The sequence below is a fragment of the Macaca nemestrina genome, chromosome 11 (assembly GCF_043159975.1).
Source record: "Macaca nemestrina isolate mMacNem1 chromosome 11, mMacNem.hap1, whole genome shotgun sequence".
In the NCBI taxonomy this organism is placed as follows: Eukaryota; Metazoa; Chordata; class Mammalia; order Primates; family Cercopithecidae; genus Macaca; species Macaca nemestrina.
The window spans coordinates 101,818,351-101,885,148 of record NC_092135.1 but is presented as its reverse complement, the minus strand read 5'-3'; the positions used below and the strand labels follow the sequence as shown (position 1 = coordinate 101,885,148).

General features: G+C 41.9%; 1 non-coding gene and 2 pseudogenes across 1 annotated transcript; 2 read left to right on the top strand and 1 right to left on the bottom strand.

The window, feature by feature from the left end:
- Positions 1 to 45,529: 45,529 nt before the first annotated feature.
- LOC112424359 (U6 spliceosomal RNA) lies at positions 45,530 to 45,636 on the bottom strand. The gene has a single exon (XR_003015106.1). It is a non-coding gene; the product is annotated as a U6 spliceosomal RNA (small nuclear RNA).
- A 7,929-nt stretch (positions 45,637 to 53,565) lies between these two features.
- On the top strand, positions 53,566 to 54,402 carry LOC105468055 (nucleophosmin-like; annotated as a pseudogene).
- Positions 54,403 to 57,472: 3,070 nt separating this feature from the next.
- Positions 57,473 to 66,556, top strand: LOC105468056 (keratin, type I cytoskeletal 18 pseudogene; annotated as a pseudogene).
- Positions 66,557 to 66,798: the final 242 nt, after the last annotated feature.

Sequence of the window (66,798 nt, the reverse complement as noted above, 5' to 3'; positions counted from 1 at the left end):
CCTTCAAAGATATTCATGCTCTAATCCCTGCAACTTCTGAATATGTTACATTTCACAGCAAAGGGACTTTGCAGATGTAATTAAGGTACAGACTTTTTTTTTTTTTTTTTTTTTTTTTGAGACTGAGTCTTGCTCTGTCGTCCAGGCTGGAGTGCAGTAGTGCCATCTTGGCTCACTGCAACATCCACCGCCTGAGTTCAAGCAATTCTGCCTCAACCTCCTGAGTAGCTGGGATTATAGGCACGCACCACCATGCCCTGCTAATTTTTGTATTTTTAGTAGAGATGAGGTTTCACCATGTTGGCCAGGCTGTTCGCAAACTCCTGACTTCAAGTGATCCGCCCGCCTCAGCCTCCCAAAGTGCTTGCAGGCGTGAGCCACCTCGCCAGACCAGTATGACTTTAAATCAGGAGATAAGCCTGGATTATCCAGGTGGGCCCAATCTAATCACATGAGCTGTTAAAAGCAGAGAACACTCTTCAACTGGAAACAGAAGAGAAATGAGGCAGAAGGGAAAGTCAGAGAGATTCAAAGTATGAGATCCATTGCTGCTGGCTTTGAAAATGGAGAAAGGGGGATCCAAGGCAGACAGCCAGCAAGGACATGGGAACTTTATTTCTCCAACTGCATGGAGCTGAATTCTGCCAACAACTGGAATGATCTTCAAAGCAGATTCATCCCCTCAAGAAAGGAACACAGCCCCGCCCACACCTAGATTTTGCCTTATGAAACCTGGGGCAGAGAACCAGCTGAGTCATGTGTGCCTGGACTTGCAACCTACAAGACTGTGAGATAATAAAATGGATGGCCAGCCTGGGCAACATGGCAAGACTCTGTCTCTACAAAAAAATAAAAAATAAAAATAAAAATAATTTAATTAGCTGGGCATGGTGGCAAGCATCTATAGTCCTAGTTACTTAGGAGACTGAAGCAGGAGGATCACTTGAGCCCAGTAGGTTGACGCTGCAGTGAGCTGAGATTGCACCACTGCACTCCAGCCTGGGTGACAGAACAAGACCCAGTCTCGAAAAATAATAATAAAATAAAAAATAAAATGGATGGGAGCAAAGAAACAGCCAAGCCATGTGTGTCCAGACTTCTGACCTACATGACTGTGAGAAAATAAAATAGATTGTTTTAGTGCAATTTCATGCTGCTAATAAAGACATACCTGAGACTGGACAATTTACAAAAGAAAGCAGTTGAATGGACTCACAGCTCCACATGGCAGGGGAGGCCTCACAATCATGGTGGAAGGTGAAAGGCACGTCTCACATGGTGGCAGACAAGAGAAAAGAACTTGTGCAGGGAAACTGTCCTTTATAAAACCATCAGATCTCGTGAGACTTATTCACTATCACAAGAATAGCACGGGAAAGACCTGCCCCCATGATTCAATTACCTCCCACCGGGTCCCTCCCACAACATGTGGGAATTGTGGGAGCTACAATTCAAGATGAGATTTGAGTAGGGACACAGCCAAACCATACCATGGATGTTGTTTTAAGCTGCTAACTGTGTGGTAATTTGTTATGGCAGCAATAGAACACTAAGAGTCTACCGTGACCTTAGGGCTTGAGCCACATGAGCAAGCCCATGCATGGGCTCTAACCTGACTATTCTGCCCTCAGTGCCACCTCTGGTTACAACACTCAGGGAGGCAGGAATGAAAGCAGGTACCCAACCTTGTCGAACCCCTCTGCCATTGTAGTGCCCCTCCCACCAACAGGCTCTTCCAAATGATGTTCTCGCTTGCTTTCAATTGATGTGGTGATGATACTCTCCAGGGACAGTGTTAAGTTGTACCTGGCATGGGCCACACTTTCCTTATGTGAATGAGACCTCTCTTTTATTCTGCCCATTGACCCTCACCTCTCCTTGCGACTCATGGCTATGTATGGAAGGCAGGCACACAATCATTATTGAAGGAGGTCACATTCTGGGAATACAGTAATTACTACCTAAAAAGTTCAAAAGGAATGTGGAAGATGAGTTATTACACATTATGCTATAAAATTCTGAACATGACCAGAAAACAGATTATCATTCACACATTTCTACATATTAAGTAAGATTTGCATTTGTGGTCATCCTCAGTGAAGCACAATAACAATTTTGGAGATGGTCCAATACTCACAGGCAGCCTGATGGATGATGCTGTATCAAGAAGAATGCTGCGGCCGGGCGCAGTGGCTCACGCCTGTAATCCCAGCACTTTGGGAGGCCGAGGCGGGCGGATCACAAGGTCAGGAGATCGAGACCACGGTGAAACCCCGTCTCTACTAAAAATACAAAAAATTAGCCGGGTGCGGTTGTGGGTGCCTGTAGTCCCAGCTACTAGGGAGGCTGAGGCAGGAGAATGGCGTGAACCCGGGAGGCGGAGCTTGCAGTGAGCCGAGATCGCGCCACTGCACTCCAGCCTGGGCGACAGAGCAAGACTCCGTCTCAAAAAAAAAAAAAAAAAAAAAAAAAAAAAAAAAAAAAAAAAAAAAAAAAAAAAAGAATGCTGCACCAGCATTAAATAAATAAAATCAGGGAACCACAGAGGCTGGAAGATCTATATTGCTTCAATACAAACAGGTTCTGAAGAGCTTTAGGGTTGTGAGTAAGAACAGCATTGCTACCTTTTCCTCATGGTGGTAGATGCTAACTTAGCCAGGAACAGCATATTTGATGATAAAGATTACAAAGAAATGGTTCCCAGACCCAAACAGAAATCTTCATGTGCACTGATTAGACAAAAAGTAAATTCAAAAGTACCATTTTTCTACACATTGTTCTAAACTTTCATTGACACATCATATGGGCCTTACATGGGTCAATAAATTTTTGTGATACAATTTGTGATAATTTTTAATCAAATTATTTATAGAGAGAGAGGGCCCACAAAATAATCTTGCCCAGGACCCTGCATACCCAGAAGCAGCCTTTGTTAAACCCTTCAACAGCGGTGGTGGTGGCCAACTGAAGTTCATTGATTCTCCTCAATAAACTTACTTGGCCAACCTTCAACCAGAACCCTCCTCACATCCTAGCCAATGAGCAGAAGCCATACAGGAGGCAGAAGTAGGGGCTTCTCCCAAGTCCACCTCCACCTTACCTAGGTGGGGGTAGTTGGAGATACAGATGTGGAACTCAAGCTTCCCAGTGTCCCTTCGTACATCCTCAGGGATTCCATTCTCAGCCAACTGCTGGCTGGGGTCCCCCAAGTTCCCTGCCTGCATAAATCAAGAGTGGCAAATTCAGGTTGACTTTTCTGTATGAATTAGCGCCACATCACATAAACGGAGTGTAACTGAGTCCAGACCATCAGATCATAGAATGGTAGAGCCAGAAAGCACCTGAGAAACTCATCTACTCCAAATACCACATTTTGCAAGTTGGTATACTGAGGCCCAGAACCTCAAGTCAGTTCCCCAGAAGTCTCACATGGCAGATCCAGGTATCTGCACCTGGATAGGGATAAAGGGGGTACAGAAGCTATACAGCATTTCACTTAGGAGACTGAGTTTTGGAGTCAGATTGTCTATATTTGAACCTCTATCTCAGTTTTTCCATAAGAAAAAACAGCATAACAATAATAGTACCTAATTCATAATGAAAATTACATGATAAGATATATGTAAAGAGTTTAGCCCAATGCTGGGCACTTAAAATGCACTAAATGAAAGTTGTTCATATCACTACATAAGGCTAATTCACTAGTCAAGTAATGTTGATCTAACTCTACACCTAAGCCTGTACTTAGCAGAGCGAGGCCATCCTGCAGGCATTACTGAGAACCTGCTATATGCCGGTTCTGGACCCTGGGGGAGTCGGCACAAAGGGGTTTACTGGGACGACAGACATAGATGTAGGAGATGCCGAAATCCAACCTAGAGGCCATGTTTGCATGTGAAACCTGCAATCCCTCCTACTCATCCAACCCTGAAACTCACTGAAGTTTGGCTTCTAGCCTTCACACTTCCTTGCTCTTGCTAGGGTTACAAGATTGTCAAATTCAGAGGACAAATGCCTACTCGTTTTTGTTGACTATTTGCCTTTGTTTAAACAGTCCTTGAAACCCTCTCATCTTGGTGTATTTGTCTGCTCAGCCTGCCATAACAAGACATCACAGACTAGGTGGCTTAAAAACAGACATTTATTTTCTCACAGATCTGGAGGCTGGAAGTTCAAGATCAAGATGTTGGCAACGATGATATCTGGTGAGGCCTCTATTCCTGGCTTGCAGATGGTGCCTCTTTGCTATGTCCTTACTTGGCTTGGCCTTTTCTCTCAGAGAGAGAAAGAGAGAGATCTGGTATCTCTTCCTTTTCTTATAAGGACACCAGTCCTATCAGATTAGGACCTACCCTTATAACTTCATTTAACCTTAATTACCTTCTTAAAGTTCCTTAACTCCATATACAGTCAGATTGGAAATAAAGGCTTCAACACATGAATTTGGGGCGTGGGGGAGGCAGGCCATAACACTTCGCTTTCATGACATGGCTCTCTCATGGTTCTCCCTTAGCCCTGTAACCACTCCTTCACAGTTTCTCTGCCTCTAAAGGCTGGAGTTCCCCAGTTCCATTGTCTTCATTCACCCTGCTACACATTTCCTGAGCGATCACGCCCCACACCCACATGCACGGTTTTTACTTCCGCATCCATGTGGATGGCACCTGAATCTATATCACCGACTTAGATTTCTCTCCTAGCTCCACATCTGTATATCCCATTACCTGTTGGCCATCTTGTGTGATGTCCCACAGAAATGCCTGAGCCTCTTCCCACATCAACCTAGTGCTTTTCTAACTTTTTGTCTCTATCATCTAAACTAGAAATCTGGAGTTATCTTTGATTCTTTCCTCTTTGCACACTGTACAGCCCATGAGCAAGGATGCCAGCTCTTTTCTCCCCTTTATTTCCAGCCCTTACTATAGTGCCTGGTTTAAAGTAGGCATTCATTAACTATCATGAATAAAATAAAGAATAAATGCATCCCTCATTCCCTACATCTAATCACCAAGTTATGGCGAATCTACTCCCCAAGTAGCTCTCAAATCTGCACCGTTTTCTTCATCCACTGTGCCCCTGGGTATCTTTCCAGGCTTGTTTTAGTCTCCCTGCCCCCCTCACTCTCTCTCCTCTACACACACTCATCCTACACACCAGCCATGCCACCATATTCTCACACCTCCACAACTGTACACATGCTCTTCCTGTGGAAACATCTTGGTCACTCTCTTCACTTAACTCAAGTTCTCCCTCCTACGAGAAGCTTCCTGAACCACCCTCTCATCCAGACCTCAGGCCAGACTCCTGCATATACTACTACTATAGGATGGATCACACTATATGCTAACATCTCTCTTCTTCTCTGATGTCCAGCCATCACTGAGGTTAGAAACTGTCCACCAGCCACCTCAATAGACAAGGCACTAAAAATCACAAGAAACAGTGACCAGAATCACAGACTTTGCAGTCAAAGCGATGTGGATTCAGTCCTAATTCCTCCTCTTAAGCTCTCTGAGCTTTCATCTTTTTCTCTCTCAAACGTTGGGGGCAGGAGGGAATTAGATCTGCTTCACAGGATAAGATTGTTAGAGGGATTATTAAATGCGGTAACACATGCAAAGCACTTAGTGCATGGCTTAGTAAATAATAGGATCTTGGTAAATGGTTACCAAATGAACTAATTCATTAATGCTGTGAGTTAAGTATATAAGATGAGTAATTTTTTTCTATCTCACATATCTACTCCCTACGCTCCCTTGACCAAGATGAGCTATTGTCAATGGGAAGGTGTGAATCTTATTAGAATGATCCCCAATTTATTTGGTGCAACAATGTTGGACTATGTTAAACTACCACCTGGAATAACTGGACCCACATCACCAGGTAAACCCTGGCTGAGGGATGCTCTCTGGAGGGTAAAATGGCTTGTACAATACCATTTGGGAAGCTTCATTCCCTGGCTTCTCACTCTCCCTGCTACATCCTCTTTCTTTCTCACCAATATGCCACATGCCCTGTACTCTGGGACTGCACCTCTACATAAGAGTGAATTGGAAACCTTGGGTGACAAAGTGACACAGTACAAATCTAGTGAAAGATGACACCTTTTTCATCTAAGCAGAAGTGGCTCATTTGGCTCTACTTCAGGTTTTTAAATAAAATCCAAGGAGACGTTGGCTAAATTGGGTTGAGGAAAGCCTAATTATCTCCACAGAAGTTTTAAGAACTAAAGCTCTCCAGTTTGGATGTTTCCAGACACATAGTCGCTAGAGTATTCGATTGGAATGGGTTATTTTCCATGAATATTTTCCATTTTCCATTGTTTCTCATGGAAAATAATATTTTATTTAATAAATTTAATAAATTAATGAGAAGCAATGGAAAATATTCATGGAAAGTAATCCATTCCAATCCAGTACCATAGCATACCAGTAACATAGGCTTGGGGTGGGGACAGCAAGGGTGAGTGCAGAGCTAATATCCCTTAGAGGGATTTGGATGAAGCTGAAACTCCTAGTCTAGCAAAACTTGAACAATTACATATGCAGCAATTCTCACAGTATTGAGGATTTTCAAAAATAGGCAATAAAGGAATAAAGTGTTTCTTTGCTATCATGGTTACCATTGTCAGTTTTTCTTTTGGTTTGGCTGGGATTTTAATGATCTGTGTACAGCGAGGCTTTTGTCCTCTTTCTGGTAGCAGGGGAGTTGCTATAGTTTAGTCCACATCATGGACAGTTGCCCTTCCTTTCAGCTGCCTACCATTTGAGTCTCCTGCCTCTATTTGGAGCTCTGCCTTTCTTATGAGTCTTCATGGGAGGCACAGCCCCCTTTCCAGTATAAAAACTGAGATGTGGTACTACCTTTCTCAGCATCCTTTGCAGGTGGTTATGGGCACAGGATCCAGGATCCACCAATCAGAAGCACCCACTCTGGAGTCTGAATCAGATGCTAGTGACACAAAGAAACAGCGATTCAGACCCTTTCTAGAGGTGGTGGCAGTGGCAGCAAGATTGGGTTTCCAAGGCAGCAGTGGCTGCAGTGCTGTCCCCAGCCTCCACCTGGAGCAGACATTCTACTGTGACAGCAGCAGAATACGGCATCTGGACAGGCTAGTGAGAATGACACCTTCACCAGAACACCCTGTGGCATGATTTGGGGTAGGCTGTCCTGCTACTGTAGCTCCAAGCCTGGTTTTCCAACTCTCCTAGAACCCAGTAAATGAGTTTAAATCAGTTGGAGTCTGTGTTGCCTACAACTAAAAATTCTGACAACACCTATAATCCCAGCACTCTGGGAGGCCAAGGTCGGAGAATTGCTTGAGGCCAGGAGTTCAAGACCGGCCTAGGCAATACAGTGAGATCCAGTCTCCACAAAAAATTTAAAAGTTAGCTGGTCATGGTGGTGTATGCCTATAGTCCCAGCTGCTCAGGAGGCTGAGGCAGGAGGATTGCTTGAACCTAGGAGTTTGAGGCTGCAGTGAGCTATGATTGCGCCACTACACTTCAGACTAATGACAGAGCAAGACCCTGTCTCAAAAAAAAAAAAAAGAAAAAAAGAGAATTCTGACAGATTCCGAGAGCCTAAGGGTGTGGTTGGGGGTGGAGTACATTCATGAAGCTGCAGCTGGGAGTTTCCATCTCTGGGAAGTATAGTGTTAGTGGTGATACATTCTTCTGATCAGACCCACCACCGGAGAGATGGCCACATATGAGGGGCTTTTAACATCCCAGTCCCTAGACAAGCCAGCTGGAGCACAGTGGGCAATTAGCCAATGCCAATGGGTGCACACAGCTACATGCTGAGTGTAGCATAAAAGAAAAGAGATCAGGCTGGGCGCGGTGGCTCACGCTTGTAATCTCAGCACTTTGGGAGGCCAAGGCGGGTGGATCACAAAATCAGGAGATCGAGACCATCCTGGCTAATACGGTGAAACCCCACCTCTACTAAAAATACAAAAAATTAGCCGGGTGAGGTGGCGGGCACCTGTAGGCCTAGCTACTCGGGAGGCTGAGGCAGGAGAATGGTGTGAACCTGGGAGGCGGAGGTTCCAGTGAGCCAAGATCGCGCCACTGCACTCCAGCCTGGGCGACAGAGCAAGACTCCGTCTCAACAAAAAAAAAAAAAAAAAGAAAGAAAGAAAAGAGATTGAAACAACTAACTGCACTATACTGAACATGGAAGTGTCGGGAGAGCAGGCAACAGGTGCCCATGAACGGTGAATATCTCAAACCACAAATTTAAAATCTGTAATCCCTTGGGTCTGTTTCTCAGTCTGTTTTGAATACAGTTCTTATTTCTGCTAGCACAACTCTAGAGGTATTCAAATAAGTGGCTCCGACTATTTACTTTTGAGAAATTAATTCAACAGAATTTTAGCAAGAATGTATCACCTATAGAGTAGCAAGCGGGATTTCTTTTAAGGATTCAGATATGAATTAGATGCAGGCCTCAATATCTATACATTTACAAAAATGTCCTATTACATGCTCAAACAGTACTTCAAATAATTCCAAGTGTTACATTCTTTTGATACTTCTCACAATAAATATTTTTATTAGCAAGGTAATTTTGTTCTTAAAAAAAAAATGCTTCCAAGGTATATGAAAAGGGTTTATTTTCTTTTTTGAATTTTTTTTTTTTTTTTTGAGACAGAGTCTCACTCTGTCACCCAGACTGGAGTGCAGTAGCGCCATCTTGGCTCTCTGAAACCTCCATCTCCCAGGTTCAAGCGATTCTCCTGCCTCAGCCTCTCGAGTAGCTGGGATTACAGGTGTGCATCATCATGCCCGGCCAATTTTTGTATTTTAGTGGAGACAGGGTTTCATTGTGTTGGCCAGGCAGGTCTTGAACTCCTAACCTAGGGTGATCCGCACCCCTCTGCCTCTTAAAATGCTGAGATTACAGGTGTGAGCCATTGTGCCCAGCCTAGGGTTTATTTACATAGATAAAATATATCCATGCATTCTTGTAAATTCCCAATCTAAAACAATCAAGTATTCTAGATACAGAAAATCTGTATCTGGCCCATAGATTACAAACTTTCAAAAACAGAAGATAAGATGTGCCTATTCTTTAAAAATCTGTTTCTTGGAAAATTCAGAAAAACTCTGCACCTTCAAGATTTCTCAGCAAGTGCCTTTGGAGTGACATTATGAACTCTGATGTAGATGTCCCAGTGCCAGGTAAAAGAGAAGAAAATCCTTCGTGCCGATTTGCTTAACACACACCTTTGAGGGGACAATAGAAGTCAGAGTTCAATGTGGTCTCTTTCCAAATTAGACATATTTGTAATGATGAGAATGAGAATAAATTCGATTTCACCACAGACCCTGGGAGTGTGGATGGCGGGGCCTGGAGCCAGCCTGGCACACACACGTGACCCTCTCAGCAGGGCCAGGCAGTGTGTTTGCAGGCACTGACAGCTGTCTTTGACCCCACCTTCTCCACCCCATTGTGTAATGTTAATATCTTGTTCCACCAAGAAATCCTGGACAAGCTCTGCTGTGGCCTCACAGGAAGTTCAGAGTCCAGTTCAAGTCCTTTGATCCTCATGTTTGCTGTTACTCTGGGCCTGCAGGTCCCTCAGACTCCCCCCAGGAACCCCCTATGTTTGGTGTCCAGCTCTTCTGCAGCTTGCTTGCTCCTCCTTCACGGGTCCTTGAACCAGTTATTAGCATGAGACCACTTCCTGTCCAAGCACTGCCAAGTCCCAGACAGGCAACTCTCAAGGAAGAGACACAGAAGCTCAACGCTCTACTAAGTCCTGTGATCTGGGACTTTAGGGTGACAATGTAGACCTTCCCTTCTGGAAAGCAGTGGCCGCCATCTACTTGCGCCACAGCTGCCCACGTCTACACAGGGCTCCGCAACCAAGATATTCTGGCAGAAGTCTCTGAAAACTTCTTTAGTCAATACCGATGTATTTTTAAGGTTTCCAAGCCCAGTTTTTGCTCAGAAAGTAACCCCACAGGCTCCTCCACACTGGTGCAAGAGGACCACCTCAAAATTGGGCATCATCCGGAGAAGGGGTGGTGGGACTAGGGATTGGGTTATAGAAACTATTGAACCACAAGGTTTGGAGAGCTTTCTGGGTGGGTGAACATATCAAGGTGCTGTGAGAATGGAGCACCATGGGAGGGCATGGACGCTCCACTCCACACATACCCTACCCCTTGCCCTATGCATCTCTTCCATTTGGCTGTTCCCGAATTGTATCTTTTATAACAATCAACTAAACACAAATAAAATGTTTTCCTGAGTCCTGTAAGCCATTCCAGCAAATCACCAAACTTGAGGAGGAAGTCAAGGGAACCTCCAGTTTATAGCCAGTCAGTCAGAAGTATGCGTGAGCTGGGATTTGCAACTGGTATCTGAGATGGGGGCAGTCTTGTGGGACCAAGCCCTTTAACTTTGGGAGCTGATAGTAACATCATGTAGACAGGCTCAGAATTGAATTGAACTGTTGGACACCAAACTCATGTTAGAAAATTGGTTAGAGTTAGACAAAACACCTCAGAAACACCCATGACTCCACTCCATAAATTCCAAAGCAGTAGAGTGCCTGTTTTTCCAGGAGCTAATTTACTTTGCCATTCCTTTGCCAATGGAAAAAGTTAAATGCAAACACCCCCAAAGGCCACAGACCAATAAGTCATAGTCCAGTGCTTGAGGGATGAGGAGGTATATTAGTTTCCTCAAGCTGCCTAACAGAATGTCACCAGCTGACTGGCTTAAACAACAGAAATGTATCTTCTCACAGTTATGGAGACTAGAAATCCAAGGTCAATTTGCCACTGGGTTGCTGTCTGGTGAGGGGTTTCTCCTTGGGTTGCAGATGGCCACCTCCTCACTGTGTCTTCCCATATCCTTTCCTCTTCTTTTTTTTTTTTTTTTTTTTTGAGACGAAGTTTCACTCTTACCACCCAGGCTGGAGTGCAGTGGCATGATCTTAGCTCACAGCAATTTCCTCCTCCCTGGTTCAAGCAATTCTCTTGCCTTAGCCTCCCAAGTAGCTGGGATTACAGTCATCTGCCACCATGCCCGGCTAATTTTTGTATTTTTAGTAGAGACGGGGTTTCACCGTGTTGAAGACTGGTCTCCAACTCCTGACCTCAGGTGATCCGCCCATCTCAGCCTTCCAAAGTCTTTCTCTTCTTACAAGGACAGCAGTCCTACTGGATTAGGGTTCCACATTTAGAACCTCGTTTAACCTTAATTACTTCTCTGAAGGCCCTGTCTCCAAATAGAGACACGCTGGGGCTTAGGGTTTCAATATACGGATTTGAGGGATGGGGAGGACACAACTCACTTCATAACAGGAGGAATGCCTCTATTTGTTCTCCAGCACCAAGCTGCGCCACTGCTTCCAGTTACTGAATCAGAGAATTATAGAACATTAGAGGTGGGAGGAACGTTAGCTGCTTCATCTAATAGTGAGGAACTTGGGTTCCAGATGGGTGAAGTGGCTTGCTCATGGATATAGCTACTGAGTGGTAAGTTTGAGAATGGAACCCAGACTCCCTCCTGCCGGGTCAGCACTACTCTCCACTGACTTGCACAGGCTCCCAAAGGGGGCTCCTAAGAGAAGACATCAAGGGTTCAAATCTTGAGTTACTAGTAAGGGAGGGCTTTAGAATATTACCTGCTACCTTATCATGAAAGGTTTTCCTCAAGGGAGTCATGAAATATATGATCAGTAAAAACTCAATATGTACTCCTAAATACAAACGCTTGGGATTTTCTCCCATTAAACTGATGATCACGGTGTTAGCCAAACTGGATTCAAAGATTTTAGCCAACTCTGTATGTATAGCATGAGCAACTCCCCCTGAGCCTATGAGGGTTTTCTCAAACTTACAGGTGTCAGCGACCCCTCTTACTCCTTGACCTCATTCCCCAGGAAACCTGCTATTACCATGTTACAGCCAGAAAGACCTAGTGTCCTCCCCTCCCCTGGGTCATTCTCAAATCTCTTTGGTGAATCAGGAGTCAAATGACCAGGCTTGCCTATACGCCAGTTCCTATTTTTGTCCCAGCTTTGCAATACCAGGTGCTTCTTGCTGGCAATCAAAAAGCAATTCTCTCGTGAACTTCAAATCGTGTTGACAAGACACTCACATGGCCCAGGCCTATGTGAGGCAACAGATCTCTGCAAAACTCTTGAGTGGTTTTCCAGGACCATCTTGACACCAATAGCTGAGCCAGGTGTCCCCTAATAGCTGTGCTACCCCACCTTATCACACCGCAGACGCTGAAACCCAGGACTCCTTCCAAACTCCGCTTTGTGCATTCTGTATCAGCCCTGACCCTTACCCATCTCTCCAGGACTCATCTTCTCTAATTCTCCCCAAATACTGCAGCCCAGTTAGCCTCTTGGATTACGTTTTATATTTCTCATCTTCAAAATTAAAAAAAAAAAAAGAAGTTCAAGGGTTGTACTGTGGCCATAATTAATCTTTCCAATTCGTACTGGCACTCTGGGAAATAGCTTATCTCAAGTAATGGAAGGAGAAAATTCTCCTTCTCTTTTTCCTGAGTTTAATGGTCTTGTCATGCTCCAGCCAGAGGCCTCTCTGCACAATCACCATCCTACTCCACCCTTAGGGGTAGGAGGAAAGACAGAGCTTGCATCCCAGAGTGCTGCCCCTCCTGTCCCCACAGGACCAGGGAGGAATCAGAAAACAGGGGCTGACTCCATTACTGTACTGGGAAAATGACACCCACAGTATTCTCTCCCTCAACTCTGCCATGAGTTGGTGAGTTGGCACATTTGGTCACCTTTAGCCTAGCTTCTAAAATAAACCTCCAAAGAAAACTTAATAATGGAATAGGTGCAGTTTTGTTACTGTTTTCCCCTCTTGACTCCTCCATGTGCCTTTTCCTGGATAAGGAGGATGCAGGCACAGCGCCATACTTGCAATAGAAAGAAGGTTGATGTTGGACACAGAATCTGAGCTTCTGAAAAGTATGAATATGATGCATGGCACGTAGAGCCAATCCGAGGGATTGGGCAAGGCATCCTTGAGGAAGTGAGTTTTAAGCTGAGATGTAAGGAATGGAGAGGAGTTCCCAGGGCACAGGGAGTTTCTAGCAGAGCAGGCAATAGATGCAAATGCCCCTAGTAATGGAGACCATAGTGCTTTCCAGAAACTGAAAAAGACTCATGTGGTTGAACCAGAGAAAAGGAGAGGGAGCTCAGCATGGCAACAGGCAGGTGAAATAGACATGGAGATCCAAAGAAAAGAAGCTAGATATGAGGCAGCCATGTGGGAAACTTGTGTCCTCTTTCTGCATGAAGCTCTCTTGAACTGCAGACACAGAACATAAGGTGCAGGTGGTCCTTTCCACCAGCCTATCCCCTCTTCCTGCGATTTTCATTTCTTTTCAAACCCAGAGCCCACCTCATCCCCTCTAAAAAGTCCTCCCTGATTTCACATGTCTACTGCTCACCTACCTGTCCTGACCTTCATGGCACTGCCCCGTTTCCTTTGTCACAATCAGTGGCTTTCCCTACCCCAGTTGATGCTAAAAATAAAGCAGTAGAACAATAGAAAGCAGAAATCGCTCCAACTCCTGGTCCCCTTTTCCTGTAACCTGCGGGAAAATGCAAGCCTCACAGGATTTTTCAAAATGATGGCTTTTAATGCAGAGGGAAGAATTTCCTGGCTATTAAAAACACATTAACAAATGGTATCCAAGCATCCAGGTCCTTCCTCATGCATGTCTCAATACAAATTTCCTCCCTTGTTCCAAAGAAATAATTATTTATCATCACAAAAAAATGTTTTATCTACCAAAAACTAAAGCAAACATACTGAAAAAATGAAAAATGGCTTTTGTGTACAAAAAGGAGGTGTGACTAGTTTAACAAAAACATCAGCTTTGTGTCTGATGGTATCACAGCCTACTCCCCTGTAACTGCAATGAAACATATGAACCCATAGATGGCAGAAGGTGACTGCTAAATAAATATCTAGTTCCAGACCTCTCAGAATCAGTCAGGTCTAAACAGCTCTAGGCGAGAGCTTCGGGTCCGTCCATCTTTGCAACAACCACTGTACTGGTAGTGCAGCTTCCACTTCCCTGTTACAGTTGGATAATGAATCATAGAGGAGGACTCAGATTTCGCCATTTTCAAAAACACTTTCTGGCATTTTAAATTCCATGCTATATGAAAATTAGCCCAATTCTTCAAATCCTGATGCAATCATCCCAGCCCCATCTTCAGTGAGTAACATCTGGTACACATGCACTACATTAGAATCCCAACTGGCAAGGCACCGTGGCTCATACCTGTCATCCCAGTACTTTGGGAGTCCAAGGCAAGAGATTCACTTGAGAGCAGGAGTTCTAGTCCAGCCTGGTCAACGTAGCAAGACCCCATCTCTACAAAAAAATAAAAACAAATAAAAATTAAAAAATTAGCCGGGCATGGTGGCACACACCTGTGGTCCCAGCTACTCGGGAGGCTAAGGCAGGAGGCTTGTTTGAGCCCAAGAGGTCGAAGCTGCAGTGAGCTATGATCACACTATTGCACTCCAGTGTGGGCCACAGAGCGAGACCCTATCTCTAAATAAATAAATAAAAATTCCAACTCTTCCTCATGTCTGCCCTTGGCCTCTGAACTCCCTCCATGTTTTCCACAATCTTCCTCAGTTTTAGTGCCAAGACCTGGCCACAAACACCAAATCAGTCTGGGGCAGTGACTCTCAGAGCTTCAGGGCTTCCTTCAGATTATAACTCAAAGTCTTGATATATTTGTTTAGTGATAAGAGTTTATCAAGCCTGATCTTTGTTTTAATAAATCCTCACAATGGTGCCATGCACTCAATTCAGAAGGGACAAACAAATTTAGATACCAAGTGGCTAGCATTTTCTAGCCTCTGACATTGGGCCAAAATGGTCCAGTGAATTTTCAACCCATTCAGCTGTGCTTCTCCTGTATTCATGTGTGTCCTCCTAAACTGGTTCTTTTTTTTTTTTTTTTTGGTAATTTCCAAAGTTTCAGTGGTGATCCATGGTCAGTTTGCTATTAACTATTATTGTTAAGATAATTTTAGTCAGGTATGGTGGCACGTGCCTGTAGTCCCAGCTACTGGGGAGGCTGAGGCAGGAGAATCGATTGAACCCAAGAGGCAGAGGTTGCAGTGAGGTGAGATTGTGCCACTGCACTCCAGTCTGGGTGACAAAGCGAGACTCTGTCTCAAAGAAAAAAAGAGAAAGAGAGAGAGAAAAAGAGAGAATTTCCATTTCTTAGGTATAAGCATAATGTCAACACCACTACCTTGACCTCCCATTACAGAGCACTTCCAGGGTGCAGGTACCTTCCTAAAGTACTTGCTTCTACACATTAATTCAGGTGAACCTCACAACAACCATATGAAGCAAGCAAAAGCATTGTTATTAAGCTTCAATTTACAGATGAGGAAGCTGAGCACAGAGAAGTTTAATAATTTCAATGAAGGTCACACAGAAGTTGGAATTTGAGCTCAAGCCACCTGGCTCTGTCTGCCATGTTCTTCACCACTATGATAAGGCTCACTTTGAACTATCACAGGGCACAAAATGAACACAGTTCATCTTCTCTCTCCCTATTGAATTTGTGACAGATTGGTTTGAGGGTGAGCAAGGGAGTGGAAATAGCTCCTGCCTGGAACCTTATGGTGTGGTCTTTACGAGTCCAGACTGATCAAAGAAATCCACTATAGACCCAATAAGGCTGCCCACAAGCACTCGGTGAGGCTTCCTAAGGGCAGAGTCAGAAGTTTGATTAGAGGAGTTCTGGTTATCAGCGGAAGAGTGGGTTATATCGCTGGCTTAGCCTCCTATTTTTGTTTCTCATTTCTAAAATGGGGATAAATCCATCTAGCTCACTTCAGCATACATTGAACAGAAATCCCCGAATAGATACAGTGGGCAGCAGCAACCAGCTGGAGAGTCACCTGGATCCAGAGGAGGCAGCACCTCTAGATCAGGTCCAACGTTGGTTTCAACAACCATAAGTCTGTAAAAACAACATAAAATACAAAATGTGAAGGGCATCTGGCAGCCCCTCAAAAGGTTAAACACAGAATTACCACATGATCTAGTAATTCCACTTCTAGGTATATACACAAAACATTTGAAAGCATGGACTCAAACAGATACTGGTACACCAGCGTTCCTGGCAGCGTATCCACAAGAGCCAAAAGCTGGAAATAACCCAAATGTCTACCGACAGGTGAATAGGTAGATAAAATGTGATATATCTATAAAATAGAATGTAATTCACCCATTAAAAGCAATGAAGTTCTGATACATGCTTCAACCTGGATGAACCTTGGAAATACTATGCTAAGCAAGATAAGCCAGATGCAAAAGGACACATACTGTATGATTTCATGTACATAAGGTACTAACTTCACAGAGACAGAAAGTAAAGGAGAAATTCCCAGTGTCTGAGAGCCAGGGCGGTGGGGAAGGAATTACTGTTTACCAGGTACAGTGTTACTGTTTGAGATTGAGTGATGAAGCCAGCTGGACTTCTGGGTCATGTGGGGACTTGGAGAACTTTTCTGTCTTACAAGAGGATTTGGTAAAATGCACCAATCAGCACTCTGTAGTTAGGACTGTAAAACGCACCAGTCAGCACTCTGTGGTTAGCTAGAGGTTTGTAAAATGTGCCAATCAGTGCTCTGTAAAAATCCACCAATCAGCGCTCTGTGGCTAGCTAGAGGTTTGTAAAATGGACCAATTAGCACACTCTAAAATGGGCCAATCAGTGTTCTGTATAATGGACCAATCAGCACTCTGTAAAGTTGACCAATCAGCAGAACAGGGGTGGGGACAAATAAGGGAATAAAAGCAGGCCACCCAAGCCAGCAGGGGCAACCCACTTGGGTCGCCTTGAAATGTGTAGAAGGTTTGTTCTTTTGCTTTTAACAATAAATCTTGCTGCTGCTCACTGTTTGAGTCCCTGCCGCTTGAATGGCGTGAACCCAGGAGGCGGAGCTTGCAGTGAGCTGAGATCCGGCCACTGCACTCCAGCCTGGGCAACACAGCGAGACTCCGTCTCAAAAAAAAAAAAAAAAAGAGTTAAACACTCACTGCGAAGGTCTGCAGCTTCATTCTTGAAGTCAGCAAGACCAAGAACCCACTGCAAGGAATTAACTCCAGACAGAAAATGAGGGAAATGTTCTGGAAATGGATAATGGTGATGGTTGCACGACCTTGTGAATATATGTAATGCCAATGAACTACACACTTTAAAATGGTTACAATGGTTTTATGTTACGTATGTTTTACCGCAGTAAAAAATAAAATACAACTTTTAAAAAATGTGAAGCGCCTGGGACATCTGGGAGACACTGCCAGTTACCTAGCCAATATCCGTTCTCCTGTATTATTTTATTAACAGAACCCGGATTTGGTGGCGACAGCAATGAGCACAGCTAAAAATCTGTTTCCCAGGCTCCCTGCAGATAGGGGTGGCCACATGACTATAAGCTGTCCAGTGAGATGTCAGCTTCCAGTGTTTGAGTGGGGCTTCTGGGACAGTTCATTAAAAGGTAGGAGCGGGAGATGTCAATTCATCTGTCATGCTCCCTTTCATCTTTGACCCCTACATCGTTCTTCCAGCATGAAACAGGCGCAATGGCTAGGGCTCCAGCCACCATCTGGGAGGATGGAAGTCAACAGTGGAGAGGCAGAGCAGAAACAGAGGCTCTTGACCCAAAAGGCAGTGCGGAGCTGCTATACCTTTACATGGGATGCTTATCCCTGAACTTCATGGTACCTGAGGGAAATGAGAACTCATGTCTGGTTTAAACCAGTGTTTTTCAGGTCTCTGCTACCTGTGGCTGAACACAACCCCTAACTGATTCAGCATGTTAACCGCTACTGTTGTCATTGTTGCTATTGGTTTTATTATCAAGAAAGAGGTGCCCCGGGCCAGGGGTGTTTTGACAATGTCAGAAACACTTAGAGGACCCGAGATGTGAAATGAGTTGTCCATAAGCATAATTCATTTGAAGCTGGAGGATCTGCAGAAACAGCCATGCCTGTCCCGGTCCACAGATGCCATCATAGAAAATGGAGACATCATGGCGGGTCCCCTGAGGCAGTCATTTTGATTGATGCGCCTTTCTCCTCAGAGAGTGCAAGTGTGAAGTGTTTTTTCTCTGCTCCTCAGGGTAGACAATGGACTGGGAGGCATCTGGCGCTTCCCTGCTAGATTTAAAGGGAAGCTGAAGGTTTCTCTAACAGCATTTCTCCAGTTCTGATGAAGAGCTCATCAGCATAGACTGGCTGACATCACCGGTGTGAGTCATCCACCACTTCCTAGCTCTTTAACTTCCTCTGCTTCACTGACCTTTGCCTGCACTGTGCCCCATGCCACCCACTTCCTGGTGCGGGCACACCCTGGACCTTGTCCTCAGCAGGAACTGTGCCACCAGAATCTTGATGTCTGATATTCCGGGCCTCACTGCCCCACACTCCTCTTCTACTCCCTACCCCTCCACTTCCGTTCTTTGGCCTCCTAATGGTCAGTCCCATGGGAGTGTACGTTGGGTCCAGGAAATTCTGCACTATCTATCAATATTTTAGATGCATGTGTCGTTCGACCCAGGAATTCTATTCCCACACACTTACCCTACAGATTCCTGGAATGTTCTCAGTAACACATGTACAAAAATACTTAGTTCAGAAGAAAACAATTTTTAAACAACTTAAAAGACGTGTTAAATAAATTGTGGGGCATCCATAAAATTGAGTGCTATGCAGCCATTTTAAAAACTGAGGCAAAGCTACATGCAGTAATATGAAAAGTTCCCCAAGATATATTTGTAAAAGGTGCACAATATATTATATGCTACTGCTTGTGTAGGGCAATTTATGTAAAAACATAAATAACATACATGTGTACACACATATATACACATATATATTAACTGTACCTGTAATATGCATACATATATAATTACCTACCTGTATAATATGTACACACACATGCACACACAACACTGTTGTACTATCTCTGAAAGGATATATGAGAAAGTGCAGCAGAAGACAGAGGTGGGTAGTGAGAAAAGGAGACTTACACTTGTCACTGTGTACTTTTATACTTGAATTTTATACAATGTGGAGTATAATCTATTCAAAATAATTTTCAAAAGGATGTTCATCAAGTAATTTTCCTTGGCCGGGTGCGGTAGCTCATGCGTGTAATCCCAGCACTTTGGGAGGCCGAGGCGGGAAGATCACTAGGTCAGGAGTTCCAGACCAGCCTGACCAATACGGTGAAATCCCATCTCTACTAAAAACACACACAAAAAATTAGCCCGGCATGGTGGTACATCCCTGTAATCCCAGCTACCCAGGAGACTGAGGCAGGAGAATTGCTTGAATCCAGAAGGCGGAGGTTGCCATGAGCTGATATTGCGCCATTGCACTCCAGCCTGAGCAACAGTTGGAGACTCTGTCTCACAAAAAAAAAAAAAAAAAAAAAAAAAAAAAAAAAAAAAAAGAACTTTTCCTCTACTTCCTAGGAGAGAAAGTAGGGAAAAATTTTCCTCATAGCTTCACTGCCTCTCTGCCCTAGCCACACACCCATGATCAATCAGGAGCAGACACGGTCGCTTCCCTGTCTTTACTCCTTCAGGCCTTATCTTTCAGTGGACACTGGTGGACGGATTTCCAGCAGCCACCAACTCTTAGTCTGTGGTCTTTCTCTGGCCACCAGAGTCATGAGCAGCTCTCCACCCATGAGCACCCCGGAGCAGACCAACCATGGCTGATGGGAATTGGGTACACTGGTGAACACGGGTGCCTGTCGGGGGAGATGACTCGGGTGTATTCCACACTGGCTCCCAGAGGGCATCAGCAGGATTAAGCTCCAGTTGTCCACAGTGCACATGCTTTGTTGGCTTCTTTCCCTCCTCTGCCTCACCCCTCCCCTCCTCTACCAGGATCACCTCCCAGTAAACTTATTTGGACCCAGACACACTCATAAAGAAAAGACGGTGTAACAAGCTATAGGGAGAGACGCTGGGACAGAGTCTCCCTCACAGCCATAGGAAGGAACCAAACCTGCTGACACCTTGATCTCAGACTTCCAGCCTCCAGAACTGTGAAACAATCAATTTCTGTTGTTTAAGTCACTCAGTCTGTGGTACTTTGTTAGGCAACCCTAGCAAACTAATACAGATTAGGTGTCCTGTATCCAAAATGCCTGAGACCAGAATTACTTCAGAATTCAATAATTTTTCAGATATGGGGATATTTGCATTATACTTACCCATGCAGAGCATCCCTAATCCAAAAATCAAACATCCAGAATGTTCCAGTGAGCATTTCCTTTGAGCATCATATCAGCACTCAAAAAGTTCCAGATTTTGGAACTTTTTGGATTTGAGGCTTTCAAATTATGGATGTGTAAGCTATATAGTGGGTATCTGCTAGTTAGATGGAAGGTCAGGGAAGGCCTCTCTGAGGAGGTAGTATGTAAGCTGAGGCCTGACTAAAGGAAAGAGCCAGCCATGCATAAGTCTAGGGCAGACCATTTTAAACAGAAGGCACAGCAAAGGCAAAGGCCCTAAGCTGGGAATGGACTTGGAAAGTTCAGAGAACAGAAGGAAGGCCAGTGTGGCTAGATTTCGTGAGTAAAGGGGAGAACAGTACAGGAGGAGGTTGGAGAGCTCAGCTAATGATTCAACCATCCTTCTGCCTTGTTTTCACCTCCTTATTCTCACCTCCTCCTGCTTCCACTCTGCATTTTTCTCCAAGTCCCACAATCATTAGATATAGTTATGACAACTGTCACTGTGGAGAATAAAAAAAGGAGAGCACTAGGAATTAGGATTTTAAGTGGCATTAATGATGTAGTTAAACTAGAAGACACTACTCTTATGTTATGCGAAATACTTGGTGGATGGCATATTTGCTTGATGAAACACTAATTTCCTAGTGGAGAACAGACCAAAAATCCCTGGGCCAGAAATCAAACACTTGTTTGCCATTCATTCTTGGATAATAAGTCATTTACTATCTCTGTGTTTCAGTTTTCTAATCTATCAAATGATTATGAAATTAACACTGTCCCTACCCAACTCGCTACATACAAAAGAAGACTATCCTCAAAAGTATCAGAAGGGAAAAAAATGAAATCAAATAGAATACTGAAAGAATACCCTATCATGATCAAATAGTACTGATCCCAGAAGTAAAAAGATATCTGAACATTTAGGTATCTATTAACATTCACTATATTAACAGATCAAAGGAAAGAAGTCAAACAATAATCAAGAAAGATGCCCAAAAGTCATTTGAAAAAATTCAACATTATTTATGATTTAAAAAAAACTGTTATCAAGTTAAAGAATTTTTCTTTTAATTTCCGGCTTGCTCAGTTAGTAACATATCCTATGTGTTTCTTATAAGCATAGTTGTAGGGTGAAGCATTTCAAAAGCCCTTGCTTTTAATGCTTTGTAATTTTTGTAAAAGCTACAAAAAATGGTTTTCAGTGATAACAAGCATGAAGGAATAAAATTTCATTATTTAATATTATTTTAAAGGCTTATACTTATGTCGCTATTTTTGTGCATGTCATGGCCTTAATTTACTAATGCACAGTCTTAAGTCAGAAATGCCATCTCCAATAACTGTGTGAAAGAGCACCTGCTCTGGAAGTAGGAATGAGGTTAGCAATAGACAGCCAGGGGCACAAAATGAATTTGGATATATCTTTTTTTTTTTTTTTAAGGAATTGGCTGCAGACATTCCTATCTCTTTCTAACAACTCAAGCTGACTGTATCTAATTGGAACACAAAGGCCAGTCATTCAGCGCTCCCACCCCTGGCTTTTCCCGCTGCTTGCACACCATGGAATGAATGCTGGCAGCCCTGAATCATTTCCAAGTCACTGGGAATGCACTGAGGTCAGCAGAGCTTGTATTTATGTCAACTTTCTTCAGTGCAAAAGTGATTTGCCTGTGCTTCAAGCTATAGAATCACAGCGCATTCTTATTGAAAGGGGTCTGAGCAACTCAGTCTAGAACAGTGGTTTTCAACCCTAGCAGCATATTAGAATAACTAGGGGCCTTTTAAAAAACTTAGTGATGCCCAGACTTCCCCCTCAAAGTGTCTGATTTAGTTGGTCTGGTAAGAGACCCTTTCTTTTGTATTTTTGAAAACCTCCCCCGGGTGATTCTAACATATAATCACAATTTAAAACCACTAGTCTAGTTTTGTCTTTTCATTAAATGAGCAAATGTAGACCCAGGGTGGCCAACTATATAATGGCAGATAACATCTACTTACAGGTTATTCTTGTGATTATATATATTTAAAAAAAAAAAATGTGTCCAAAACCTTTTTTCCCAAAACTTGGAAATAAGGCAAAAAGACGACTTGTGTCCATTCAATCCCTTATTAAAACATTGCTTTTAGCCCATCCAAGGATCATCTGACCCTCTAGTGGAAAGTAACTTTTACCATTACTACTATTAAAGATCTAGACATTTTTAAGTCTGTAAAGGATTTGATGTTAATTTGTGGAAAACAAATATGATGCAAATGAGTTTTTTATCATAGAGATAAAAATTATTTCTGTTCAGCTGAGATGATAACTCCAAAGGTTATGATTTTATTGCCCTGTGGGACATTAACCAGTTTTGTATGTAATTTAGCAATTTTATTCCAGCATATTTTTCCATTCTCTCTTTCCCCATCTCTCTCCCTTTCTCTCTCTCTCTGCCTCCCCCCCTCCCTCTAATATGTCATTCGCCTGTCCCTCCCTGCCTTTTTTTTTGAAACAGAGTCTTGCTTTGTCACCCAGGCTGGAGTGCAATGGTGCCATCTCGGCTCACTGCAACCTCCGCTTCCCAGATTCAAGCGATTCTCATGCCTCAGCCTCCCAAGTAGCTGAGATTACAGGTGTGTGCCACCACGCCTGACTAATTTTTGTATTTGTAGTAGAGATGGGGTTTCACCATGTTGCCCAGGGTGGTCTCAAACTCCTGGTCTCAAGTGATCCACACGCTTCGGCCTCCCAAAGTGATGGGATTACAGGCATGAGCCACTGCGCCTGGCCATTTGCCTTCTCTTTGTGTCACTTTCCTAACTGGCTTTATCATTCTTCTGGTTACCTCATTAATGAGAAATGAAACTTTGACACTTACCCACTAAGGGGTAATATGAAAACTATGAGTATAAATTTATAATTGTTTTGACACTTACAGTTGATGTAAATTTTAGTAAACCATCTTAAACCATTCAGAAAGCTTTAATTGATCATTCAAGGTATACTTTATTTTGTCTGTAAAAATATTACTTATCAACCACATTCAGAAGCCATAATGTTCAAGACTTCCACTTCAGGCAAAGTGAAGTACAAAAGACCTAGTTCATCCTGTCTTGAAAAATGCTAAAAAGTAAATGGGCAAAATATCAGAAAGTATAGTTTTTAGACACTGAACATCAGACAAGACAGGACAGTGATCCCTAAGAGTAGGAAAGCAAATAAGGTGAGCTCTATGATTGTTCCAGCTCACAGCCTCAAAAATTTCCAAGACAGTGCAGAGAGGAGGTCTCAGTTGAGAAGATGGAGCTGGGAGTCTGGAATCAGTAGTGAGAAAAATCAGCCTTAGACCAAAGGCAGCTCTCATCCCACCTCACGAAGCTTAAAAGCAAACTTCAAATTGTTTTCAAGTAATTTACATGTATCTCAGAACAAACATTAAAAATATTTATGAGAATATAAAAAAAAACAATACCCAACAAGGTAAAATTTACAATATCTGGCATCCAATCCAAATTACTGGGTATGCAAAGAAGCAGGAAAATATAACTCATAATTAAAAGAAAAATTGTTCAGTAGAAACAGACCCAGAAATGATAAAGATGTTAGAATTAGTAGAGAAAGACATTAAGATATGTAGTTATGGTTAGGCTCAGTGGCTCACACCTATAATCCTAACACTTTGGGAGACCAAGGTGGGAAGATCACTTAAGCTCAGGCATTCCATACCAGCCTGGGCAACATGATGAAACCCCAGCTCTACAAGAAATGCAAAAATTAGCTAGGTATGGTGGCACGTTCCTGTAGTCCCAGCTACTCAGGATGCTGAGGTGGGAGGATCTCTTGAGCCCAGGAGGTCCAGGCTGCAGTGAGCTGAGATCATGTCATTGTAGTTATTGTAATTATATTCCATATGTTCAAGAAGGTGGAAGAAAGATTAAGCACATTAAAAAGAGGCATGAGATCTATTAAAATGACCCAAATAGAACTTCTAGAAATGAAAACTACAACACCTGAAATTAAAAATACATTGGGTAGGATAAACAGTGGATTCAACACTAAATAAAATGGTATTAGTGAACTTGAAGGCATAGCCATAGGAACCATGCATAATAAAACTCCTGGAGAAAAAACACTGAGAAATGAAGAGAACGTCAGACACCTTCAAGCAGTCCAATACACATATAATTGGAGTACCGCAGTCCAATTAGATATTATTTTCCTGTTGGAAGACAGATGTGAAGACAGAAAAAATTTTTAAATACATTTTTTTAGATGTCAATTTGTCTAAAGCTATAAACTCACAGATTTGAAGCTCAACCAACACCAAGCTTAGGAAACAAGAAGAAAATTTCATGAAGGCATAATGTTATCAAATTGCTTAAAATAGAGAGAAAATCTTCAAAGCAATCAGAGGAAAAAACCATGAAGTTGTGTTGCCTCCCCCAGATTGTGAAATGTTCAATTCCACACACCCTGGCCTTGGGAAACCACAGGAGGTAGAGCTCGGGACTTGTGGACCTACAGAACATGGCTTTGCTTCCCAAGTAGAGTTCAGAATGCAAACAATATCTAATATGAACTATAAATATTTTTTCTCATTTATTAACATTTCCCCTTAGCAGGGCAGGAGCTAAGATGAGTTGACATGTCAGGTACAAATTTTAAGGAGCACTAAAAAAAAAAAAATTAAGTAACATTTTCATGTAATATTTTAAAGAATAAAAATGAATGTGGCTGGGCACGGTGGTTCACACCTGTAATCCCAGCACTTTGGGAGGCCGAGGTGGGCGGATCACAAGGTCAGGAGATCAAGACCATTCTGGCTAACACAGTGAAACCCCGTCTCTACTAAAAATGCAAAAAAATTAGCCAGGCATGGTGGCGGGCACCTGTAATCCCAGCTACTCAGGAGGCTAAGACAGGAGAATGGCGTGAACCCGGGAGTTGGAGCTTGCAGTGAGCCGAGATTGTGCCACTGCACTCCAGCCTGGGCAAAAGAGCAAGACTCCGTCAAAAAATAAATAAATAAAATAAAATGAATGCAAGAAAAATAAATTATTATCAAAATATCACATTTTTAATGAAGACAGGATCTGACCCTGTGCTTGCATGACTCACTTCCTTCTCCTTGGTCCCAGCCCTACTCTTTAGAAAGAGACCTGACATATCTTTAGGGCAATTCCTTCATATCTCCCCCACGCACTGCCCATAGTAACTCCAGCCCTCCACCCACTCTTCACTGATTTCATTTTGGTGCCAAGACAAGAAACCTTAAGGCCATCTCCTTTCTTTCTTTCTTTCTTTCTTTTTTTCTTTTTTGAGATGGGGTATCACTATGTTGCCCAGTCTAGTTTCAAACTCCTGGGTTCAAGTGATCCTCCTGCCTCAGCTTCCCAATGTGCTAAGATTACGGGGATGAGTTGCCACACCTGGTCTTTCTTATTAGTTCATGTTTTCTTCATGTTTCTCCCCTCTAGAGTCACAAGAGAATTATCTTCTTCAAGTACAAATTATATTCCTAAAATGTTTGTCTCTGTACTAGAAAGGGTTATCAAGGAATTGAAATCTTTTCACAGGGGGTTTCTAAGCAAATGGATAAAGGGCAAACAAAAATAAATGCCAAACTTTACTTACTAGCAAAAAGTGGAGTTTTTTAGTTCATTGACACAGATTTTGTGTGTGTGTTTTAACAGGGCTATTGTGTTGCTATGGTTGCAAGTTTGCATTGGTATTTTCACTAGGAGACAGTGTGGTCTGAACATTCCTCCCACTTTTCACATCTGCCCACGTGTTCCACACAGGGATTTGGTAACCTGGCTTCTAGCCCTAGCCTCCTCTGCCATCCCAGGGAGTGTGCATTTTTCAGCCCTTTCTCAGAAAATCTGAATTCCTCTGAGATGTGGTGAAGTTAAGTCCTGAATCCTGCTCAGAGTGCAGATTGTCAAACCACAGAATGTTGATCAGCTTCCTGTGTGAGGCTCGATGAATTTTTACCTTTTTGGCATGATATTTATACATGAGATCGCTATGAGATAATTAATTTAATAATGACCTCTTCAAAATAAATTTAGAAATTAATTTTATCACTAGAGAAGATATCGAGCTTAAAAATTCTGGGTGTTTTTCTTAAAGCAATCATTATGAAATATTTTGCAAACTAAGAATGACCTCTTAATGATTCTTCTAAGTTTTAGATATTCATATATCTTTTTTGTTTCCTCTCTTCCTCTCCCTGCTCCTTTTCCTCATCTTTTCTTCTCGTTTCCTTACCAGTTTTTCTTATAACACTTATACCCATCGTCCAAGCTTGCCTCTCTGAAATTTGATTCTCAAATCTGATCACAGATGTCTCCTAAGAAGTAAAGAGGCAGTGGGGACAATGGTCCCAAGTATTGTGTCTTCTGAAGACCTGCCCAGTGGCAGCAACTGAAACTGGTCATCCTCAAGCTTGGGAAGAACTTCTAGCGAAGACCTTGGTTCGGGCCCTTATCATTTTTTAGTGGCCTCTATTCCTGCATCCCTTTTCCAGCTTTTCTCCATACTCCAACCTGAGTGATCCTTCTAAACTGCAATTCCTCCTGCATGGCTTGAAATCCTCTAGTAGTTCCCCAGTGTCAACTAGATGAGGTCCAAGCTCCATAAAATGGCATTTGAGGCCTTTAGTGATCTGGATCTTCCTCCCACACTGACCTTGTCTCTCAGCTTCATGCTCCTCCCTATCCCTAATCTTCCCTTCCCCTGCCTCCCATACACACACACACAGACACACAGACACACACACACAGCCATACCAAACACACTCCTTACCCAGCCACACCAAACTCCATATCTCCCAGTCCCTGTAATGCACTATGTTTTCTTATGCCACCATATAAAGCTTTCTCAGCCTAGACTCCCCATACTATAAAATTATGATATAGTTTCAAGACTAATCTTTTATCCTTGAAGAGTGTACATAGCACTCTTCCTTTCATTGTCTCATTACTTTCATTGTCTCTGTTTTTTGTAGCCAAATATATTTATAACTGTTCTGACTATAAATTAGAATTCTCTGCAATGTAATTTCGTGATATTACGTGCCAGCAGGAAACTGAACACTTAAGTCAGTGATCCACATGTCTGACAATATTTGAATGCTTAACACTGTGTAGCTCTGGTCTAAAAAGAAATGAGTCATTGTGGGTCCTTGGGTTGCTGTTCTCTGAAATCTCCAAGTACTTTCAAGAACATGCACATTCTCACATTCACTGGCCTTCCTCGGCTCCCACATGGCATCATTCACATTCTGATGTTCTGCAAACGATGCTTTTTATATGCAAAAGCAGCAGAAATTCGGGTTGCCTGAGCCATTGGCGAGTGCATAGTGGTTTGAACGCTCCCTGACACAAGTCAACCACTCTCCCGAGCACTCCTGAGCAGTGACCACAGGGCCGTTCTAACCCAACTACCTGGGAAGGGCTGTGATGTAATGGACAGAGTATGAGCGTGCAGGTGACGAGACCTAAATGCAAATGCCCACTCTATACCTCTGCTTCTATCATGTGGCCTCAAGCAAGTCATTTCCCCTCTGTGTGTCTCAATTATCTCATCCAAGACCAGTGAGTTGGGCAGTATCAGTATTTTTCAACTAGAACCACAGACTGCCTGCATTGGAACCACCAGGGCTGCTTTTTGGCGGTGTAGACACGTCGGCCCCTCTCCTGACATACTGAATCACATTCTTTAGCTGAGGAATGAGAAGGGAGTTTAGAGAATAGGAGAGATCCAGAGTCAACATTTCTAATAGCTTCTAAAGTAACTCTTGTGCTTACCAAAATCTGGGAGCCACTGAAATAGATGATCTCTTAAGCCGGGCTGTCTACCAGGCTCTTGCCATACAGTGCTAACTTTCTATCTGTTGTAAGATGTATTACAAACAAAAAAAAATGAATGATTTTTCTAAAGTATTATAATTTAGAATTGCATTTAGAATATAAAATTGAGAATTGCATTTAAATTTAATTACAGGTGATTCAATGTAATCACTATAAATTGCACCACTTCTATTCATTTTCCTTTTCATTTGCTTTAGCAGGAAAGCAAGGCACAAATTTACCCCTAAAACTCCAGAAATAGTACATAACCTGCAACTTATTTTACCTATTCACAGGCTATTGGAGCAGATCTCTTTGGTGCCAGACATCACCTGCCCTGAATTCACCTCTGATTTCAGCCATGGCAGTGGTGGGGCAGTTCATGAGAGCTCAAATTTATCTTCAGCTGGCAGTGTCCCACCTCCAGCACTCACCAAATAGTTTGTTTGATTTTTTTAAATAACAGCCTATCAAGATAAAATTCACAGTCCATAAAGTTCACTCGTAAAGTGTTCAATTCAGTGGTTTTAGTATATTCTCAATATTGTGCATTAATCAGTGCTATCTAATACCAGAGCATTTTCATCATCCCAGAAAAAACCCATTAATGGTCAATTTCCATTTCTTTCTCCTCCACCCCTGGCAACCACTAATCTACTTTCTGTCTCTATGGATTTGTCTTTTCTGGATATTTCATGTGACTGGAACCATACAGTACATGGTGTTTTGTGATTGAATTCTTTCACTTAGCATAGTTTCCAAGGTTCATCCATGTTGTAACATGTATCAGAACTTCATTCCTTTTTGTGACCAAATAATATTATCTTATATGAATGTACCACATTTTGTTTATCCATTCATCCCCTAATGGACATTTGTTACCACTTTTTGACCATTATGAATGACTTCGTTATGAGCATCCATTGTATGTGATGAGTTTTTTCTTGCTTTTTTCAGTACTCTCTTTGTCTTTCAAAAGTTTGACTATAATGTATGTACCTAAGTGTCAATCTTTTTGAGTTCTCCTGCTTGGAGTTTGTCGACCATTTTGGATGTGCAGATTAATGTTTTTCATCAAAGATTGGAAGCTTTTAAGCCATGACTTCTTCAAATATTTTATCCCCTTCTACCCCTTTCTCTTCCTCCTCTCCTTGGACCCTGATTATTTGTATGTGGTATGCTTGATGGTGTCACACAGGTCTTTGAGGTTCCATTCATTTTTCTTTATTCTTTTTCATTCTGTTCCACAAGCTAGGCACTCTCAGTTGACCTGCTTTCAAGTTCACAGATTCTTTCTTCTTCTAGTACAAAGCTGCTGTTGATACCCTCCAGTTAATTTTTAATTTTGGCTATTGTACCTTTTACTTATTCTCTTTGGATTGCTGTAACAAAATATTATAAACTGTGTGGCTTATAAAGAACAGAAATGTATTTCTCACAGTTCTGGAAGCTGGAAGTCCAAGATGAGATTGCTAGCATGGTCAAGTTCTGGTATGGCTCTGCCCTCATGACCTAATCACCTTCCCAAGGCCCCACCTCCAAATACCTTATCACTGGAGATTCAGTTTCAACATATGAATTTGGGGGACATAAACATTCAGGCTATAGCAACATTCCAAGCCCTGAACTTCTATTTAGTTCTCTTTTTTCTTGTAATTTATAACTCTTTGTTGATATTCTGTATTTAATGGACCAACATTCTTATACTTTCTTTTAATTCTTTAGACATGGTTTCTTTGAGATCCTTAAACATACTTCTGATGACTAATTTGGAGACTTTGTATAGTAAGTATAACGTCTGGGTTTCCTCAGGGGCAGTTTCTATTGACTGCTTTTTTCCCCCACTGTGTGGGCCATACTTATGTGAGGCCTTGGAAATAAACAGCCTTGAAACCGAGAATTGTGAAAACGCAGCTGAAAATAGCAGCTACTGCAGGGTGCAGAACAGGCTCGGAGTTCCCCAAAAGCCCATCTCTAGAGAGTTGTCACTATTTGACCTGTCAGCTTATCGGTTTTTTTCTTGAAAACTAGATATTTTAAATGATGTCACCTCTGGAAATCAGATTCCCCTCCCTTTCCAGGGTTTGCTGTTGTTGCTCTTTGTTGTTTTTTTTCATTGTTGTTGTTTATTTAGTGACTTTCTTTGACTAATTCTATTTAGTCCATATTCTTTGTCCTCTGCAGCCACTGGAGTCTCGGCTTGGTTAGCTTAGCGGTCAGCTAATAATTGGACAGAGATTTCTTTAAATTCTTTGAACCAGTGATTCTCCCAGCCTTTGCCTACAGTATCTGTGTGTATTTTGGGGCACTCCTTCAACATTTTATTTATTTTTTTTATTTTTTATTTTTGAGATAGAGTTTTGCTCTTGTTACCCAGGCTGGAGTACAGTGCCATGATCTTGGCCCACCACAACCTCCGCCTCCCAGGTTCAAGTGATTCTCCTGCCTCAGCCTCCTGAGTAGCTGGGATTACAGGCACCCGCCACCACGCCAAGCTAATTTTGTATTTTTAGTAGAGACGGGGGTTTCTCCATGTTGGTCAGGCTGGTCTCGAACTCCCAGCCTCAGGTGATCCTCCCGCCTTGGTCTCTCAAAGTGCTGGGACTACAGGCGTGAACCACTGCGCCTTAGCCAACATTTTAGCAGCCATTTCCAATTCTGCCTTTACCTTCACTTCCTGCATGTGCAGAGCTTTAAAGTCAGCCACAGGTGAGAGCCTAGGGTCTTCTAGGCCTTTCCCGAGCATGTACACAGCCCTATGCATGCATGTGGCCTTCTAGATTTGTAGAAACACAGCAGAACTTTTCAAAATCTCCTACAGATATCTAATTCACCAGTGTTCCTCTTACATTTTGTGCTTAGCCTTCTGTTAGCCTGAATTTGTAATGGTACCTCAGGTAATGCAATGTTAAACAACTGCCTTTTGTTTATTGTTGATAAATGCCCTATGGGTGGGGCTGGTTGCATGGAGCAACCTCTGAGTCAAATGAAACAAAGACAAGCCCTGAGCTGTCAGGTCAAAAAGTGACAGCTTCTCTAGGGATGGGCTTTTGGGGAACTCCGAGCCTGTTCTGCACCCTGCAGTAGCTGCTAGGCTGTGTTTTCACAACTGCTGGTTTTAAGGTTGTTGATTTCCACGGCCTGACCGAGCTGTGAGAGTGGGATGGAATTAGGGCAACTTGGAATGCCACAGGTCTTGCTTTTCTTACTGAGATTCAGCTGTTTTTCATGAGTAAGCACCCAGATTGCTGTAAGCCTTTAAGTAATTTCCAGAGTTCTGAAAAAGTTGATTTTGACAGTTCTCACTGCTTGTATGAAAGAGCAGATTTTTGAAGGTCTTTATTCCACCTTTCTAGAAGATCCCTCCACCCTGATTTGTTTTGTTTTTGTTTTAACTCATGGCTCTCTCTCTGGATTCCACCTCACCATGTGCAAGCATAAACCCAGAATTTCAGAGCAGTAAAGCTCAGGGCAAACAGCATATGACTGGAGAACCCTTCAGGTGGATGCTTCTGAGACGCATTCGGCATGCTTCTCCACGGTCCAGGGAGAATCAAGGCCCCTTTGCTTAATGTGACAGACTCCATCATGTGCTCTTATCTTAGCTTTTCCTCCTTTTCCACCTTATCTCATCATTCCTTACTCCTGCTTCATAGAATCACCTCTCAAATAAACTGCCTGGGCCGGGAACAGTGGTTCACTCCTGTAATCCCAGCACTTTGGAGGTTGAGGCGGGTAGATCATTTGAGGTCAGGAGTTCAAGACTAGCCTCAAAAATAATAATAAAATAATAATGATAATAATAATAAACTGCCTGCATCCAAGTCCTTGTTTCAGACTCTGCTTCAGAGAAGCCCCAAACTGAGACAGCTACCAGCTCTGGTGAACTGCACATAGTTCTGTCACTCATGAATAAGTGTGGTGCTTTGCTTTACCACAATTTGCTGTTTTTGATCAAATCTGGATACATTCAGTGGAAGTATGTAGCATTCATGTGTATCCCCACAAAAAAGGGGGGAATGGGCATTAAGAAGAGGTATTCTAAAACACTATGATTTCTAGGACAGAAAAAGAACAGCCCACACATCAAGTTAGGAGGAAAAAACAGGGTATCTCCATATGCCACAACTCCTGTGTTCCCTGAACCTGATTTTATAACCAGAAAAGCAGTTTCCCTTGCACTAAGTTCATCCTGCAACCAGCTAGAATGAGGCAAGCTCCTTCTTGGTTGAGCCGTCAGATAATTACCACAGAGCCATGAGAATGGTGATTTGGATGCTGACAACAGAAATAATCGTCACTATTACTGACTGCTGACTATGCTAGGCACTGTGCATGCATTTTCTCACAGAGCCCTCATCATAACCGCTGAAAGCTTAGACTACTCCAGCTAATGAGTTACCACCTGATGGGAACATGCATCTGGATTACTTTGCCTTATCGGGTGCCAGAAGGCCATGGTGTTAGTCTAAATTGAATTTGGATTTACATAAAGTGCATGTGTATCCCCAGACTTCCAAATGTTCTTTTAACTATATAAAGTCTCACTGGCAGCTTCCTTCCATCTGGAGATTCTTGTTGCTATTCCAAGTGGCTACAAGATGCATTAGCCACTGAGACACATGGTTACTGTTACCAGGTACTCACAGAAAAACTTGCACCTAGCAGTTTCCACCAAGAAGCCTAGCAACGGACTCTGGAAAGATTTAAAGGGTCCATGTCATCACCTCACATACAGGTAAGGGGTGACTTACCTACCAGCAAGCAGCTTTTAAGCTACCACTAGGCAAGGGGTATGGCCTGTCTCAGTGGCACAGCTAGTGAACATATAGGTCAGGCCACCCTGATTCAGGGACCAAAAGACATCTTTCAACTAAGGATTTAGCACAGACAATAAAAATTAGTTTAAAAATTGTAGAGACATAAGAGACACACTGAATCTTCTTTTAGGGATAAAACACACACTGTTTTCTATGCTGTTAATTGTAAGCAGCATCTAACATACTGTGGCACCAGTTCCTCCTCACCAGAATTATTGTGAAACCATTCCCCAACAGTGGTTAGTACTAAACTGGGCACCTAATAGGAAGAATAAGAACAACGACAATGTTCTAATTTTTTTTTAGTATCTGTTAGGTGCCAGGAACTTCACATTCATTATCCCTTACTTTCAGAAGTACCCTGTAAGCAAATTAAGTAGTACCCCTGGATTGTCCCCATTTAACCTGCGAGAAAATTGCCAATCAGAGAGGTTAATTTGCCTTAGTATATGATATTTAAATGAATATTTTTATGAGCAAATAAGTGAGGATGAATGAATGAAATTAAGTAATTAAGTGAAAGGGGAAGCTGGGCTGTTCTAGACCTGGTCTAGTAATGCTTCTGCTTTTGTCATATTAGTAATGAAATGGTCTAGCTTTTTTTTTCCACCCTGTCTTCAATATTTCATGTCAGACTGGCATTTCCTGATAGTGGATCCAAAATACTAATTTCAGAGCATATTCGTATTTTCCTGTCTGCAATGCCTTATAGTTCTGTTTTTTGAATACAGAGATTTTTTGACCCAAATAAAGATATTTTATTTCTGCCCTTAATAGTCCATATATGGATGAAATGCCATAAATAGTGAAAAAACTCTAAAATACCTTGACAACATGCTTATAAATGTTTTTTGTCAAAGGAAAGTTTTGCACTTAAATTTTTTAAGTTTCTCGGGTTTTTTTAGGTTTATTGGTTTCTCTTTTATTATAAAATATTATAAACTCATTACAGAAAGGTTGACAGCACAGAAAATAATAGAAAGAACTATTTATAAATACACATAATATCACTTTTGAAAAACAACCAGTGTTAGTATTCTGGTGCACTCTATTTCCTTTTGGTCTTCTTTCTATGCATAAGATTTTTTTTTCTGCAAGGGCAGGAGATATTTTTATACCTATCATTCCTTGTTTCTCTTAACCTTTAGTCTTGAAAAGGGGTTTATCATCCTATAGTCTTTTTAAACATCATTTCTAATGACAGTCAAGAAAGATACGTATTGCATTATTATCTGGGTGACAATATCTATGTCCAACAATTGCAGAATAGTTAAGTCTATCTACCTGAATGCATCTAGTACGAAGTATTTTCTAAATTTACATTTATTTCCTTAGAAGTTGGAGATACATATAATTCTTCACCCCAAAATTTATGAGCTCTGCCCCATCTTGCTTTGTGGTGTCTCTGACTATTAAATATTAACTTTACCAGGTTTGGTAAAAGCCATCCCTTAGTTTCCTCGCTAATAGTTTGCTATTTATCTATTTGATGTCCACAGTTGCTTAAATGTGCTGCCTTGAATATGCGAGAAAAGATGGTAGATATTCCTAAAGGCTCTTCCAAGTCTCAGGCCTGCCAAAGGACCAAATTGCCAGTTTGTCCCTGCTTATTGCAGCAAGTGAAACAATACAGTTCAAAAACATAGACAGGCAAGGCTAATTATACCCCTCCTACCCCCACTTCACTTCCACCCTCGGAGGAGACCCATACTACCAATCCAGTGGACATGCTTCCTCCTTTTTCCTTCTTCCTGGTTCATAACACCACTGCAAGCATGCATAAAGATACATGTTAGAGGTTCTTACTAAGATAGTTCCAGATGAAACTACACAGTATTTGCGATTTGCTTAAAATTGTTTATTTGCTTAATTTGCTTGAAAATTTATTAATATGTAAATATACACACACATACATTCCTTTTACATAAATAGGATTATATTTTACATGGTGGGCCCTTTTAAAACAGCCTCTGTTTTTCTAACATGTTTCGATCTCTTACATCCATGTCCTTCCAGTCATCCTGCCCTACTCTCCACCCTCATACCTCATGTTAACAACCAGTGTGTGCCCTTCTGTACTTTTATATACACATAGCCACATATAAGCAATTTACCCATATACATATACACATATATATTCATAAATCATCAGATATATGGCAGGATTTTGACACCGGTTATTTTATAAGCATGGGGTCCTAGTATGCTTATCTCTTTCTGTATCTGATTTTTCTTCTTCAACAATACTTTGTGGCAATCACTGTAAGTCAATTGTTTTCATTCTTTTTAATGATTTCGTGTTATTCCATGATGTAAATGTACTCTTATTTATCTATTTCCTTATCTTTAGGCATTTACACTATTTCCAGTCTTTTATCACTAGAGCAATGCCAAATAAACATCTCATATTAGTGTTCTTACCTACTGCTGCTTATATTTCTTTCTTTCTTTTTTTTTTTTTTTTTTTGAGATGGAGTCTCATTGTGTTGCCCAGGCTGGAGTGCAGTGGCATGATCTTTGCTCACTGCAACCTCTGCCTCCTGAGTTCAAACGATTCTCCTGCCGCAGCCTCCCAAGTAGCTGGAACTACAGGTGCGTGCCACCACGCCCAGCTAATTTTTTTTATTTTTAGTAGAGATGGAGTTTCACCATGTTAACCAGGATGGTCTCAATCTCCTCACCTCGTGATCCGCCAGCCTCAGCTTCCAAAAGTGCTGGGATTACGGGTGTGAGCCACCACACCCAGCCTGCTGCTTATATTTCTATGACATAGGTTCTCCACAATTGGGATTGCTGCATTAAAGGATATATGAATTTTTAGTTTTAAAAGATGTAACCAAATTGCTTTCTTCACAGTCTATAAGAACTTAACAACATAAATATATAAGAATTTGCATTTCCCTATCTCCATCAAGAGTGGGTGTCTCGTACCCCTCCCAAGTAGCTGGGATTACAGGGATTACAGGCGTGCAAAACCACTGTCCGCTAATTTCTGTATTTTTAGTAGAGATTTCACCACGTTGATCAGGTTGGTCTCGAACTCCTGACCTCAGGTGACCCATCCCCCTTAGCCTCCCAAAGTGCTGGAATTACAGGTGTGAGTCACAGTGCCCAGCCAATTTTAGCTACTTTCTACATTAGTTTTCTCTTAGGTTATACACACTCAAATAGTATAGTGCATTATCCACTTTGATTTAACTATACATAGTTAAATGGATATAGTTATCCATTTCCGTTTAACTATACATATTGGAAGATTCATTTCATACCACTAATTTCTCCCCAAAGTATCTTCTTCTATCTTGAGGTCTTTGGATTTATTTGTTGTTTGCTTGAAATCTTTCTGCAAGTAAATTACTCCGATTTTGTTAAGGTCCTCTTTGATTATTTTATTTACTCTTTTTCTCTGTATGGCTGCTGGCCCCAGTGGTGACGTGTTATTTTCTTTGGTCTGTTCTTGAAGATACTTTAGCAGTAGCAGTCTTGAGAGCAGTAGAAGTGCAGCAAGCTCTGATCCTCTGACCCATTGCATCAGTGAAAAGGTTTCTAAGCCTCTGCTGAGGAATTGGGAGGATGTTTCTCTTCTCCATGGGCCTCTCATTCTCACTCAACCTCAGAAGTGGAGAGAACCCAGCCTTCCCCCTCAGCCTCCTGGGGACCAAAAAGACAGGCACACTCATGCTAACCAATGTCAACCTTCTCCCTGAGTGCTCAGGGATGTCCATGGTCCAAGCCTTCCCCAGGAACTGCTGCTTTCAAATCTTCTCCAAGGCTTTGCCTGGATTTTATTTGGCTTTAGGGTAGTAGCAGGGTTGGAAGTTCAGCTACAGGGCTCATGCCCTCCAGGTTGCACCTACCTCCCAGTCCCAACTCCTAGTTAGCTGGGAAGAGGTTGGAGGTTGGAGTCTTCAGTAATTAAAGAGAAGGGAAGGTGAGACTTGCTGAGCCATCATCTTTCCAGCATGCCCTCTTCCATGTTTAATATATACCTTGGTTATGTAAATATCCACAACGATTTAGTGTTGTCCTTCACTGATGTAAGATGTACTCCTCCTTCAAGCAGCCCCCTCGCCTTACCCAACACCACCTGACCCAACTCCATCTCCTTGAAGAGCTTCCTGCTTACTTGATGCACCAGTAAATCCAACTCTAAGGGACCTGGTTCAGAAAGCACTGGGGGCATTTATCTTCTTTTATTTGAACACCTTTTCTCTAGGGGTTAATTCCCCACTGTCTGTATCTTGAAGTAGAAGCCAGAAAGACCCAATAATTTGCCTCGTCCTTAACACATAAAGGAGATTGGTTTCGCCAATCAGATGCTTTCATCAGACACTTTGACTCTTGTGGTGGTGACACAAAGATCGAGGGATGGCTGAGAAACTGTATGTGTCTCCAGATGATCTGGAGAGTCTTCTACTTGATTAGGTTCATTTGAATTTAATCAATGAAGTCATCATCAGCAGATCAGTTAGCACAAAGTTGGTTTATTTGTTAGGATTTGGTTTAGCAAATAGTCCCAAAATAATAGTGACTGTAAAAAACAGCTCTTTATTTCTTACTCATATGAATAAAGTCCGGAGGTAAGAGGTTGTAGGCAGGTATGAGTCCCTCTATGGAGTCAGAAACCCAGATGCTTCTATCTTTGCTCTGCAGCACTGCAGTTCTGTCCTTGTCTGTATTTTCCAAGGTGACTTGCCATTCCATCCACACTCCAGACCCCAGGAAAGAGGACCCCAGTGGGGCACTCTTTTCCCTTTGAGAACATTTTCACAAAGTTACAAATTAACCTATGCTCACATACGATTGGCCATTATTTAGTCACATGGCCATAGCTCACTGCTTATATCCTAGGTATCTTTGTACACAGCTACAAATCTTGTCGCTATGGAAGGAGTGAATAAATACTGGTACAACGGAAGGCTCTTCACAGTTGATGAATAAAATTAGCTTTCTATGGAAAACAATTTTCTACTTTAACAGCTTTCCTCATTGATCATTCTACAAATGTAATCTTTTGTAACAAACATTCAAAGTCCCAAGATTATCAGTCAGCGGATTTTGAAACTATTAAAATTCCATTATTTCAGAAAAAAATCTTTGCTCTTTTTATCAAAGAGCAGTAGACAGAAACTCAATATAATAATAAGAAAGGGAATAGAAACTAAATTAACCCAAATCGGTATGGTCCCTGGTAGGCAAACATTTTCTAACTTGCTTTCTTATCTCTCACAACAAGATGTCAAGAAGCCAGCTCAGAGTTTTGTATTCCCAAAGTACATGTATCAACAGCTTTTTATTATCTCAAGATTCCTATTACTAAAGATTTTAATTTATGACTTCAGCTCAATTTTAATCATGGCTGAATTAATGAATTTGGGGCTTATTTTTTTTAGGTCTACAGTCATCCATTCTTCTGTGCCAGGGTCAACTCCAGTTGTTTTATAAGAACATCTAGAAGTGCTGTCTGCTTACTGGGATTCTCCCACAGCACATGATTAGAGAAGGGGGGGTGACTGTATTTAGATGTAAATTTTCAGTGGATTTCTCAGGTTCCTCACAGCCTTAAAGGCTTGTCCAGGAGTATAACCTGGAGCTCACTAGAAGTAACAGTTGTAAAGGACATCTTGATTGCATTGGGCACACTAAAAGTTTATCCTCAAACCAAACCATCAGAAATTTGCACACTTGTATTGTGTGCCTTGTAGAGTTAATTTCACGGATGTGAGTTTTGACATTGCGTCATAGATATTAAAGTGTATTGTAAAGAATGGCCCTTTGAAACTTGTTATTGTACCTGCAGTAAAGATGATGTCAAGGACATTATTCACTGACTTGCCCTGTGATTCATAAAAAAAAATTACTATTGTCTCATCATAAAGAGTAGTAGGTGGAATCCAGGGTGGGTTGGCTTCTGCTGCCCTGGCACATAGGCCAAAGGGCAATTGTCAGGATAATGAATTTTAACACTGCCTAGAGAACAGATGTTTGGAAATCACAGCCTTTGCTTGTAAGATAAAACCCAGAACACAACTGCTAAACTTTGAATTTACCTCTGTGGAAGGATCTCCAAGTGTGTTTACCTGAAATAAACACAGACACACACAGACACACACACATACACACACACACATACACACACACCAGTGAAAGAGGAGAAACAGGAAAGCAGATCAGCCCAGGAGAAAAATACATCAATGAAGTCCATTTCCACCAGAAGCCCTCCCTCCTTGCTTTGGCAATCATGGGAGACCCAGCCTGCCTTCCTGCTACTGCCAGACAGCCTATAGGAAACAATAATTGTCACCCTGGAAAAGTTTTCCCCAACACTTGTTGTTGGCAGCTTGGGGCAGAAATAGGAGCTGGATTGATTTTTGCTTTTTAGCAACTGCTAAACCTGCAGTCTGAAGGTCAATGAATGAAAAGAGGAGAATCTGCATTCAGACTGACATATAAAAGGAGAAAGGGGATAACAATAATAAATAATAACAGAACCTACTTCCTAGAGTTGTGAGGGCTAAATGAGGTAATACAAGCAAAGCCTCTGCCTAGCACATGGTAAACACTGTGTAAGTAATTATTATTATCAATTACAAAGTTCAAGTCTACCTTTAGTATCAGTCAAAATAAATTGGCCTTAATATATTATGTAAATAGTCAAGTCCTCCAGCCAGCCACGGGAAGGGAAAATGAGGAAGGAGACAAGGAAATAGTCTAGACCCTAAATTTAAGATTAAAAAATTATCTTTTAAGGTCTGGCATTCTGTCTTGTTACAAGTTAGTCTAAAATTGTACTACATTAAGTCCACTAAGTTCATTTAAAAAAAAATGATATTTTAAATAAATACTTCCTAATCAGAGGGTAGAAAACTCCTAAAGAGTTTAGAGGATTATGTCAAGGAGTGAACAAATCCATAGATACAGATATATTTGTATGTCAGGATCAACAAAAAACAAATTTGTAAAAATTAACCAAATTCTTAGAGGCTTCTTATCATTATCTCCCCAAGCAAAACACTATTTTGTGGAAAAGTGATAAGGAAATTAGGGCACATGGTGTTCTTATTCTTTTATTTTTATTTTTCCCAACCCTTTGGTCAATGTACAACACGATGTTCTTCAAAGAGATTAACGCTTTTCTATTTCCAATAATGGCAGGCCAGTTTTTCAGACCAATCCTTTCCCTGAAAATAAATGAAGGTATGTATCTATCATTTTATGGACTTTCTTCCTGGGCTATTCTTGGCACAAGGCACACAAGCATTAATAAATTGTGATCCCCACGTTCAAGGAGTTCATAGGAACTCTTCAAAGTAGGAGTTTTCATACATAATTTCAGAGGTGACACAGAAAAATCAAAGTGGGGTGAGTGAAAGAAGTAAATTTTTTATTTTTTATTTTTTGGATTTTTTTGGTTTGTTTTTTTTTGAGACGGAGTCTTGCTCTGTCACCCAGGCTGGAGTGCAGTGGCACGATCTCGGCTCACTGTAACCTCTGCCTCCCGGCTTCATGCCATTCTCTTGCCTCAGCCTCCCAAGTAGCTGGGACTACAGACGCCTGCCACCACGCCTGGCTAATTTTTTTGTGTTTTTAGTAGAGACGGGGTTTCACTGTGTTAGCCAGGATGGTCTCGATCTCCTGACCTCGTGATCTCCTGACCTCGTGATCCGCCTGCCTCAGCCTCCCAAAGTGTTGGGATTACAGGCGTGAGCCACCGCGTCCGGCTGAAAGAAGTTAATTTTGAGCTATACTTGAAGGCTAGGAACTCCCGGAGTGGTGTGGGGAAGGTATTCCAGGTAGAAAGCGTAAGCAGTTTCCAGAGGGAGGGATTTAAGTCCTGGGCATGCACAGCAAGTGAACTGGCTGGGCTAAAGCAAAAGGAGCCTATTAAGGAATATAAAAATCCAGGTACTTCCATATGACCCCTACAGTACCTAGCACAGGAATTCGAGGAGTAGGTCATAAATATATTCTGGTTCATTACTTAAGTCCACCTGACTCCAAGTTTCGTGTATACTATAGTAGGCAATGAAGCTAAAGAGACATGAAGGGGTAGAGAGGTGAATCATCATGTGGAGGGAATATTATTGGCCTTCAATTCTGAAAAACTGGGGAACTGAAACTAAACTAAAAAATCTGAACAAACTCTTCTGGTATCTTAGTTTATTTTGGTCTGTCAAGTAAAGGACAAGAGATGTGCAGAGAAATTCCTCCAAGATTCTGAGTTAGAAAGGTACTAGTGACTTCTGTTGAGACAACCTTCTCCTTTTCCACTTTTTCAATTCCTTGGCCTGCTTAAACAATTTCTGTGGCTCTCCTTTCCATAAGCAACCTTGCTATCTGACAGAGGTGGGTTATGGGGCCTATCCATGATTTTAACTGGCTCATGAAGAACTTCTTTTCTTTTATTAAATCTGAAGGTTATTTCTTGAGCAATTAATTCATGGTGATAAAATATCCAGCAATATGTTTACCACCAATCTTTAGAATAAACATGAAAATATTTAGATTTTGTCATCTGCTTTTGTTGCTCTGAATGAAATAGAATTTTCAAAGGAAGCGTCATCCTGGTAGTCATAAGTAAATGACTAAATTAGCTTTGATTTTTAGAAGCCTATATTGATGCTTGCTTTTCTGAAAAATTCACAAATTCTAAAAATACGCAACTTAAACACTTGAATTATAGTGGTCAATATGGATTTACAATCACAAAGCTTAACTAGTTTCATGGCCTACAGAAAGCCTTTTTCTAGTTCTTCCCTTTGGACATAAAGGCAGAACCTCTGTGTTGTAATATTAAATGGAAACATCCCAGAAAAATAATCCTCCAAGTTTGTCCAAATTGCTGGTTTGGCTTTAAGATCCAACAATTTTCTTTCAGATGTACCCCAGGGCACAATGAATTGTCATCGGGTTTTCCATACGGAGAAAAGTTTCAAAGTTGCAGATTGAAAACGTCCATTGAAACAAATGCATTATGTCACTTGAAATAAGGGCATCTGTACATATTTCACAAAATAATTTTCTTTGTTCAGCAGAGGAAGGCCAGATGATGCAATATCTAGCTTCCAGCTGTGCCTTCCTCACTGGCAATTCAGCCTCTTTTAGTGCTATTTGAAAGACTCCTGACCACTTACTGTGCAATTTTGATGTGCTTACACTCAATTCTTCATCTCATCACTGACAAGGAAGAGGGAACAGAAATTGTATGAGAATGCATGTGTCCACAAAGCAACAGAATGATGGTTATCTTTCCCTTAGGCATTACTTTTTAAACACAAACAGCACCAAAGGAAGAGGGAAATCATTCAGAGGCCTTGGGGATTCAAACGAAGGAAATCCTCCCACAGGATGAAGCTACACATCCTATAGAAAGTACACAAACAGCATTATAAGCTGGCCGTTGTTATGACTTCTCTGAAGTTTTACCTTTTCCAAACTCTTTAAACCATGAATTGTTTTATTCCGCCAAAATAGATGAGCTAATAATTTGGTTTCCTGCTACTAAAGGAGGTTAAAAGACAAGCAGAGAAAAGTCCCATAAATAAAACATAACCAAAATATTTCAGTAGATTTAAATATAGTCTTGGGCACTTTAGAATCGATAATATTATCAGGGCCAAATGTTGAATAACAAATAATCAAAATAAGAGTGTTGAGCTGAAATAGCTGTCAAATCGGCCATTTAATGAAGGAGAAAAAAATGTTCCAGTTGTTTCATGATGTGAAGACATCTGAGCATCTGATAACATTTTTAACTTTTCAAATTGGTATGGACGGGAGCATTATTATTGATTGCCATTGTCTAGCCTTTGATTGTTCTGAATCTAGAAAACTGGACTTTTACTTATTTTCTGAAACTTTGCCCCAAGATAGATTTCTATGCTCCAGTTTAACAAAAAAAATTTTTTAATAAACAAACAAGATTCATGGCTTCGAAATGTCTTACGTGGACCTTCAAAGGCTTCATGGTACACCACCATTGGTGGGATGTGTCCTTGGTTTAGACTCTTAGAAGCAATCATGGGTTTTTCCCTCTTACCCCTGCCCTCTGACCTGCATCCTATCATGACTAGAGATGTGCACCAACACCAAACCCAAAAAGCTAACCGTTTTTTTGGTTTGTTTTTTGTTTTTGTTTTTTTAGACGGAGTCTCGCTCTGTCACCCAGGCCGGAGTGCAAAGGTGCTATCTCAGCTCACTGCAAGCTCCGCCTCCCGGGTTCACACCACTCTCCTGCCTCAGGCCTCCCGAATAACTGGGACTACAGGCGCCCACCACCACGCCCAGCTAATTTTTTGTATTTTTAGTAGAGACGGGATTTCACCATTCGCAGGATGGTCTCGATCTCCTGACCTCATGATCCGCCCGCCTCGGCCTCCCAAAGTGCTGGGATTACAGGCGTGAGCCACCGCGCCCGGCCCCAAAGTTAACCATTCTTTAACCCAAAAAGCTAGGTGGGTTTTTGCTTGTTTGTTTTGTTTCTGTTTTCAAATCAGGCATGACCTGTGGCAACCAGCAATGAGAAAAATGGAAGGAGCTCTCTAATCTTGTCCGCAGCTTCCCTGCCCATCACTCATGCACACCCACATCCCCCTCAGGCCCACAGGGTTACTTTGTGATGACCACTGGCATGTTTAGATTTCTCAGATGTAGGAAGAACTTCAAAGCACAAATTCCTTTCATGGGGACACAAGTTTTAAACTATGTTTCATAACTGTGAGCAATAGAAAAAATGCGACCATCTAGGGATACACTTAACATTCCTGGGACTCTGGACATACCAAAATGCTCACATAATTCTGTAACTGGAATGTTATCGTAAGCTTTTTGCTCTAAGCAATTCATGGCAGATAATTTAAATAGGCATTGAATCGAATGTGTTGTGAAGAGAAATGCTGCCTGTGGCTCCCTGGTTCTTTAAATGAGTCAGTATATGCAAGCATCTAGTGTAGTTCCTGGCTCACATTAGACCTTGAGTCCTTCTTCCAAATGAGGCTCAGCTCCACAGAGGCTGTGAAATGCCTCCAGCTAGTTTCCCACCCATTGCAAACAGATCTTGGCCTAACACCTGCTCAAAGTCCACTTATGTCATCCCATCTGTATTTCTAACTCAGATCTACAGACCACCTCCATCTCAAACACTTGGTGGGATGAGAGTTAAAAATGCAGATTTCTGGGCCCTTCTCCAGGCATACAGAATCCAAAGCTCTGGGAAAGGGGCCTAAGCTTTGATGCACCTTTTTATCAAGCTCCCAAAGTCATTCACTAAAGCTTGAGAATCCCTGATGTAGAGCTTCACAGTTCTATCCCTCTATTAACTTAAACCTTGGAAAAAGAATTTCTGCACAATGTCAACAGAGCCTGTTACAAAAATAACTTCATTGTTACTTAAAGTTATGCTCTCTCTGTCTTTATGGATGTCTGATTCAAGAGCCATCTGAGGGCTCATTTCAGTATCTTTTATACTGAAGTTAAGATTCTGTTCACTCCATAAATCTCTGAATTTTATACAAGAACCCACACCATTCATTGGTGATTTCATTTATTTGCAGGGAGAAAAAAAATCTATCTGCTGATGGATTTATTTGGTTCCTGTTGTCAGAAAATGAAAAATATATAACTGTGTTTCTCTTACAGCTTTGTCTACTGGAAATCTTGTAGCAATTTTCTTGCCCAAATTGGCAATCTGTTCAATTCTGTGCTCCAAATATATTTACTCTTTCTTCGCCTTTGGGGTGAACTCTGTTTTGTTTCACATTTTAATGGCATAGGCAGTGACTTCTGAACCACTTTAGACAGGGTATAAATTTTTACAAACTAGAGAGCATTTTCTTGCAGTGTTGTATTCTTGGCATGCAGCAATTCCTAAATAGCCACGTGAGTCCAGATAAGAACTTGCTTGTTGTAGGATGCAGGACTAGTAATACTGTGTTCTGTCCATTGAGTCTCTTCATCGGTTTGGATACTTGGGTCCAGTTATATTTGTTTTGCTTATCTGCTTTTATAAATGCAAGCCAGAGACAAGGAATTATGATGCACTTCCAATGCTTTCAGAATCCACTCGCCCTTTGTAGACTATGAATTTCTGAAGCAACATAGCGTCTCCATGGCTACCTGACAAAATCACTAAGGCTGCCAGCGCCTGCTTCTATGCGTGTGAACTAAACAAATTACTACAGCCAACAGAAGAAGACGATTTGCATCTCCAACTCCTATAGGGGGAGATGTTGAGCATCCAACTGAAGCCCAGCAATATTCCTGGCAGTGGCTGTATCAAGATTTGCTTTGATGGTAGCCAAACCCTCATGCATAGGACGTAGCCCCATGAGTCATTTTCACCCCCAAACCTCCTACTGTTTATTAATCACTTATGGTAACCACACACTCATGGCAAAGTTTTAGTTGGAACAGCAATGAATTTTGCTTAACTTTGCTTCCCTGTGTGAGTCCTGTGCTTCCCTCAGCACCCAACACCAAAGCACTAGTTACTTAACAGAGCCTTTCAAGGTCCCCAGAAGTTTCTTTTTAAATTATTTTATTTATTTCATTTTTATTTTTACAAAATTCAGGGGGTAAAAATATGGAACACTTCAGGAATTTGCATGTCATCCTTGCATAGGGACCATGCTAATCTTCTCTGTGTCATTCCAATGTTAATGTATGTGCTGCTGAAGTGAGCACCCAGAAGTTTCTTTATACATACCTATCATGAGACAGCTTCCATTTCAGTCCAACTCAAACACAATGAAGAAACCCTCTTTGAAATATCCCTGCTGAACTGTTATTATCCACACCACCTAATCACAAAATTCCTTAAGAGCAGTATAGCCTAGGGTTTAAGTGCACACACTTTGGGTTCAAAAAGACCAGGATTCAAATCCTGGTCCTGCCTCTTACTATATGTGTGTCATTGGGCAAGTTACACAATCTCTCTAAGACCAGTTTCTTCATCTTCAAAGTATGGATATTAGTAGTAGTATTTCAAGAGTAGTTATTACAACTAAATGATTTAAGATTTTAGCACATAGTAAGCACTTAATAAAACAGTGTTTATTAGTACTCAGAGCAATCTGCTCTGAGATGAACAGCTCTATTGATAGCAAGTTCTTTCTTATACTAAACAGATAAAAATTTGTCCCATTTGTCTAACTCTTTCTTCCTACTTCTGCCTTCAGAAGCTATCCAGAGTAAGTATATTCCTTCTTCCACACAACAGCACTTTAAATATTTGAGGGAGCTATTGTGTGCCTCCTTTCATATATTTGAGAACAGGTATCATTTTTTTCCAGTTTGACTTTATCTAGTTCCTTCAACTGTGTCCCACATGACTGGATCTGTCATCATCTGTGGCAGAGCTAGCTAGATGCTCCCCAATCCCATTTCCTCTTCTTGGGCATACAAGAATACCATAGCCATTAGGTTGGGGCATGTGACTGGGTTTTGGCCAATAAAACAAGGTTGAACATATGTGTGCTACTTCTATGCTAGGCCATGTGTTTTATGAGATCTTCCTTGATCTCTTTCACTCATTGGCTTGCTTAGTGCAGAGGATCCAGTGGAAAATTCTCAGGACACATAAGAGGCATGGAATCTGTGAGATGGAAGAAGCCTGAATCCCTGCGTCAGCACATAGAAGGCTACCTCTCATGCACCTGTCAGACTGTGGCATGAGTGTTGTATTAAACCATTAAGACTTGAGGGTTGGGCCAGGTGCAGTGGCCCACACCTGTAATCCCAGCACTTTGAGAGGCTAAGGTGGGGGGACTGCTTGAGTCCAGGCGTTTGAGACCAGCCTGGGCAACATAGCAAGACCCCCATCTCTACAGAAAATTTAAAAATTAGTTGGGCGTGGTGGCTCTCTTGTAGTCCCAGTTACTTGGGAGACTGAGGTGGGAGGATAGGTTGAGCCCAGGAGGTCGAGGCTGCAGTGAGCCATGATCACACCACTGCACTCCAGCCTGGGTGAAAGAGCAAGACCTTGTCTCAAAAACAACGGCAACAACAACAACAACAAAAAGGCTTGAGGGTTTATTTATCACTGCAATATATCCTAGCCTGCCATGGCTAATATATCTTTGTAGTTACCATTCTCTGGACATGCACTAGCCTGTCAATGTCACTTTTAAAAGATGATATCCAGAAACGAACACAATTTTTCAAATGTGACCTAACCCTGATGGAATAAAACTGGAAAACTACTTCCTTCTTTTGTTGTTGTTGTTTTTTTTCCTGAGCACCATATTTATTTTTTTTCAGTGCTTTCCAAAGTTGCCTTATGCTTAGCAACCACATTACACATACACAGGTGGCACAAGCTACATTTGTAGTTAACTAAAAACACTGCAGTATTTTTCAAGCCAACTGCCATCAAGCTAAGTGTGGCACAGTCAGTGTTCACCAAATATCCCATTTGCTTTCCTGCACTTCCCAGCCTCCTCACAGTTTGGTAGGGGCCATGTTTATAGTTTCAGGAGGAGAAATACCATGTCACTCCTGGGCCAAGGCAGTTAAAAGTCATTATGTCTCTTCCATTCCTCTCTTCCCCTGCTGCAGAGACCTTGGAGGACACATTCCACATGAAGGTAGGCTTCCCATCAGACTTTGCATCAACGAGAAAGAAATGTTTGCTCTTTAAAATACTGAAATTTCAGAGTCTGTTCGTTGTCGCATCTAACATTAGTTAACCTGACTCCTCAGTGAGAGGTGAAGCCAGCTGGACTTCCTGGGTCGAGTGGGGACTTGGAGAACTTTTCTTACAAAAGGTTTGTAAAATGCACCAATGAGTGCTCTGTAAAATGAACCAATCAGCACTCTGTAAAATGGACCAATCAGCACTCTGTAAAATGGACCATTCAGGAGGACATGGGTGGGGACAAATAAGGCAATAAAAGCTGGCCGCTTCAGCCACAGCGGCAACCCACTCAGGTCCCCTTCCACGCTGTGGATCCTTCATTTTTCGCTTTTCACAATAAATCTTGCTGCTGTGCACTCTTTGTGTCCCTGCCACCTTTAAGAGCTATAACACTCACTGCGAAGGTCCGGGCTTCATTCTTCATTCTTGGTGTCTTCATTCGCAAGACCACGAACCCACCAGAAGGAACCAACTCCAGACACACCAGGCTGCTGCTTGTGAACTTTAATTTTTGCACTTTTGCACTTCAATTCAAAACTTTGTATTTATTTTTGTTAACTTTTAAATTTTTTACTCATGAATTACATACCTACAGAAAAGTGCCATAAGTGAATTAATTCAATAAATTTTCACACACCCACTGAATGCACATGTGTAACTAACAAAAAAAAATACCAACACCTCAGAAGCCCCTTCACGCCTTCTGGCATCTACTGTCTGCCCAGCAGTAACCACTCCCCTGCCTTCTAGCAGCACAGATTAATTTTCGTGTTTTTGTGTTTTATATACATGGAATCATACTGTGTGTACTCTCTTGCCCAGTATTACATTTGTAAGTTTCATCCACAATGTCTTATATGACTATTGCTGGTTCATTTTTGTTGTTAGAAAATGCTCCATTATGTAATTATACTGCCTCTTCATTCTCTTAATGGTATATTTGATAAAACAAAATTTCCTAATTTTAATATAGCCTAATTAACCAATTTTTTTCTTTATAATTAGCACATTTTATGTCCTGTTTAAGCTATCCTTGCCTACTCCAGAATCATGGAATCCTTCTACTACATTTCCTTTTAAAAACTGTATTGTTTTACTTTTAAAATTTAGATTGACAACTCATCTGGAATAAAATTTGGGGGCATGGTATGAGGCAGAAATCAAAATACACTTTTTTCGTTTGGATATCCAGCTGACCCAACACCTTTTATCGACAAGACCATCCTTTCTGTTAAAGGATCCATTGAAGGACTTTTTAAAAATCATGAGTCAGGCAACATGCATATGTGGATTCTGTTTCTAGACTTTCTATTCTGTTTCTTTTGGTCATTTTGCCTCTCCTTTGCCAATACTACATGTTTTAATCAGCCTTGATAATCTGATGACATATATCCTTTAATTTTGTTCTGCTTCTAAAATGCTTTTACCATTCTAGGGTCTTTGTATTTCCACACGTATTTTTGAACTATCTGGACAATCTCTGCAAAATAATCTGTGGTATTTTGACTAGAATTCTGTTGAATCTATACATTTATTTCCGTAGAACTCACTTCTTCCCACCCCCCCGCCCCCCGAGACTGAGTCTTGCTGTGTCGCCCAGGCTGGAGTGCAGTGGCATGATCTCAGCTTGCTGCAACTTCCACCTCCTGGGTTCAAGCAATTCTCCCTGCCTCAGCCTCCCGAGTAGCTGGGATTACAGGCACCTGCCATCACGCCTGGCTGATTTGTGTATTTTTTAGTAGAGATGGGGTTTCGCCATGTTGGCTAGGCTGGTCTTGAACTCCTGACCTCAGGTGATCCACCCACCTCGGCCTCCCAAAGTGCTGGGATTATAGGCTTGAACCACCGCACCTGGCCAGAACTCACTTTTTTATAATACTGAGTCTTCCAACCCATTAGTCCGGTCTCTTCCTCTGCTTGTTTAGACATTCTTTAATTTCTCCCAATGTTTTGTAATGTTTAGGGTAAGAGTCTTGCATGTGTCTTTTGTTACATATATATCTAGATAGTTAATAGTTTTTGTGTGGCTGGGCACAGTGGCTCACGCCTGTAATCCCAGCACTTTGGGAGGCTGAGGCGGGCAGATCACAAGGTCAGGAGGTCGAGACCATCCTGGCTAACACAGTGAAACACCATCTCCACTGAAAATACAAAAAATTAGCCAGGCATGGTGGCGGGCGCCCGTAGTTCCAGCTAGCTACTCGGGAGGCTGAGGCAGGAGAATGGCGTAAGCCCGGAAGGCGGAGCTAGCAGTGAGCCAAGATCAGCCACTGCACTCCAGGCTGGGTGACAGAAAGAGACTCCGACTCTACAAAAAAAGAAAAAAAATACATAGTTTTTGTGCTGTTGCAAATGACATTTTATTTTCTATTTGTTTGTTGCTGGTATATAAAAATATAATGATTTTTGTATGTATGTCTTGTATCCAGAGACCTTGCCAAATTCATACATCAATATAATTTGTCTGTAGATTCTTTTAGACTTTCTACATATGCAATCATGTTACCTGTGAATGATGACACTTTGTTTCCTCCCTTCCAATCCTTACGCCTCTCTCTAGTGCATTTTATCTTTCATTTTACGTCTAAAATTCCAACTGGTTGAGGTAATTTCAAATCATGATTTTACAACCCAGAATATTGTCTGCTTCCCCACAATTTGTCAAATTTGTGGGTAACAAAGGTGCATGCTGTGTGCTCATTCAAATCAGTGTCCAGTAAAAATGTTTAAATAAGGCTGAAAACAAAGCCATGGAGAAGACCCCAGGAGATTTATTTCCAGGTTGAAACTAATCAGTTAGTTCTCTTTGGATGCAAGTATTCAAACTATCACTTGATCCATCTAAATGTGTCTCAGTCAGTATCCATTTCTTCTCTAAAATATCATGAGGTATTTCATCACATTTTACTTGAAATCAATGTATATTATGGACTGACAATTCTCTATCTCTTTAGACTGAAGATCTTATGAAAGATGTAAAATGTTTATTTACTCCTCTCTTAATAACTATGCTTGGTGACGACTACTTCTTTTTCTAAGTAACCATAAAATATCTGCTTGAGAATTTGTTCTGGCATTTTACTAGGAACCTATGTTTTCATGGATATGAATTTGCTGGAAGCCACTTTTCTCTCCTTTGGAGGGACTTCATGTACCACAGCTGCTTATCTCTAGTTTCCTATCATGTTTCCTAGCCTCCACAGCTTTTAAGAAATTATTAATAATGATTTGAGAGTGCTAATAATGCAAGTGACTTCAGTTCTATGAGTTATAATCTGTCTGTGGTTGAGAATGTAAATTCCCTTAATGCAGCAAGTAAATGTCTAATCATGTCCTCATTTAATGTATTGGTCACGGTCCGGGTAGGACATAGAATCCCCTCCTCACCCCAGAGGGATAACATGAAGAGACTTTAATAGAAGGACAACTTACAGGGATGAGGGCAGAGTTAAGGAAATAGACAGGGATAGTGCAGCAACCAGAGATAATGGAAAGCTGGTTAAGACTCTGAATGAGTCAGGGTGGCAGAAAGAACTAGATGACCCACTTAAACTAGGTAATTGAGGGAAGGGAACACTTACAAAGCAGTGGGCAGTGTTTACGATATACAAGAAGTGATGGTTCAATATCTTGGGGGCTAGTAAGGACAGGGGAAGTGCATATCCCTGGGTCTGAATGAATAAGTGGAAGAAACTATTGTTAGACTCCACAGAGATTGTAGTATAGGACAGCTCTGACAGCAGCGCTGTGTGGCCTTTGGTAGAGGCCCACAGCCCACAGCCAACCCAGCACTGTTGGGGAGGGGTATGGGAGGTATATGAAGACAGGGGAATGAATGCCCCAATCTCACCCTCCTCATTCTGAAATCCTGCTGATGCCTCTTATTGGCCGAGCCCACTTGGATGCCAGAGGAAAGGGAAGTTTTTAGTGAAGTCTATACAGGGGAGCCACCTGAGCACAGAGCAAGGTGGAGGATCGGGGTGAGTGGATTCAGAAGAGCAAAGAATAGCCAGCACAGCCCCTTAAGCCCAAAGGGTAAGAGAAGGAAGTGTAGTTGCTAGAACTGTCTGCAAACTGAAACTGGAACAGGAGGAGGGTCCATTGGTGTGAAGGAATGAGACACCAAAGTCAGGGAGGGTGCTGGGAAGAAACACCTCAGCCTCTCTCTCACCCAGCTCTGGACTGCCCACCAGTACTCCCCACTGGCCAAACCCAACAAGAAGCCAACTAGCAACAGAGCACATGTGGCACAGAGAAGGGTAGAGATGAAGATGAACCAGCACCCTTAGCCTGAGGAATCCCCTTAGCCATTTTTACTTCACATGCCTCAGTTGAGAGGTTAGTTTATTTCACATGCCCCAGTTCTAAAAAAACAAGGAAATAAAATCAGAATTGAGTGACTTTCTCTTTTTAGTGTCATCTGATATACCAACCTGGCCAAATAGTAGGCTCTCCTTCCTTTTTCTCCTATTAGGAAGCTCTTCAAAAGTTCTTTGTGTTATCCTTAGAATTCCTCACGAGTCACTGCATTCAAAGTTTCAGATGCTCACACATTTAAAAAATATTTATAAGCTTTTGCCAAGTAGTAAACTCTGCGCTAGAAAATCACGGGATATGGTTTTGAACAAGCATAGCCAGAGTTCAGTGCACAGGTGACCTCGACTCAAGGGCCCTACAGACCACTCTTCCTCCGACCGTCCTATGGACAATCTCTTTCTAACCTGGGAAAGTCCCGTGCTGCCTAGACACTCTGCCCCTATCCAAGAAAGCTGTCTTCCTTTTTGTTTAAGGACTCCTAAAGGCTCAAATTCTTGGAAACAAAAGCTAGAAAGTCTTGGATATTTTACCACACTACAAATCTCTTCTGAGACAAGGAAGCTTAGGGTCGCTTTCTTTCTCAAACAGAGATAGTGGAAAAAGAGAAAACACCATGAGAAAAAATGTAAGAACTGATGACTCAGTGACATTTGGCCGCTTTCTCATCTTCCATTGCTCAGATGTGTCCTTTTAAACTCTGAGTTCGCCAGTAAGCTCCTCGACCACTTCGCTGTCTCTGTTAGTTGTTTCCACTTCTTCCTCACTGTAATCATTTTCAACACATTCTCAAGATTTCATTTTAAGAAATGCCCATCCACTTTGTATCATCTATCCTTTTGGAGTCTCCGGCCATGAGAAAACCCCAAAAAGCATTTTGAAATCAGTTTTCATATGTAGGACAAACCCAATGTTGGCCTCAGTGACTATTCTATGGCCTGTAAAATGGGTATAATCACTTTTTCCCCCAATGTTGGCTTAACTTTCACAGCAACTATATATTCATTACTGATCAATTGTTTCAGAGACATGGTTCTTCTCTTTCTATCCTCGGTATCCTGGAGGATTGGATCATCAATAAATCTGTTTTTTAAAAGAGAAAACACATATAAATTATTTATTTTAGGAGATTGAGACTTCCAACAAAAGTCCAGTGGTACTATTCGGTGCATAAGAACAAACAACTATATACCTGACAATAAATAATAGCACATTAAACATGCCAATGTGGCGTTCACAAGCCAAAGTTGCCCACGAGGGACTCCTGTGTCTTGTGGAAATAGTCCTGCATTAGTACTTTCACCCTGGTTAGCCAATGGCTGGGAGCAGCCCACAGGAAGTTTGGCTTCGGTGTGAACAAAGTGCTTTCCAGTAGGGTAGCAGCTGGGGTCATCAGGCAATTGTGTTCCCTGCATCAGGATGTCTGATTAAAGTGTTTGCATGGCCATCACAACCATGTTAATAGATCAAAATTAGAAAAGCCGTAAGATTAGCTTTTAAAATGAAAAGATGAAAAAATACTTGTTTTAGCTCAGTGTTCATTTGTTATTTTTAAAAACTACTTAGCAAACTGATGTGATTCCGTCCTGAGCGGCTCTTCTCTTGAGTAGTGGTCGTTTGTCTCCGTCTGCCTTTTCTCCCACCTAAGTGCATGCTGCCACCTGATGGAAGATTCAATGGACATGGACATGAGCCTCCTGAAGCCCTGGAACTATCTTTTCAGTTGTGAACTAAAGACCAACAAAGATGATCACTTTAAGGTGGATAATGATGAAAATGAGCACCAGTTATCTTTAGGGGCTGGTGCAAAGGATGAATTGCACATTGTTGAAGCAGAGGCAATGAATTACGGAAGGCAGTCTAATTAAAGTAACACTAGCAGCTTTGAAAATGTCTGTACAGCCAGCGGTTTCCCTTGGGGGCTTTGAAATCCCACCACCAGTGGTCTTAAGGTTGAAGTGTGGTTCAGGGCCAGTGCATATTAGTGGACAGCACTTAGTAGCTGTGGAGGAAGATGCAGAGTCAGAAGACGAAGAGGAGGAGGATGTGAAACTCTTAAGTATATCAGGAAAGTGGTCTGCCCCTGGAGGTGGTAGCAAGGTTCCACAGAAAAAAGTAAAACTTGCTGCTGATGAAGATGATGATGATGAAGATGATGATTTTTAAGAGGAAGCTGAAGAAAAGAACCAGTAAAGAAATCTATTTGAGATACTCCAGCCAAAGATGGACAAAAGTCAAATCGGAATGGAATAGACTCAAAACCATCATCAACACCAAGATCAAAAGGACAAGAATCCTTCAAAAAACAGGAAAAAAATCCTAAAACACTGAAAGGACCTAGTTCTGTAGAAGACATTAAAGCAAAAATGCAAGCAAGTATAGAAAAAGGTGGTTCTCTTCCCAGAGTGGAAGCCAAGTTCATCAATTATGTGAAGAACTGCTTCCGTACGACTGAGCAGGAGGCTATTCAAGATCTCTGGCAGTGGGGGAAATCTCTTTAAGAAAATAGTTTAAACAATTTGTTAAAATTTTCAGTCTTATTTCATTCCTGTAACAATGATATTTGGCTGTCCTTTTTATAATGCAGAGTAAGAACTTTCCCTACCGTGTTTGATGAATGCTGTCCAGGTTCCATTGCCAAGAATGTGTTGTCCAAAATGCCTATTTAGTTTTTAAAGATGGAACTCCACCCTTTGCTTGGTTTTAAGTATGTATGGAATGTTATGACAGGACATAGTAGCAGCAGTGGTCAGACATGGAAATGGTGGGGAGACAAAAATATACATGTGAAATAAAACTCAGTATTTAAAAAAAAATACTTAGCAAGTAGGACCCGAAGTGAACATACTTCAGTGGAAAAGCACATCTACCAAAAAAAAAAAAAAAAAAATCCAAAAGAGTATGCGGAAAAACTATCATAATTAAAAAGAGGGTTTGGCAAGAATGTTAGATATAAAATCAATACATAAAAGTCAATTGTGTTACTATACAACAGAAACAAAATATTAAGAAATGTATCTTCAGTAAAGTTTTTTAACTTTCTTCTTGAAGTTACTGCATATATTTTCCGAATTTACTTCTATATACCTTATTTTAATTCTTTTTAAAGTGGTATAGTTTTAGAACACTAAATATATGCAGAGGTATGCTATGTATTTAGATGTGAAAACTTAGCGTATAAATATATATAAGTATATAAATACTTTCTCCCCAAATTGACCTTTAAAGTTAATGAAATTCCAATCCTAATACCAACAAGATTTTTCATAGAACTTGGTAAGTTAACTCTAAAATTTACATAAAACAAATACCCAAGGTACTCCTAAAGAGGAGCATCAGAAAGCAAGATGTATTATAAAGCCATAGTTATTAGGGGAAGTCAATTTTAGGTCAACAAAATAGAATTAGCTGAAACAAAATAGAGAGTCCATAAATAGATCCACATCCATATGTGGGTGACATTACACATCGGTAAAATGGTGGAATGAAGATCACGGAAAAAATAAAAGTGTATCCCAACTTCATACTGTCTTCAAAATAATCAGTGTCAAATAGATTGTGGACTTACATGTGAAAGACAAACTTAAAAACCTTTAAAAGAAAACGTTTATGATCTCAGGTAAGAGATTTTTTAAATGGAACCCAAACACACAAACTTAAAAGGAAAAGACTTTGAGCAGAAATTATCAATTTTATCTCAGCCAAGAAGACATCATAAACGTCATGTAAAGATAAGTCACAAAATGGAAGTATGTGCTTGTAACACATAAATAACAAAGAACCAGAATTCAGAAAATATGAAGAACTCCTTAAAGTAAAAGAGAAATAGAGAGAAAAAAAAAACACAGAAAAAAATGGATAGAAGGCTTATACTGGAATTTACATAAGAGAAAACATATAAAGCCAAAAAACATAAAATGTACTTAAGTTCATTTGTAACCTGAAAAATAGGAAGTAAAAAACATCTTTTTTTTTTTTTTTTTTTGAGACAAGAGTCTTACTCTTGTGGCCCAGGCTGGAGTGCAGTGGCCCAGTCTTGGCTCACTGCAAACTTCGCCTCTCAGGTTCAAACAATTCTGCTTCAGCCTCCTGAGTAGCTGTGATTACAGGTGCCCACCACCACGCCCAGCTAATTTTTGCACTTTTAGTAGAGATGGGGTTTTGCCAGGTTGGCCAGTCTGGTCTCAAACTCCTGACCTCAGGTGATCTGCCTGCCTCGGCCTTCCAAAGCACTGGGAGAGATACTCTTTTATACCCATCAGACTAATAAAAATTAAATGAGTCCTGCTGGCAATGATGTGGGGAAATCTTTAACAACTATATTGTGGTATAATTGATATACAAAGAACTAGACACATTTAATGCAGGCAAGTTGATGAGCTTGAAATGCAAACACCTGTGATATCATCACAATTAAGATAATAGACACATCCAACACTGCCCAAAGTTTTCTTGTGTCCCTTTGTTTTGTTTTTATTGATTTTGTTTTGTTTTGGTTTTGGCAGAACAAACACACGAGATCTATCCGCTTAACCAATTTTTTTCTTTTTATTTTTGAGACGGAGTCTCTCTGTCGCCCAGGCTGGAGTGCAGTGGTGCAATCTTGGCTCACTGTGCAAGCTCTGCCTCCCAGGTTCACAGCATTCTCCTCCCTCAGCCTCCCAAGCAGCTGGTGTGTCTGAAATTGGTGGGTTTTTGTTCTCACTGACTTCAAGAATGAAGCCATGGACCCTTGCGGGGAGTGTTACAGTTCTTAAAGATGGTGTGTCCGCCATTTTTTCCTTCTGGTGGGTTCGCAGTCTCGCTGGCTCAGGAGTGAGGATGCAGACTTCGCAGTGAGTATTACAGCTCTTAAAGGCAGCGTTGACCCAAACAGTGAGGAGCAGTAAGATTTTTTGTAAAGAGCGAAGCAGCAAGATTTATTGTAAAGAGCGAAAAAATAAAGCTTCCACAGTGTGGAAGGGGACCCGAGCCAGTTGCCAGTGGTTGGCTCAGCAGCCTGCTTTTATTCCCCTATCTGATCCCACCCACATCCTGCTGATTCGTCCATTTTACAGAGAGCTGATTGGTGCGTTTACAATCCCTGAGTTAGACACAGAGTGCTGATTGGTGCGTTTACAATCCTTTAGCTAGACACAGACTGCTAGACAGAAAAGTTCTCCAAGTCCCCACTAGGTTAGCTAGATACAGTGTACCGATTGGTGTATTTACAAACCTTGAGTTAGACACAGAGTACTGATTGGTGTATTCACAAACCCTGAGCTAGACACACAGTGCTGATTGGTGCATTTACAAACCCTGAGCTAGATACAGAGTGTTCATTGGTGTATTTACAATCCCTTAGCTAGACATAAAGGTTCTCCAAGTCCCCACTAGACTCAGGAGCCCAGCTGGCTTCACCTAGTGGATCCTGCACCAGGGCTGCAGGCAGAGTTGCCCGCCAGTCCCGAGCCACGCCTGCACTCCTCAGCCCTTGGGTGGTTGATGGGACCAGGTGCCACGGAGCAGGGGGGTGGCACCCAGGGAGGCTGGGGCTGTGCAAGAACCCACCGCGGGGGTGGGGGCTCAGGCATGGCGGGCTGCAGGTCCCAAGCCCTGCCCCGTGGGGAGGCAGCTGAAGCCCGGCAAGAATTCGAGCCCAGCGCCGGAAGGCCGGCACTGCTGGGGGACCTGGCGCACCCACCACAGCTGCTGGCCTGGGTGCTAAGCCCCTCAATGCCCTGGGCCCGCGGTGCCGGCTGGCCACTCTGAGTGTGGGACCCGCCAAGCCCGCACCCGCCAGAACTCGCACTGGCCTGTGAGCGCTGCACGCAGCCCCGGTTCCTGCCAGCACCTCTCCCTCCACACCTCCCCAGAAGCAGAGGGAGGCGGCTCTGGCCTCGGCCAGGCCAGAGAGGGGCTGCCACAGTTGCCGTGGTAGGCTGAAGGGCTCCTCAAGCACCACCAGAGTGGACACCGAGGCCAAGGAGGCACCGAGAGTGAGGGCTGCTAGCACGTTGTCACCTCTCACTGGGACTACAGGAACCCGTCACCATGCCCAGCTAATTTTTGTATTTTTAGTAGAGATGGGGTTTCACTGTGTTAGCCAGGATGGTCTCCATCTCCTGACCTCATGATCTGCCCGCCTCAGCCTCCCAAAGTGCTGGGATTATAGGCGTGAGTCACCACACCTGGCCACTCTTAACCAATTTTTAAGTGCACAAGACTGTACTGTTTACTCACAATATTGTGCAGATCTCTAGATTTTACTTCTCTAGCATAACTAAAACTTTATACTCTTTGACAACACCTCCCCACTTCTCCCATGCCCTACTCCCTAAACCACTATTGTATTCTCTGCTTCTATGAGTTTGACTATTACAAATACCTTATACAGCTAGAATCATGCAGGATTTGTCCTTCTGTGACTGGTTTATTTCACTTAGCATACTGTCCTCCAGGTTCAACCATGTCACAAATGACAGGATTTCCTTCTTTTTTTAAGGCTGAATTGTATTCTATTGTATGTATACACCACATTTCCTTTATCCGTTCATCTGTTCATGGATATTTGTGTTGTTTCTGTATCTTGGTTATGGTGGAAAAAAAAAAAACTGCAATGAAAGTGGGAGTGCTATGATCACCTCAAGATCTTGATTTCAATTATTTTGGTTGTAAACCCAGAAGTAGGATTGCTGGATCATCTGGTTCTATTTTTAATGTTTGAAGTGTTCTCCATACTGTTTTCTATGGTGTCTGCACCATTTCATATTCCCATCAACACTTTTTAAAAATAATAACCATTCTTACAGGTGTGAAGTGATATCTCATTGTAATTTTGATTTGTATTTCCCTCATAATTAATGATGTTGAGCATCTTTTCATATACTTGTTGGCAATTTGCATGTCTTCTTTAAAGAAATGTCTGCTCAAATCTTTTGCCTTTTTGTTGTTATTGAATTGTAAGAGTTTCTGGCTGGGTGTGGTGGCTCACGCCTGTAATCCCAGCACTTTGGGAGGCTGAGGCAGGTGGTCACGAGGTCAGGAGATGGAGACCATCCTGGCTAACATGTCAAAACCCTGTCTCTACTAAAAATACAAAAAATTAGCTGGGTGCGGTGGCGGGCGCCTGTAGTCCCAGCTACTAGGGAGGCTGAGGCAGGAGAATGGCATGAACCCAGGAGGTGGAGGTTGCAGTGAGCCGAGATCACGCCACTGCACTCCAGCCGGGGCAAAAGAGCGACACTCTGTCTCAAAAAAAAAAAAAAAAAAAAAAAAAAAGAGTTTCATATATATCTTGGAAATTAACTTCTTGGCAGATATATATGGTTTAAAAATATTTTCTCTCATTCTTTTTGTTACCTTTTCATTCTGTTGTTTCCTTTGCTGTGAAGATTTGTAACTTGATGTGGTCCCACTTGTCTATTTTTTGCATTTGTTGCCTATGCTTTTGCAGTCATATCCAAGAAATCAAAACCAAGACCAATGTCAACAAGCTGTTTTTTTATGTGTTCTTCTAGGAGTTTTACAGTTTCAGGTAATCCTAAACATTGCTAATGGTAAAGAGGATTGACACAATAACTGGAAAACAATTTGCCATTATCTAGAAAAGTTGAAATTTAACACAACCTAAAATACAGCAATTCCACTCCTAGATATATATTTTTTAAAGAAAATATTCCACTCATTCACAAGGAGACATGTAATAGCCTGATTCCTTAAAATAGAAAGAAAAGAAAATAACTAAAATTGGAGACCGGAAGGATATATTGAAACAATGGAAAAACTGTAACAATGGAAATGAATAGCATCAGTATAGATAACTATCTCAAATCTAATATTGAGCAAAAAAGCAAGTTGCAGAAGAAAACATAGAATATGATTCTACATAAAGGTCAAAATATGCAAAACTGAAAAACATACTTCTTAAAAATGCATACATATATGTTAAAATTAAAGAAAAGAAAATGATAAAAACACAAATCAATGTTTATCTCTGATAAGGAGAAAGGAAGATAGAATAGAGAAGGGATGCAAGGAACTTCCCATGTAGACAATCTTCCATGCAATAGAAAATAGTTATTTTCTATTTCTTATTCTAGGACAGGCATATACAGGTTTTCATTATATTATCATACATTGAACCACATATATACGTGTGCACACATATTATACATTTATTATTTGAACTCTTTTTATGTGGATGGTGTATTTTGCCAAAACATAATAACACTTTTGAGAAGAAAACAAGACAAGCTCATGAAGGCTTTTGACCCTTTACGTTTCTTCCCGAATGATACATAGATATGATTCCTGAAATGAAGCAGATACCTTGCAAGTTTGAGGACAATAGCCAAATCCTAAAATAGTGGCATCCGAAGACAGAAAAAGCCTGGGCGTTGATCATGTGATTCAGCTCCTGTACCAGCCATGGACAACCTACCAAACTTCTTGTGATGCTGTTACCAAAACCCCAAGGATATGGTTTATGTCCTGCTTGCTGCACAGAAAGCCACTTGCTGAGATGCCAATTACTGCTGGGGAAGAAGGCTTTAATCAGGTGCTGCAGCTGAGAAGGTGGAAGAGCAGTCTCAAATCCATTTCCTTGACCAACTGAAATTAGGGGTTTACATAGCAGGGAAGAAATGTAACTTTGTGTGGGAAAACAGGAACTACTGAGAGGTAAGGGAGCAATTATGACAAGTGAGGGGCCTGGCTTCTCATTGTCTGGATGGATGATCTGGTGAGTTTCAGTGATTTGATACTTTTTGGGAGGCCTGAGGGTTGTTTTCTAAGTTAGGAACTCACATAAAACAAACGTAAGTTTCAAGCTTTAAGACCAGAAGGGTTAATTGCTATGTTTACCAAAAAAAAAAAAACAAAAAAAAAAAACCTGTCTATGGGACTATTTGGTCAATCTCTATGTGAGCAATTTGTTACTAAAGTAGAGCTGTACTTTATACTCATCTGAATGAAATCGTTAAGAACAAAGTATTAATGAAATTCTTAGGATTCTAGTCCCAACTATAGTTTTCTCTCATGATCTTCTGATGACATTCTCGTCAATGACACGTTTTTGTTTCTTGGGGTGTTTTTTGTTTGTTTGTTTTGTTTTTGAGACAGAGTCTCACACTGTTGCCCAGGCTAGAGTGCAAGGGTGCAATCTCAGCTCACTAGCTCACTCCAATCTCCACCTCCCGGGCTCAGATGATACTCCTGCCTCAGCCTCCCAAGTAGCTGGAACTACAGGCATGCACCACACAATTTTTGTATTTTTTGTGGAGACAGGGTTTCACCATGTTGCCCATGCTAATCTCAAACTCCTGGACTCAAGGGATCCACCAGCCTTGGCCTCCCAAAGTGCTGGGATTACAGCCTCGAGTCACCACACCTGGTGATATGTTGATTCTTGAATCAGGCCTAACAGCAACAGACCAACAACAAAGCATTCACATTTCTCTGGTGCTAGTAGTTCCATTTTAAATTACACTTTCTATTTCAACCACATGCTTCATTAACTGTATACATCTATTGGTGTAGCTCATTGTGCTGCTAAATCATTACTACATAGATCCATGCAAATTCTGAAATATCAGGAAATGCAAAGCACCTACGGAGAAATATGTTCTGGAACATTATCTGCAAATGTCTCCTATAAAAGACCATTACAATAAATGTTTTGTGGCTGGGCACAGTGGCTCGCACCTGTAATCCCAGCACTTAGGGAGAGCGAGGCAGGTGGATCACAGGAGGCCAGAAGTTTAACACCAGCCTGGCAAACATGGTGAAATCCTGTCTTCACTAAAAATACAAAAATTAGCTGGGCATGATGGTGCATGCCTGTGATCCCAGCTACTGGAGAGGCTGAGGCACAACAATTGCTTGAACCTGGGAGGTGGAGGTTGCAGTGAGTCGGGATTGTGCCACTGCACTCCAGCCTGGGCAACAGAGAGAGACTCTGTCTCAAAAGAAAGAAAAAAAAGGAAAGAAAGAAATGTTTTCTGTATCTATGAAGAATATATGTTTAGAGAGCTCCTTACTTGAGGTAGAAAAAAAGTATAGCTTCTGGGCATAGTGTGACCTGAATTTCTCGTCTTCATTATTCATAAGCTTTTTCCTTTTTATGATTGTTTTTCTTTAAGACTCACACTATGAAAATATCTGCTTGAATTCAATAGCTTGACCAAATAATTACGTTTCTTGACTCATCAAAGTCTTGTAGTCTAACGATATCATGCTTCATGTGGCTATACAAACACACAACACACACACACACACACGAGATTAAACCTTTTGTTCTTGAGAACATTATTGTGGAATTTTTAATTTCACATGCCAGAACCTTTAAGAATTCTTGTTTAAAACTTTTCCCTATGACTATTTAGAAATCCTTCTGGGATTTAACAAACTGTATTGCCCTTGTTTTGTCTATGGTTTTATCTTGTTTTATCTATAGAGAGATAAGATACTTCACATGTCAGTAGTTGAGCTTTTTGTGTTCTTTCTTCCCAATGATTAAAGTATTATTTCTGACTGGGCGCGGTGGCTTATGCCTGTAATCCCAACATTTTGGGAGGCCGCGGCAACCAGATCACCTGAGGTCAAGAGTTCGAGACTAGCCTGGCCAACATGGTGAAACCTCGTCTCTACTAAAAAATACAAAAATTAGCCGAGCATGGTAGTAGGCACCTGTAATCCCAGCTACTTGGGAGGCTGAGGCAAGAGAATTGCCTGAACCCGGGAGGCGGAGGTTGCAGTGAGCCAAGATCGTGCCATTGCACTCCAGCCTGGACAACTCCATCTTAAATAAATAAATAGTATTTCTACTTAAAAAAAAAAAAAAAAAACTTTAACTGAATAATTTAAATGATCATAAACATAGAGTCATTATGAAATCCAATAAACTTTTTCTCCAATTTCCATTGGCGATATAGAAGATGATTAGGTTCTGTAACCTGCAGTCTGATCATCACATCGCAATATCTGTCTCTCTCTCAGTCTCTCTCCCTCTCTCTTCCCCCTCCCAGCCAGTTATATACATTTCATTAAGTACATACATTTACATAAAAACACTTTCAACAGCATAATAAATATAAGCCTGCCATTTAAATGCAGAAGACTAAGGTTCAACTCCCTTCTCTTCTCTACATGTTGCCATAACAACCACTTAAACGCTCTGTGTCTCAGTTCCCTTATCTGTGAAATGAGAACAATATTGTCTACCTCAGACTGCTGTCATAAAGACCAACAGAGAAAGTAGATGTGATAGCATTTCATTAACTGAACAGTGCTATACAATTAAGGTATTTTTATTATTATTTTAATTATCAGCTTCAAACTGGATGAAGACAAGTACCTTCATTAGAGGACAAGGGTTGAACCAATATGAGTTCTGGACCAACTTCCCAAAATGTGGTACAGAACAATAGTTCCATAAATTATTAATACATATTATGCAAAAAATTAAAATGTTTAAAAAGTAAGATGATCAAAATGAGTTGGAAAACATTTGTTTATCCAAGTTACATCAGCTTTTTTATTATGGGACTTTTCAGAACCTTTAACATGTTAATGTACACAGTGACAACTGAGGACAACATCATCTATAGTGTTTCTCCAAATTTTTGACCCCCTCCATTCTCTTTCCTTTTGCAAAATACTGTTTCTAGCAAATAAAACTTTATATTTTGCCCCTTCCTCTTTTGTTTCTGCATTCCTACTTCCTGTTACCTAATTCTCAGAATATCTTCTCTAATTTTTGTTATGTTGGAGTTCTGTTCCCAGGTAAGGAATAACAAATGTCCCAAAACAATGTTTTATTAAGCAAAAACTACACAACTATTCCCATCCTATATAATATGATATAGTATATAGGAACTCAAGGAAACAAAACATTAACATAAACCCAAAGCAACAAAAAGATGGTTTGTACTGAAGCAACACTTCCCCCTTCTCAGTCTATAGAGCAGATTTTCTTAAAGGTAATTAATCACAATTTGTTTATGATGTAATACTATAATATGAAGTCTTAATCACAAGTGTCTTTTCTATATGTTTTTAAATCCTAATGTCTCAGTTACATATTTTCAGATTACATATAGTTTTTGGTGCCTGTAGTCTATATGACTATAGTCATTGGTTTATGTGCTAATTAAAAACAGAGCAGGCCGGGAGCAGTGGCTCATGCCTGTAATCCCAGCACTTTCGGAGGCCAAGGCAGGTGAATCACCAGAGGTCGGGAGTTCGAGACCAGCCTGACCAACATGGAGAAACCCAGTCTCTAATAAAAATACAAAATTAGCCAGGCGTGGTGGCACATGCCTGTAGTCCCAGCCACTTGGGAGGCTAAGGCAAGAGAATCGCTTGAACCAGGGAGGCACAGGTTGCAGTGAACCGAGATTGCGCCATTGCACTCCAGCCTGGGTGACAAGAGCGAAACTCCATCTCAACAACAACAACAACAACAAAGCCTTCAGCCAAGCCTGATCTGTCCTCTCACTCTACCCCCGGCCCGGACAGTATGAACCTCACCACTTGCTTCCCCACCAACTACGGGTCCCTTGGTTCTGTCCAGGCGCCTAGCTACCACACCCACCAGTCAGAAGTGCAGCCAGCGTCTATGCAGGCACTGGAGGCTCTGGTTCCCGGATCTCTATGTCCCACTCCACCAGCTTCCGGGGTGGCTTGGGGTCCAGGTGGGAAGTGACAACATGCTAGCAGCCCTCGCTCTTGGCGCCTCCTCTGCCTTGGCGTCCACTCTGGTGGTGCTTGAAGAGCCCTTAAGCCTGCCACGGCACTGTGGGAGCCCCTCTCTGGGCTGGCCGAGACTGGAGAGGGCCGAGGTTGGAGAGGCCGAGGCTGGCCCAGGCTCCCTTTGCTTGTGGGGAGGTGTGGAGGGAGAGGCGCAGGCGGGAACCAGGGCTGCGCCCAGTGCTCACAGGCCAACATGAGTTCCAGCAGGTGCGGGCATGGCTCCGTGGGCCCAGCACTCAGAGCAGACAGCCAGAACTGCTGATCCAGGGCAGTAAGGGGCTTAGCACCCAGGCCAGCAGCTGCAGTGGGTGCATCGGGTCCCCCAGGACAGCCCTGTGTTAGAGTTCTCGCCAGGCCTCAGCTGCCTCCCCACGGGGCAGGGCTCAGGGCCTGCAGCCTGCCATGCCTGAACCCCCCACCCCAAGGTAGGCTCTCCCACCACCCGAGCCTCCCTGATGAGCTCCGCCCCCTGCTCTGCCACGCTGGGTCCCATCAACCACCCAGGGGCTGAGGTGTATGGGTGCATGGTGCAAGACTGGCAGGCAGCTCCACCCACTGCCGGGTGCGCGATCCACTAGGTGAAGCCAGCTGGGCTCCTGAGTCTAGCGGGGACTTGGAGAACTTTTATGTCTAGCTAAGGGATTGTAAATACACCAATCAGCACTCTGTGTCTAGCTCAGGGTTTGCAAATACACCAATCAGCACTCTGTGTCTAGCTCAAGGTTTGTAAATACACCAATGAGTACTCTGTATCTAGCTAACCTAGTGGGGACTTGGAGAACTTTTATGTCTAGCTAGAGGATTGTAAATGCACCAATCAGCACTCTGTGTCTAGCTCAAAGTTTGTAAATACACCAATGAGTACTCTGTATCTAGCTAACCTAGTGGGGACTCGGAGAACTTTTATGTCTAGCTAGAGGATTGTAAATGCACCAATCAGCACTCTGTCAAAACAGACCAATCAGCTCACTGTAAAAATGGACCAATCAGCTCTCTATAAAATGGACCAATCAGTTCTCTATAAAATGGACCAATCAGCAGGATGTGGGTGGGGCCAGATAAGGGAATAAAAGCAGGCTGCCCTGACTAGCCAGTGGCAACCCTCTTGCATTCCTTTCCAAGCTGTGGAAGGTTTGTTCTTTCACTCTTTGCAATAAATGTTGTTGTTGCTCACTCTTTGGGTCCACCGTGCCTTTGTGAGCTGTAACACTTACTGTGAAGGTCTGCAACATCACCCGTCAGCGAGACCAAAAACCCACCAGAAGGAAGAAGTTCCAGACACCTCTGAAGGAACAAACTCCAGACATACCATCTTTAAGAACTGTAACACCACGAGGGTCTGTGGCTTCATTTTTGAAGTCAACGAGACCAAGAACCCACCAATTCCAGACACACAAGGATGTGGCTGCAGGGATGGTCGGGAGTCTGGCAGGAATGGGAGGCATCCAGAATGAAGAGACCATGCCAAGCTTAAATGACCACCTGGCGTTTCTCTATCTGGACAGAGTGAGGAACCTGGAGACAGAAAACTGGAAGCTGGAGAGCAAAATCTGGGAGCACCTGGAGGAGAAGCTACCGTAGGTCAGAGACTGGGACCACTACTTCAAGACCATCGAGGACCTGAGGACTCAGATCTTCACAAATACTGTTGACAATGCCCACATCATTCTGCAGATCGACAATGCGTGTCTTGCTGCTGACGTTAGAGTCAAGTATGAGACAGAGCTGGCCATGTGCCAGTCTGTGAAGAATGACATCCATGGGCTCCACAAGGTCATTGATCACATCAGTGTCACTCAGCTGCAGCTGGAGACAGAGATCAAGGCTCTCAAGGAGGAGCTGCTCTTCCTGAAGAACCATGAAGAGGAAGGAAAAGGCCTACAAGCCCAGATTGCCAGCTCTGTTGACTGTGACACTAGATAACCCCAAATCTCAGGCCCTCGCCAAGGTCATGGTGGACATCCGGGCCCAATACAATGAGGCGACTCAGATAACTCAGAGGAGCTAGACAAGTACTGGTCTCAGAAGATTGTGGAGAGCACCACAGTGGTCACCACGCAGTCCGCTGAGGTTGGAGCTGCTGCGATGATGCTCACGGAGCTGACACATACAGTCCAGTCCTTGGGTATCAACCTGGACTGGATGAAAAATCTGAAGGCCAGCTT